Genomic DNA, 56,297 nt, shown 5'->3' with positions numbered 1-56,297 from the left:
ACGACGACTTCACATACGGGCCGCAGTACTAAGAATATATCAATACAACACCACTGAAATAGATATGTGCTGATAACTCTGATATAGATAAGTATATATTTTGAGAGATGAGATAAATATATATATATCTAAAATGCATAATAGACATAGAGGTGAGGCGTAAACAATCATGATCGTCCTACCACCACCTAATCGTTAACGAGTCCTCGGGAGGGTGAATTCATACACATCATATATACAGCGATAAATGTACAGAGTTGAGACGGTCTGCTCCCGCGCAGTGTAGCATACCAGCCACCACGGGAGATAGCCGATGATTTTTATATCCCCTCGCGAACCCATACTTTTATGCCAAATCACCCACCCATCATCGTATAAATTCATAGCGCCGTGGGCCGGATGTTATACAATAGACTCTGTAGTGGCGTCATAATATCTAACTCGTTTTTCCCGAGTCGACCTACTCCTCTTTTTTATGTTCATCCTCTATCTCATCCTCGACCGAATCCTCGACTAAATCCTCGACTGGATCCCCGACCAGATCCTCAGCCGGCATCGGCGCTTCCGGCTGTCCAAACACTTCTTCCCATTGCAACGACTTCTCCTGGCCAACAACATGTACGGGGCGCTTCTGGGCCTTCCTGGTCTCCGAGGCTCTAAACCTACGGCCTGCCATCGTGTGTTGCTCGAGGCTGCCGCGGAACATCTTGTACCATTGCGATTCTTTGTTGCCCGTGTCCTCAAATACCTGGCGCCGCCTTGCTTGGCACTGTCGGTAGATGATATTGGCACGCTTGGCCGGGATCTCCTCGACGTTGTACTCCACAACCCAATCATCAGTCTTAACTATTTTTTCAGGCCGTGTTACATATTCCCCATTAATTTTGTTTCTGATTGTTAAGATCAGACCTAGTAGATTTTGGTCGATCTCCTCTTCAGCTGATGTAGCATCTTCCAAAGTCTCTTCTGAGGCCGACTCTGGAGAAGCACCCTGTGTATCTTCTGTTTTCTCTGCCCCAGACTCAAGGATCTCTGCTTGGCCTTCGATCCCCGGTTCTATTGGAGCCCCTGAGATAGAACTAGTGCCATCGGTTCGAGGTTCGATCTGTTCTTCTTTGGAGCGGGCAATGAGCTGACCGAGGATCCGCTCAAATTCTTTAAGTTTGGACGAATCGTCTATGGAGCCCTCGGCTTGATCAGAAAGCACTCTCTCGTCAATCCTTTGGGCCATTCTCACAATGAGATCTTTCAAAGGCGACATAGATGAAGCCGCATTGAGATCTCTCTTAGATTCCCCTTCCTCTAATTCGTCGTCAATATCTTCAGTTTCGTCTTCGTCTTCTTCTTGGTCTTCTTCCTCCTCGTCTTCTTCCTCTTCTTCAACCTCTCTGGTTGTACTAACGTCAGCTTGTACTTGTGACGACGTCTCTTCGATGGAGGCTGAACTATCTAACTCAGATATAGAATTATTAGGCTCATCGTTAGACGCAGGTAATGTAAATGTTTCAGACTCTGACTGCGTTTCTAAGCTATCATTTTGTTGTACGCTTGCTTCTTCTGGTTGAGAATCTGCATTCTCACCTTCGCCAGAGGCGTGTTCGGACTTTTCTTCGATTTGCAACTGTTCTGTATCAAGTTCAGGTTCGGATACGGATTGTTCACTACTGGGATCTGATTCCGGCTCCGGTATCTCTTGAGTGGAAGTAGGGTCTTCCTCATCGGCAGTTACCTCTCCTTCGATTGGCGCGCTCGATGTCGACTCTGGTTTAACAGATCTGCTATTGGTGATGGCGGTAAGTAAAGCATCAACGTACCCCCGCGCTTCAGTGGATGATTTCGCGTGAAGGAGTCCGCTCTGTTCCAGAGCGTCTTCGATTGCTTCCCGCACAGCGCCGACGCCGACTTCGTCGTCATCCACAGCATCTTCAACCATCTGACGTACTTCATTCCAAGCAGCCAGACTCGACATTTCCTGAGATGAGGCAGGTTTTTCAATTCCCTCAGCCTCTCCCTGAGCTATGTTCTCGTTTTCATCGACAGACTCAGCTTCAATTTCCGTTTCAGCTTCCGCCTCAACTTCAGCCTCAACTTCAGCCTCGGCTACAGCTTCGGCTTCTGCCTCTGCTTCCGCCTCCTCTTTAGCTAAACCAAGAACCTCCCTTTCAAACGCGTCGATAGATGCCCTATTAGCATTTTGAACCTCATCAATATCTTCCTGAGACACTGGCTTCGCAAAAATATACATGAACGGTGCGTTCGCTGACATCCTCGTCTCGAAGTGTAATCGTAGAGATTGCTCTGGGAACTTCTTGCTGACTCGGTCCAGAATATCATTAAGCAAGGCAAGACTGAGTTTATATTCCCTATCACCGAGAGTGATGTTTGATGTTCCGTGCAATGCAAGGTCCATTTCACTTATTGGGATGTATTGGAAGCCGAAGATGCGTTGGGTGTTGTGGAATGCGACAAATATACCGTCCATTCGACCCATACGGACTTGAAGAGAATATTTCAAAAATGCGGAACGGATCATATCATAGTATTCTCGTTCGAATGACTCCCACTGGCCAAATCGATTACGAATTTCGTAGCCGAGACCTTTTTGAAACCCTTTGGCATCCATACGAATGGATACAACTGCACGGGTCTTAAGGTCAAACATACCTGACCCAGGCACCCTTGGGTCGTGCGCATCCAGTTGTGAACGCATCATGAAATCAAGGAATTTGGTATAGTGAAAGGCTTCTTCGGCGTTTCGCTCTTCCTCGGTGATCTGGTCAGAGTTGATATGTCTGTACCTTTCGTATTCTTCTTTGGAGAGAGTGAGAAGTTTCTCCATGGATTTCCCAAGCATGCTCAAGATATTGGCCGTATCAAATTCCTTGTCGGCATCTATGGCGTAAGTGCCATCTTTCCAATGCAAGAATACTGCCGCCGGACCTTTCATAATCTTCGTGAACTGAAGAGAGTCTGTGGTGAAACCCTTTGACAGCATTGACGTGTTGATTTCTCGCCAAGACGATAGGAGATAGTGGAAGTGAGAAAGCATGGATGTCATACTTGAGGTCGAACCCGTGTATCTCTTGCCATGCTCTTTCGCGATGCCAATAAGTGTAGAGTCCTTAGAAGAGGTAACATATTGTTTTAGAGCGTTGAAGTCAAATTCTTGAATTGGCATAATCTCTGAAAGATATGGGTCGAAATTGTAGACTCGGGAACGAGGATCTTGTAAGTGATAGACACCAGGATTGAACAGGACCCTATCAAGACCATAGGACAATCCTGGGACTGACGGATGAATCGTCTTAATAGGTTCTGGTCGTAGATCATTGGCGGATATAGTACTGATATCTAAAGGCGGTCTTTTCTTCGACTTGGTCCCCTTTCCTGACTCTTGTGCTGCCGATGCATCTTCACCGATAATTTTATAGTTACCCCAAACATCACCGCTATCCATGTTTCGCATTCGCTCGCGGAGAGCATTGGTTGAGGTTCCCTTTTTAGGTCTGGCTTGTCCCTTTGAAACCTTTACAATTGGCGTCTTAGTCCCCTTAGAAGCCGTCTTCTGCTTTGACTTTTCGCGGCCCGCCGCCTTCTTCGCAGCAGCCCTTTTAGAGCGGCCACTTGAACTTGCAGCCTGTTCCGGTGTGCCATCAGCCGGTTCACCTTCAGCCGCCGCTGTACCTTCTTCGCTTGGTACTTTTCGCCTTGACTTCCTCCTTGGTTCTCTCTTCTCTGGAGAACCTTGTGACTTTTGAGTTCCTTCGTCGTTCCCTACAGATTCTGCCTTGGCCTTGGCCTTAGCCTTAGCCTTAGCCTTAGTCTTAGGGGTTCCTTCTGACCCTAAGTCCTTTTGGCTGATCTGATTCCCAAGCTTGCTAATCTGGTCAACATTAATGTTCTGCGCAGCGAGAACATTCTTTAATGCTTGGAGCGCGCCTTGTAGAACTTGTAGCTGACGTTCACCTTCGGCCTGGGCAGCGAGATTCTTTTCGTCATTTTTAGGCTTCCTCTTTTTCTTCTTCTTCGGCGCTTCTGGTGGTGGGGGTGCTATATTTTCGGAACCATTAGAATCCGGTGTCGAGGTTTCGGTCGCGGGCGTAAGCAGGCGAGATGTGCTTGAGAGATGTCGACCATTATGACTAGGGATCAAGGTGGGACGGAATGTCAGTGACCTTGTCGAATGACAAGTAAGACATGATGTGCATATGTAAGAGGTTCCGATACGGCGTGCGCTTCGGCTGCTCAATCGAAGCATTGCAAACGCTTTGCGTCAAGCCTTAGTATAGTCTCCTAAAAAACCACTTAATCTTTAATATAAGTCAAAGGAATGTAGGTAACTTGTTGAAGCTTTACAAAAAAAATTCTGGATTCTGGAGCTGGTGTAAAGCTAAAAAATCTTTATCGATAAGCACTAGAATTCAATTTTGACGGTACATTGTTAGTGGCGGCGTCTTTGATAAGATAAGACGTCACTCGGCGGCACGGGATAGACTTTATTCAACCAGGCACTTATTCATTCAATTATAACGAAATCTTTAATTTTATATTTTAATTAACGAACTACTAAATAATAGATTCGGGACTCACCCCTATCGCTTTCCTCTTGGGCTTTCTAAGCTTTAAGTAAAAGTGGGTATAATTTATACGATGCAGAGGTGACTTGCCTCGATCCCCGGCGTATAAGTGGTTAGAATCTAACCAGGTCATGGATATCGACGCGATATCAAACAATGACTTTCCCGGACAAGCCAATCGCTCACCTACTAGGTTCTAATGGTAAGTCTCAACTCTCTCTAAAGACAGCTCAGCTATAATTCGCTAATTAAGCATCCACTTACAGGCCCCGTCCACGCGCTCGCGTACTCGGCCTCACCGGGGACGTACATCCTAGCCGGCTCCGCAGACCGGTCTATCAGGCTGTACAACCCACAGCCCAGCACATCTATCCACCCAAACTCGCACATCACTAAAAAGAGCAACCCTGGGCCCCTAGCCGTACCGGAAGGCCGCCTTATCCAAACGTACTCGGCGCACGGGTACGAGGTGCTATCACTGACCGTCGCCTCAGACAACGCGCGCTTCGCATCGTCGGGCGGCGACCGCGCCGTCTTCCTATGGGACGTAGCGTCGGCGCAGACGTTGCGGCGTTTCGGCGGCACCCAGCAAAGCCACACCGCACGTATCAACTGCGTGGTCTTCGCCGGTGAGGACGACAGTCTTCTCGTGAGCGGTAGTCTTGATACCAGCGTGCGAATCTGGGACGTGAAGAGCAACTCCCTCAAGCCAATTCAGGTCCTAACCGAAGCCCGCGACTCCATCAGTGCTGTTGCCGTGCGCGGATCCGAAATCGTTAGTGGTAGCGTTGATGGACGCGTTAGGACGTACGATGTGCGTATGGGGCGGTGTACCACTGATGTCATTGGTCCTAGCGTTACAAGCCTGTGTTTGACGAAAGACGGAAAGGCTGTGTTGGTGAGCAGTTTGGATAGCAAACTCCGCTTAATGGATAGGGAGAGTGGAGGATGTCTAAAAACATACTCTGATCCTGAATGGAAGAATGAAGATCTACGTGTCCAGTCTATCCTTGGTGGGAAAGAGCAATTCGTCCTGGCAGGGGATGAGATGACAGGTGCACCTGGTCGGCATGGAGAAGGGAGAATGTGGGCATGGGATGTTCTCACGGGGGAGTTGAAAGCTAAAGTAGTTGTCCCCTGGGGACCTGCTGGTCTTGAACCGAAGAAATCCATTGGCAAAGATGGTAAACCTAAGGAACGTAGCAATATTCTAAGTTGCTTTTCTTGGAGGGAGAACGGACTTGGGGATCAATATTGTGTTAGTGGCACATCTGGTATTGTCACGGTATTTGGATACAATTGATACGAGTCTTCCCTAGATCATTCAAATAGACTTGCGATTTCATAAAGGATATCCAACGTATCAAACGGCATACTTTGACACCTAGTACAGACGATCCTTAATATCGAGTCTAGGCAAAATAGTCGGTTGCTTATACCATGCCAACCTGAGAAAACAGCCCTCCTTCTATGAAGCGCCCTCTCCATCTACGCCGAACACCGCATGCCGCCATGCTATCCTTATCCATAATGGGATTTCCCAGACATTAGTACAGCATCGGACAATATCGTGCAGCCATTGTTTTTCACGTATCCTAAAACCTCCCTTTCAAGGTCACATTCAACCCATTCCAGCGACTTTGAACCAGTTAGGTCGGCAGTCTTCTTTATGCAACCAGTTCTCACCATCGGTTAAACGACCGGTAACGCAGCCTCTACATTTCGGCGAGTTGGGGCAGTTAAAGAAAGGAATATGCTGGTATCCGATGTCGCGGAACCTAGGAGAGGTTAGCATACTGAATTCATTACTATAGGACGAGTATACCCACCAATGGACCTTGCTCTTGTCCTCGAACAGACCAAGTGCTATACTGTGCACAGGCGCATCACCCCATCTTTCATAGAAGAAGCCACCAGCACGATCTAAGTGGTTGAAATAGTCCTCATATGCCTGGCTTCGCCAAAAATTCATATCCGCGATCTCGAAGTTGGTCCAGAAGTGGCATGTCGAATAACCATTTGCCTGTTCCCAGTGGATAGGACGCCGTTGTTTATCAGTCAACCACTGCTCGGCCCTGTTCTCGTGTAGATATTCGGGATGTTGCGTGATGAATTTAGTCGTCTCCGGCCACAGAGTTGGGATCGATTTGGGAGCATCATAGAGGGTGATAGTGAAACCGTACGTCTTGTTGTTGTCCTGCATGTAACGAAATACGTCATAGTCCACGTCGCAGAAGAAATGGACATTGGGTTCGACACGCCAGTAGTACTGCATGTCTTTTAGCGCGGGATGCTTGTAGAACAGTCCACTGTTCCATCGACACATCTTGTGGTACGAGATTTTGTCAGCATATTGAACTTCATTCTCCTCGAGAATCTTAACTGATTCCTTGTACAAGTCGTCATTGATCCAAGACGGTGTATCCCAGTGCTCATTCGGGATAAGTTCTACAGTGCTAAATTAGTATAAGCCCCATCGAGAAGCTTATAGTTGCATTACACTTACCATATCGCGTTTCAGCCTTGGTCGCCGCTCGTGTCCTTCGCTTGAATTCCTCGGTAAAGGGGACGTCGTTAAAGAATGTCCACGGATAATTGAATTTGGAGTTCCAGGTTCGTTCCAAGTCCTGCATCGACTGCAATATTCCATCTAGCTCCTCGTTTCGTACCAGCGTAAGGATTGTCGCATTGATTCTCGAGGTGCCAGCGATGCCGGGGGCGTACCCCCCTTCCATTGCGCGTACGAGTTTACCTTCGGGCTCTCCTGTGGCTATTCATATTGTTAGACGTAGCCCACAACGAATAGACAATAAACTGAGGAAGACTCACGATCTAAATTAGGATCCCTTTCGATGGTACCGTGGAAGTCGGCAGAAGTCTTTATGCTGGGCACGCCAGAAGCTGGACGCCATATCGTGTACAGGAAAAAACAACAGACTATGAAGACAGCTAGCGCAAGAGCGCGGACGGGCCTCGCGATGGCCATTATGGTAGTTGCTGTTTTATATTCATTAACTTCACCAAAAGGTCTACTGCCTCAAGTTCGTGTCTACTTCGAGAGAATGATGTCAAAGAATGAATAGCCTAGAATATCGCAGAAGCGACCATAATAGGGCAAAGAAACAGAATCAATTAAGTGGTGGGAAATGTACAGGTGAATTAGAAGGTTTTTTTTTCGTCAGGAGTCGTGGCCCAAATGGCACATGTTTAGAATATTTAGAATGTTCAGAATGTTCAGAGAGATATGAGGCATCGGAAAATCTTGGTTACGTTGTAATCTGTTGTACATAAAATCGAAAGTGGATACCGTATAAGCAAGTGGAAAGGGGGAGCTACAGTGTTGAAAGCACGTGATATATGAAATAGTGTATCATCCGCACTGTAAAACCTGTCATACCCCTGGCATAACCCCGGCAATTACAGATCGCGTCGACGCGTATCAATATGATAAGGTTTTGTTAGATAAGCCTCTAAATATGGGCCTTAACTAAGGCCTTGGATACATGTGTACATGTATATCTTATAAGACGACGTCCACTACGGGCAATTGGGAAAATGTCGGATTAATGAATCAGCTTCATAATATTTCATTCTAGCCTTATACGAATAAAACACTCAGCATGGCACACGCCGCGACATTAGGCGCATTAACTGAGGAATTAATCGAAGTTATTACTTCAACATCAAGTCTGGTGGGTAGGGGTAGAAAGTCCATCGTTTACCGTTTACCCTAGGTATTTCACCCTCACTTACACATATCGATAGTCAGATCCCGGACGTTTTAATCTACTCAAAGAGTCCAGCTTGCGAAGAGTTCGTAATAATAGTTTTCTACGCACGAACCAATTTGATATTGAGGATAAACTCAACGGGCTCGAAGAGCATTTTCGTGTCATCAACAAGGATGGGTTAGCAGATGCGTTGAGAGAACGTTTAGACGCTCTTCCACATGTTTCTAGCAAATTGACGCCCGAAGTCCTCCACTTCTTGTTGCTACTTGAGGACCAGCCTGTTCAGAAATCTAAGCTAGCTGACCTAGAGTTACTCAAAGAGTCAGGCAAAAATCTTGGGCCCCCTCTTAAATGGGAAGACATTGCTAAGGAAGAAGGCTGGGATCAAGATCGTGACCTCTGGAAAAATGTCAAGTATGGTGGAGATAGCTCGGAAGATGAATATCTTGAAAGTGTATCTGATCTGTCCTCTAACGCCGAGCTCACCTCGGCATCAACCGTTGAGACACAATATCAGAAGTCTCCCGCCGATTTCCTTGTCGAATCTCAAGATGGGAACCGACTAGAACAAGTACGAGCAACTCAGCATTGGAGGAATGCTACGCTATCGAAGGAATCGACAGGAAGATCTCATAAGATTACATTATCTGAGTTTCACGTCGTGCGCGAGGTGCTTTTCATGCTAAATGGTCTTGAAAATACCCTATTCGACAGACAAGGGGTACCCTCGTTACAGTTCCAACTGAAGCATACCTCCTGGGAACTTTATAAGGCGCTACTAGGCTCTTTCAGCGAAGCTGGCCGACAATTGTCTATCCTGCGCGAATTTATAAAGCAGCCCCAGAATATCCCGCTATTGCAAGTGTTCCGGGAGGCAATTGAGGAACGACTTCGATCATTCGATCGCGAAATCTCGAATTTCCAAGCCCGATACGTAGATATTCAGCAAGATGTCGTTATTAGTCTAGCCCGGATTTTAGGTGATATAAAACCTCATTTGCAACCCCTTATTAGCCTATCAGACATTATCCAACAGCTCCAACGATCGAGATACCCTCGTCCGTTTTATTACTTGGAACTTCTTTTTGAGGCTGCTGAACTTGCCCAACTGGAAGGACACGATGCGGTATATCAGTTTATTGCTACCCTATTTTTCGAGTGCTTCCAAGTTTACCTTCGATCTATTCGTCTTTGGATGGAGGCTGGAGAGCTGATAGGTGACGACAAAGCTTTCTTCATCTCCAGCTCGCCGAGTAAAGTTCCCATGAGCCAAGTATGGTCAAATCAGTATACATTGCGAAAAACAACGGACGGTACATTATATGTACCACGATTTCTACGACCAGCGGCGTCGAGGATACTCACCACCGGCAAGAGCGTCGTTGTACTTAAGCTCCTTGGAAAGTACCAATCAACCAATGCTCATATGACGGACTCGCCCATAGATGTTAACAGAGACCTTATATCGACGTATGGCGTCTTCGCACCATTTTCTGAAGTCTTTGGCGATGTTTTTGAGAAATGGATGGAGAGTAAGCATCATGCCGCATCCACAACTCTTCGACGGACACTTTTCGAGTCTTGCAGCCTCTGGTCAGTTCTGGATGCGCTTCAGCAAGTATACCTTATGTCCAATGGGGCACAGTCCGACCTCTTTGCTTTTGCAATCTTCAACAATATGGATCTCCTCAATTCAAACTGGCATGATCACTTCAACTTGACTGCTCTAGCGCACGAAACATTCGGTACTATTACCAACGCTCATCGGCTAGTCGTCAGTGTGTCCGCAGATAACCTTGCAAATGATGTAAAAGATATTCGAAGATCGGTTCGCAAGGGCTTACCCCTTGTTAGGATCCTCTATCGTTTGTCCTGGCCGATCCGGATTATCTTATCAGACGAGAGTCTTGTCCAATATGAAGCAGTCTTTACCTTCTTACTGCAGCTCCGTCGGGCTACTTACGTTCTTCACAAATACCGCTTAGTCTCTGACAGCATTGCGGGTACACCAAATACGTCATCGGACCAAACAACCTATTATGGTCTCAGAGCGAAACTCTTGTGGTTCTGCAATACGCTTCGATCCTACCTGATTACGCTAGTCATAGAACCACTCACGGCTGAGCTTCACCATAATCTTCGGGATACAGAGGATATAACTGCGATGACCGCATTACACAGTGCGTATATAAAACAGATTATTAATGAAGTGTGTTTAGGCAGCAAACTTGATCCTATTCGAGAATGCATTCTAGACATATTTGATCTTACTATCAGGCTTCAGGATGCACGTCAGTTAGAATCCGAACGGGAGCAGGAAGAGGAACAGGAGTTATCACGATTATCAGTAATGTCATCACCCATGAAACATAGTCGACGGTATATGGGGAGTGGCGAAGAGGAGGACGAAACATTTCTCTTGGATCAAGACAAGACCTCGATGATGCAAGATAAGGAAAAGACATTCGCCGAAGTTCTACGTGACATACGAGCGGATACGGATCGCCACTTGAAATTTATTTGTAGCGGGTTGAGAGGAGTTGCAAGGGCCAGTGGCGACGCCGCTGCAGGAAAATGGGACACCCTAGCAGAAATGTTTGAAGCTGGAATTCGAGATCGAAGATGAATCTGCTACGTAGTGGACGATTATATGATCATCAATAATACACATAGGGTTAACTAATGAAACAGTCTGATGTTTACGTACATTCCCCCTTGTTGAAGGTGTAATACATAGTCACAACTGAGCGTAGTAATAAACTTGCGTAAGATCTATTAAGTTCTAGTTAGGTAGTATTATAGGATTTCAATAAAGATATCTAGTGACGTTCTCCTAGAGTATGGTACGGTACTGGGGCCAAGTTCTGTATGTATGACTGACGAATCCCATTTAATACATACCTCATAGTCCTACCACCGATGGCAAGTCATTTCTTCAGATCTGTCCAAAATTTATGACCTAGTATGACGGGGGGGCATGTCTGGTTAGACCCATACAACCAAAACCAGATCTAGTGTAGCGCAGGGGTTAGAGGCTAGATTCTACCTAATCGTCTCATATCTACCCGAAGGAATTTTCCCGACAACGAGGCTTGAATTATAGATTGGACCCATTTTATTAAATCTTGGCATGCATCATACCCGCACGGGGAAGTGGAGCAAATCTTATCAAAGTACCGGATATGATGTACCTTCGTATCTTTCAAGGTTCTAAAAGCCCCAATTTCAGCCGCAGTCTTTAAAGTGACAGAGTGAACATCAAGGTAGGTGAGGCTGAACTATCACGTGATTAGCGCCACATCCCCACTACGTTACAGTAGAAGTACCAATCAACTGCTACACAAGGATCGCATTCTATTCTGGTACTACATACATTGTATCTTATCGCCTTACCATTATTCACGTCTTCAACGCATCGCCATAAGACGCGTCTCTTCGAAACGAAGTCATTAGGAACAAATAGCCCTACAAGCTTAACTTCCCCGTTCATCTCGTAAAGCAAAATACCATGTCTGAACGAAAAGTTCTCAGTATGTTTTCCTCCACCGATGGCCTCTATCTCAACCTTCAACCCCTAAATAATAACCATCGCTTTGTCAGCTTTCAGTACTAACCATGTGCAGCCAAATACTACCCCCCTGACTTCGATCCAAGTCAGATAAAGAGAGTTAAGGGGCCTAAAAATGCCGGCCCAAAAGTTCAGACTGTCCGCTTGGCGGCACCATTGGTATGTGAAGTCTTTGTAGTCCCTGTTTTTATATTCTCTTTAGACCCCATTATATTCCTATTGTATAGAAACTAACAATGTCACAGTATGTAATGTTCTTTGAATGGATATGCCTCAAGAGTGAGCTATCTATTAACACTTAGCAGTTCCATGAAATGTACTACATGTGGAGAGTATATCTACAAAGGCAGAAAGGTACAAGTCTAACCTCAGGATGTCCTCTAAACTACACTCGTGTTAATATTAAATTTAGTTCAACGCGCGAAAAGAGACGCCCCTGGATGAAAAATATCTAGGCATTCAGATTTTCAGGTACATACTAATCGTCACCTTTCTCACATTCCGCTATCCTCGATAAAGCTAACCATTTGACAGTATGTTACAACTTATTCATCCTCTTCACCTATCTACTCCAGTACTAGAGTGCCAGGTATCCCCACATAATACTAATATAAGATAGGATTCTACATTCGATGTACAAGATGCAGCGGACAAATCACATTTAAGACAGATCCCAAGAACCAAGACTACGTATGTCCCAGTCCCTATTGACGTAACACCATGAATTCCCTTCGTTCTCTAACCTCAATTACAGGCCTGCGAGAGTGGAGCAAAACGGAGTACAGAGCCATGGCGGGTAGGAGTCGACGAGACGGACGAAGAGCGGTTAGACAGGTTAGAGAAGGAGGAAGAGGAACGCAATGCCATGGTAGAACTCGAAGCCAAGACTGTAGACGCGAAGCGTGAGATGGCGGTCGCGGACGCGTTAGACGAGATACGCACGAGGAATGCCCGGTTAGAACGTGCGAACCAGGATGGCGTAGAGGTGGGTGTCGAACTGCCCGTCGATAATGAGGCGGAGCGGCAAGAGAAAGAAGACGCAGAGGCGGCAAGGAGGGCTTTTGAGTTCGCGAGGCAGGTCGACCGTATGACTGAAGACGTTATAGACGAGGAGATGGATGACGTGGCGTCCGATTCGACGTCGGCGCTCACGCCTGGAAGTAGCGGTAACGGTAACGGTAGCAGTGCCCCTCAAGCACAACCGGCAACAGCGTCGTCGTCGTCGGCAAATGCGCCATCCAAGGACATGCCGCCCCCATCCTTTAAGCGGGTTGTAAAAAGGAAAAGGGATCACGCGGCAGCGCTTGGTATTAAGAAGAAGGCCCCTCTCGTATAGATGAGTCGAAATTGTAATTAGTTATGACAGCTTGGGTGGCATGTGATAGCACAGCATACATAGCATAGCGACGGATATTAGGCCGGTTTACGAATAACAACACGGAGCCACGACTCCGTCCAATAACGAAGATAATCTTAAGCATAGGTATAACAAACATATCTCCATACTTGGCCGTTTGCCGGCAAGCCGCGATGATCAACCAACTCTTCTACAGAAATAATGGAGAAGTCTCCGTTTCTATCAAACCCCTGTCCCGTCCAACCCGACACGCATTTCCCAAAAACGAATTAAAACTATGGCAATTCCGTGAGGGGTCCCCAATAGCGGTTATCGTTAGACAACGTGATGTGCTTCGACATATCTTACCGACATTCCACCCCGGGCTACCCAGGGACGTGCAGAGATCGACATCGTATCCCACGTCCCGCATGGATCTATCGGTTCCGCAATCTAACGAAATCTGCGTCTGTAATTTCCAGTCATGATTGATTGTATGAAGAGTAGATTTAATTTAGAAATTTACACATTTTTGGGAGATAATGATATATAAATATTTATATTTAGAAATTAGATATATGTAAGGGTGTTCCATCTCATAACAACGAGATCAGAGTAAATTTCGCTAACATATGAAATTCCAACCAGACAATTAGATAACGCCAAATATGATTAATAAAATGAGAATGAGAACGAGGATAAGAGTGAAGGCAACAAGGTATAAGCAATTGGCCCATAGAAGAAGTGTCACAAGATTACTATGTATAAGAGCGGTCAATAGTCACAACACGACAGCACACGTCAGGCACAACAGGGGAAAGACAAGAAAAAGTTTTTTGAGATGGATATGTTTGTGATCATCCCGGGTATCCGGAGATCATCAATCAATCAGATTCGTGTTCTCGTACGACTCGTCTATCACGGTCGCTCAGTGGCTCTCTCTCTCTCTCGTCTGTTGCCTAGAATAACCACTTAACACACAACAACTACTCCTTCCCGACGATGACTTTGTTGCCCGACGCCCCTCGCCAAAACTGCTTTGCTTTGCTTTGCGTTGCGCCGCGTTGCGTTGCTGATAAACGTACACTCACTCCCAATCGCTTTCCCGTGTAATGTTAAAAACTCCCCAGCCGCGACCTGAACCCGCGCTCCCTCGCGGGACGGTCTGCCGTCGTCGTAGATCCTTGACGCTGGTGGCTACCTATGCAAGGATTCCCCCCTTCTCATACATATGCGTGTGTATTCGCTTCCTTAATAGAATCCGGGACGCCTCACAAGTTTGTTCATATTAGGCTGCTAAACTCAACCGAGCTGAGCCAATTCGTGTTTCTTGTTTTTTCTTTTATCCGCCAATGTCCCGTTGTTTCATGGACATATTCGTGTACGTTGTGTTATAAAATGGTGTTTTTTCTCGACTCAACTTATTCGTACATGTTCTTCAATCGTGATACTCGACTTCATCTGGACTCCTCGACGATGATGTCGCTGATGTGCCGTTGGGTAAACCGGGTACGTGGGAACGCGACGACCGATTACTCCGTCGACTTGTGGGCATGTTTGCTGCCTCCATTTGCCTCTTGGTGTGTTGGTGCATTGATCGAGCATAACTCGCAAGATCTACAGGTGGGGGGATAGACGATGGCATGGCCATGCTGTAGGAACCTCGTGCAGACATGGTGTAGGATTGGCGATGTGGTGTTTAATAGAATAATATAGCGTCAAGCCGGGTTGAATATGATAATTCAGATGATCAGGTTGTTTGTTTGGTAGTAGTACAAGACCGAAGCTAGTTCGTAACTCAGTATATATCTTTATGATGAATAGGTATCGTTAGATCGGAGTAATAAGAGAGGTGAGGTCTCGAGGTTTTATATGTAAGGACGAAGATGAGAAAAGAGGGGGATATCAAGAATTGAACTAGAGCGGGCCGTGACCTCAGAGGAAGTATGGACCATACTTCAAAGAAGAGGTGCTATGTTGGGGCTGGGAACTAATAGACTACCTAGGTAGGTCAGGTAAGTCCCCCTCTCTAACCTCTAAACTAGTCAGAAGATGGCTTGGGTTGTTTACTGCCACCACCTTGCTGCATACATACAAACAGAACGCTAAGAGGTTCAGGATGGGGGTTGATCGACATGTAGGGACGCCGTTTTAGTGCCGGGATGGGAAACCAAGCCTGCAGGCTATGTCGTAAGTGAGAGGCGACAAGCCAATAACCGAACCAGGGCCATTAGACTTTCGCCACGAACAAGGCTGATGATGCATTGTCCCCTCCAAAGTCTCCAGACTTGTACTAGGCTTGCAGACTCGCTACTACGTAGTTGATTGACTATATGCCATACCACCCCATAAACCACTAATAAGCACCACACCATCGAATTGGGAGGCGGGCACGGCGGAAAGGGGTATTGTGCATTGTAGGGGGAAAAAATGGCATGTCATTCTGCATTCGGTCAGCCGCTAACGGGTGAGGACATAAAGAAAGCGGAGGGACATGAGGAGGGAGTAACACGTCTATCCCATGTCTCTCCCATGTCTCCCATATCTCCTATGTATTTCATGTCTCTTCTCCCCTTCCCCCCCACCCGTGAGAAACACACCTCCACCGTGGACCACCTATTGACGATTGGGAAAGACCCTGGCGATCTTGTCTCGACCTTTGAGGTCACCTTTGAAGACATGGCATATGTCATCCTATTGGCTACAAACTCACCTACCCATCTGCTGTACCGACGGCGAAGTGGAGGCCGGACGGAAAGACCTGCACTAGCACAGCATAATATGTAAGTATTACAATCATGATCCCGGCTGGCGGGTGTTTCCAATACAATATTTTTCTTACGGCTTTAATAAAGTTTGGTTTCTATCGGAATATCCGTATCTCGTTCAGTTCTTGATAACTCATCAGTCGATTGTAATGAAGATGTTAATAGTTAAACCAAAATAACCTGTTAGTTAAGCTTTTGCGGAACTAGTCAATAAAATATTAATGTGACGTCATATGACTGCTGTAATAAGATTTCGCCGAAAGTAATAAGCACGTGCAGTGAACCAGGATAATCTAGTTTAGGTACCTATGTACTTGGATTCGGTCATTGCAACACAAATGTAATTTCATAAGTACCTATGTACCTACATATATGAACATCGAAATTAACAACTCCCAGCATACAAGTGTGTAAGTTACTTTACATTTTCGCTTCATTCCAAATGCAAATGGAAAAACCCCGCTAGAAATCTACAAACATGCTTGTTTCCATTTCCGATTGTTTAAAACAAGGGTCTAGAAACAGACTTGTACGACTTCTATTGCCTGTAAGGGTCATCTAACAAGTCTGCAAGTATCACAGACATCATACAAAAAAGCAAAGCAGGTACCTCGACTTGGAATTCTAAACGGATTTAGACTTGGAACGAGGATCTGCCGGCTCTAGTTGTTGGTTCGATACTAACTCTTAACGCCGCTAGTACGGATCGAAAGTACAAATACAAGAGGGAAATCCAGTCTATTCTATCCTATGGGATTTTTTCTTACCAAGATTTCTATTCTTGGCGTTGTATTAAGCATACTTTTCAAACAGCAATTGGTGATGCATGTCTTACGCATACCAACTAGTAGCAAAACGTGTAGAAGTTCAGGATTTCCGTTGTAGGGACGCGCAGACGAGGTAATACATACGTGAAGGTTGTACGGAATACGTGAGTTTAAAAGGAAAGGCCACAATTGGGAAACCTGCTGCACCTCAGCCATGCATTGCAATGCTAGGTAGGATTAGTTCCGAGCCAAGCAGGATGCACGTCAAGTCCGACGACAGAACTCGCTTGCTTGTCTAATTAGATATGCAGAAAAGCAAAGGTCGATTTAGGTAGCCTCGAGCAAAAAAAAAAAAAAAAAAAAAAAAAAAATAGGGGTCCAAGGGGGACTCATTGATCTGCCTACTGGTTACCAATATCGGTTAAAGTAATGTTGTAGTCAAAATGTCTCTTTCCTCGAAAAGACTCATCTAGACACTAAAGATAAAAATGATAGGTTAAGTTCTGTTTCGATATTAATGTATATCTGATGTATTTTCTATGTAATTGGGCAAACACAGTGGGTGACGTCCGCCAGGCGGTAATCTTGTAATCTTGTAATACGAAAAATTGTGCTACGTAGTGCATACATGAATAAATACCTAGATACTTAGTTATCAGGTGTAAAAAGAGATCTTGTCAGCTGTCAGTTTTTTTTTTGGTTTGCCCCCCTGTCCCCCAGATTTGTGAGGTCAGAGTGGACGGCAAAGCCTTATGATGTCAGCTACAAACTCAACCGAACAATGTCGTCGCTAATTTCTACCAACAACAACAAACTCATACTTTTTTTCTTTTTAGTTACTACACTTCGAACACGTACACTACTATTTATTTCTCGATCCAGCTAGCAAATGTGCTGGACGAGGCTCTGTCTACCACGCATCAGATCTCCACATATTCCCCTTTAGATTAACGCCGGGAGGAACCAGAATGGCTGCATCCGTCGATATGTAGTAGCAGGGGTTTGCAGTCTCGATTCGGCCCTCTCGCCACTAAACTCACTAAGTAAACCCTTTCCGAACCTTCGCGGTGAAAGGCTGACCTCACTCATCCCCAGCGATCCCACGTGGTGACGAAACCCGAGGCGAATCATAACCCTCAGGTATTCTGGAATCAACTCTTCATGTATAACTCTCACCACCATCGATTTCCATCCCAAATGATGCAGACAGCCAGCCAGCTTCCCGCTTGCGTTTACCCTGGAACGGCAATGACATATGAATCTGACATCAGACGTGGTACTCACTCTCGTATCTGTACCACTGCGTTGGTTGTTTGAAAAGCGTTGAGTTTTGAGATCGAAATATCGAGTGGCCCATCGATAACTATACGTTCTCTTCTTTTCCTAGTTTGCCAATTTCCTGCCGCTTTAATGAACCGAGAATCTACCAGTCACATAAAGAAGATATTGACCATCGGTGATCACGATAATTTCTTAGACACCGTGGCCAAATTTGGATACTCTACGTCACCGGCTAAGCTAGCAAACCCTCGTCTGGGAATGACCTCATATTACCCCTATCTGAACTAAGAGATCTGGGATTCTTAATTCGTGCGATCACAGCCGAACTATCTAGCTTAGACAATTAATATTGTCAAAATAATATTGAATAATAACCTATGTGTTCATCTACGTGCTATGAAAAGTGTCGATTGTCGTAAAGTGGCGTAAATGTTATCATCAACGCTCAGCTCCCAAGTTTGATATGACGCTCCTCAACACTGCTGTGGATTAAAGGTAACCCTGTTGCTATGATTTCATTTCCCTTGGCTATCTTACTATCGAAATCCCAAAGTGTCAAAAGTCATCATACAGTGCCAACAGTCTCGAGTTGGACTGTCGAAGTCATTCATAACTCTCGGGATATTCACGCCACAAATTCAAAATATTTCTCAACCGAGATGACATGTTCTTGGATATACAACGTTGAAGTTGATTGGATAATCAGAGGCTTAGTGCAGTCACTGGACGCCGTATTACCAAGTCAAATCTATGCCTTCGTGATACCTATTAATGTGCAACCTATACTCAAACTCATTTTTTAAGTCAATTAACTAACAAGTATTGATAGAGTATAATAGATACTGGGCCCGTTCACTAAATTAATATAATAATTTGTATTACTACCCAGGTACCTCATCTTTAATATTCGTTTGTGTAGGTAGAGAGAATTAAGGCTGGTGTCAATAGATCGGCCAATTAACAGTCAGATTTTTCCACATATGAATTATACTACCTTAGGTGAGGTACTTAGATACGTTTCTTTCCGGTAGCTTTGTTTAAGCAATGCGGATTAATAAAGTCTTTCTAGACGGCACTCATATGCTTGAAAAAAAGAATTGGAAAAAAAAAAAACTTCCCCTCTTCCAAGTAAAGCGAGCCAGAAACATCTGCTGGCTAATTGAAACTGTGCCACGGTCCTCGGTATCGGATTCTACATGCTTGCCCCGGAACTTCGGTCGTGAAGTGGGGGTCGGCCGGTACCGCCTTTCTATATGTAGATCCGGAACACCTAGCCGTATTACATCGGAATTTTCCTATTGCAGATCATCTGATCTCTTTAGCTTATTCTTGTCCCCTTTTTTGTATTTGACCACAATGATGTATGTGCTATTGTTGACAGAAACAAACCATACTATTTTCAGTAACTATGGGCAATGTTATATTTTTAAAGCATTATAGGAGAAAATGTTTTATTTTAAAGTCAAGAAGATATTGAAGATTATGTCTTGCATTGACTAAATCAAATCCTGTTCTATACTTCTTACGACTAAATGATTCGAAAAAACTAGAGAAGCTTAAACTTGATTTGTATAGAGATACTTGGAATAATTACAGCAAGAGTGTTATCTATAAGAGGTCAAGGTTTAATATCTATCATGAAGTGAGTCTAAAAGGCATATAGATAGGTTTTTTATTGCCCGAAGTATTCTATCCTTGAATTATGGAAGCCTGTTAGACATCGATATTGTATCACTATAGAGTGTCCCATATATGGAAGAAAACGCTTGGTCGGTGCCAAATATTGTTGCCCGTGGGGAAGACTGATAGATATCTTCTTATATCTCGAGAAGAAGATTATGCGAAGCGAGGTATCTCACAAGGCGCTCTTTATAGTTTTTGATATCAGAAAATCTAACATATAATACTAAATAGCAATAGATTACCAATAAGGATAAGGTCTGTGTCCGTAATTCTTGTAAGATCTACACTAGTTTTTAGCCTACTTCTGTGCTCTATTCATTTCTTGAAAACACCTGCATCGACGAGACTCTCTACGGCACCGATGCACCTAGGGTGGATTCGCAACATACCCGACAGGCCAGACTACATCGGCTACTACGGTACCACCGACTACGCCAACAAGGCTGTTTGGGGTTCCATAAAAGTCAGCCTAGACAACTAGTATGTCGTCCCATCCCTTTTGTCTATGTGGTGCGGATGGTCATTGACGTATTGTGCATGCGTAAACATCGCCTGGTTTGCTCTGTATATCTATTTCAATAACAACAACAACAAAGGATGTAGAAACAATGTCCGGTCACTGGGAAAAGACAAGCTAAAATTTAGATGGTTGCTAAAACTTCGTTATTATCGTATGCCCGTCAGTATAACGTTACAGAGTCAATGAGGTATTCAGGGGTTCAGGGGCATCAATCGGAGCGGGTCGGGCACGAGCTACAAGAATCCGACGGCTTCTTCATCCAGTATGTACGGGGCCCCATACACTACTATCCCTAACTGATAGTCCTGCGCTTACTAGTCGAAGTTACCTATTGCTTCGAGGAGCGGTGTGCATGTAAGCTAGGTTAAAATCAAAATAATTATAAAGGAGAAGCTCCTTAACAAAAAGAGCGTCTTAACTCCTTTCTAGTATTTCTTCTAATTCGTCGAGCTTGTCCTGGTCCATCTCCGAGAGATAGTAATCGTAGCCAGAGAAGGGCTGACGGTAGTCGACATTAGCCGTCTTCGTAAACCCTTCGTCGACAAAGGGACAGTCGCGGATATACTGCCATGTCAGATCAAGGCTTGGGGGTCGCGCAAGTCGCGAAGTTCCGCTCCGTATGATGCGGAACCCCTCTAGGTCTACTCGTGTGAGATGTGGGAATTGCTCCTCGGTCAGTACCGCAAGTATGCGGTGGAGGAAGGCCGAGGTCAGGTCAAAACAAAAGGGACGGTAGATTTGGCGGATTCTGATCCGAGATGTCCCACACGAGCCAAGCAGATCTTCGTCTTTGCAGTGGAGGGTAGGATGTTCTCCTAGTCCAATGGAGATGCTCTTCAGCGTGTCTTTTGTGCTATGGATACGTCAGCGATTATGTTGGGTCTTTTCACAGCACCCTCGCTCTTCCCACGAACGAGTGGTGTTATTTCGATTATCTGTTTACCTTCGAATGAATTGGGCCGTTTCGTGAAACATGGTTATGCAATTGCGCTGGTCAAGGGTATCTGTGAAAGGGCCGAGTCTAATATGAAGATGCTTCATTGAACCCAAGTAGCGTTGACGCAGGAAGCGCAAGGGAAACCACATGGGTCCAGGGAAGATGGCTGCGTCTCCTCGCTCTTGGCGTGCCCACAGCGTTTCGTCAATGCCTTCGTCGCCATACGGGTCACCTTGGTGGTGAGAGTGTTTCGTGGCCAAATCCTGCGGTATCGGCTCGCCGCTGGGCAGAGCACCTTCGTCTTGCAAGTGATCAAGCTCGAGAGAACTAAGTTTACTCGCATCTAGAGAGGCTAATATGGTTTTGACTAGTCCACGGTGCATCCAACCAACGAGACGGAGGTGAGTAATGGCGGGAAAGAGCCTGGCGGGGTTTTGGCGGATATATGGTTGGTCTCTGATGTTATGCAATGACGCGAGGTCCAGACGGGCGACATTCTGCAAGCGACTAAAGACATCCCAGGCCCGCAAGTCCATGTCCGTTAATCCATCCTCTTCAAAGTCTATCCACACGAGAGTCCACGTAAAGGCTTTGACGTGCATAGCGAGTTCGGGACGGTCTATTATGAGGCGAAGGAAAGCGCGCTGGCGTGGGATCAGGCTACGAGGACGGTACTCGTCCGAGTAATCGGCCATGGTGATTCCACGAAGAAGAGGAAAAGACGGGGTCTCGTACTCAGGAAGTCGGCCGTTATTATGACTGCTGAGGTCGACATCCTTGAGTAAGAAGGGGAGGGAGAGGGTGCGCCATGAGCGGGAGACGAGCCCGACCCGAGCCAGAGTCCCAGTCTCACCTACCAAATTGTCAAAGATCAGCTGCAAAATTTCGGCCGGCATGCCGTTATCTACGTTGAAGGGATGAAGCATGGCTAGAGTGGCTGGCTGGTGGGAAGCATGTTGTTAAATTGACCTAGAAGTAGTGAAGCTGACCTCGGGCACAAGGTAGGAATACATGTACATACCGGGGTATGATATACTTAGCAGGGGTAAACGCAAGGGACGTCAAACTCGAAGGATTAAACAGTGTACGTATTCTCATTTACATAAAGTTGTCTCGAAATAGTTGGAAGCGGGCTAGTCTTAAATAAAACGTGTAAATTCATCATGGGAATATTGTATTATGGAAGAGCCGTTCGTAATTATATCTACGCCGAGCTAGGACAGTACATAACACTACTCATAAAAGACCAAGCACCGCACCTCTATGCTCTGCCGCGGGGGCGCATCCTTAGGTGTCTGAGGATCGATAAAAGCCGTATGCGGCGTCCTCACCGCAATTCCCGCTTTCCCCAGGGGTTGGCCCTCGCCGAACGAGTCATAACACTTTAATAGAATAACCTCATCCGGCGTCATGTCCTTCTGGTAGTAGTACTTATGCGCGTCGCTCGGCGCAACTGACATCGTTTCACCCCTGACCTCGTATCCTTCCGCCGAGTATCTGGTTGAATCATCTGGACGCACTTCCTTGCCCCTATCGTCCTTGTCCGTTGAGAAATCTGCACGCTTAGGATAGAGCAAGTCCACCGGGATGAAATCATCTGGCTTCGTCGAGCGCCAGTCGATGACAGCTAAGGGGTGATCGCTTGCTGGGTTTTCTATGGGCCGCCACACGTTGATGATCTGGAAGCGGCCCTTTAATAGCTCTTCGGCCTCATCTGCTGGGAGATGACGGCGCACACGGGCCTCGGCGGCGGCGGGGGTTTGGTCGACGTGGACCTGCTGTACCGGAGCCCGAGCAGCCTCCGGTGTACGTCTCCGGATGGTATGGTCGAATATGACCACCTTCTTGATACCAGGAATTCGCTTCCTTAGGAGATCCTCGATTTCCTGATAGTACGGACCACGCACAGCGGCATCGTCTGTAAACGACTTCTCATTTGACTGTTCGTTGTAAACCGCAAAGCCGGAGTTGTCTGTGGTAAACTCGCTTTCCTTCCCTCGGATGTTGTTCACTGGGCGGGTATGGTCACCTAGCTTAAACGAAGTAGCTTCGATATCGACCTTGGCCCATGGCCTTGTCCCCTGCGGGATTGCTGATGCATCGATATGCTTGAAAATAGCAGTTGTCATGTTGACTGCCTGTGAGAATTTAGGGGTTATTAGAACTTTTGAATTATGGTGCAATGCTTGTGTGAAAGTTCGTCGCGCGGTAGTTGATAACAAGGTCATGGACTAAATAGTTCACAGTTCTAAGAGTCTATATCAAATCAATATATTGAATATTACTTTTGACATCGTATATAAATATACGTTCGGGATGGGGGTTTTATGGGGGTTTATGACCCCGCCAAATTAATAATGTCTAAGTTAGTTAATTACTTATCTCCGACTTAACTGTCGCCGTTCTATGTAGGGTATGGTGGCAATCGTTATTACTAAACGCCGAAGTGTCATCATTGGAACGCATTGGAATTTTAATAAGGTAAGCTTGCCCACTTCTAGATGCCGAGACGCTCCGTGGAGGCGGATATTTCTACGCGGGGGAACAAAGACCCAGAGCTCTTTACTATGTAGCTAAATTAGTAGTAGCGACACTAATAACTACACGGCTGCAGTGCATCTTTTACTAATACTTAGTTGATATTAAGTATTATGCACGTAAAGTTGCCTTATAACCCCGGAGAAAGATTGTGGTTATGAGAATCTTATACTCATTGTTCACTAGAGGCATCTCTATTACTTAAGGTTATATGACATTGGCTACATTGTTCGTTGAGAGATTATAGTCTTAAATTTATACACAATTTAAATATGCTAACAACATAACCTACTGATTTTATCTCTTAAGCAAACCTTTAATACTAACGAGCGCTAATTAGAAGTTTATGTCTGGGAAGTAATGAAAGTTAACTTCTCAAACCTTTCACACTTCATGGATAGGTCAGGCCAACAGAAGAATCCTTCAAATATTGTCAACCAATCTTGATAATAACACATTATTATCAAGAACGAATGGTATTAGAATATAACTACCGATCCTACTAATTCATGCGCTCACATATAATAATACGCGCCCTATGGTTAAGTACCTATATTTAGTCCTTAGTCTTGGATAGAATTACGTGCTTCCTGCGTACTCCGACGGAAAGCACCGTGTTGAATTATAGCTGAACGCACTGTATCTAGATCTTATTGCAACATCGTCAATCGACTCCACAATTACAGCACTTGAAAAGAATAGTCATAAGGCCGTCAATATCCTCCTCAACTACTCCCAGTATCGTCACTTAGCGGCTAACCTTATATATTATTCACTTTATAAATATCTGTACGCAAATAGAATAAGTAGTCCAAAGAATAAACTACTTATCAGCCCATCTCATCAACATGGCGCCCACTCAACCACCGGACATCGCCGTCAATGATCTGACATACACCTTCCCCGACTACAGGACAGGCATCCGGGGCATATCGCTGAACGTCCCACCGCGCAGCCGCACCCTTCTTATTGGCGCCAACGGTGCAGGTAAAACGACGTTGCTGCGCTTACTAGCAGGCAAGCGTCTCGCGCCCGGCGGCACCATCAGCGTGTCAGGAGTCGACCCCTTCAAAGAAGGGCTAGAAGGAGTGACGTACCTTGGGCTAGAATGGGTGCTCAACCCCATCGTGCGCACGGACATCGGGGTAGCCGAGCTCCTACGCTCGGTCGGCGGCGACGCGTACCCCGAGCGGCGGGACGAGCTGATCGGGGTGCTGGACATCGACATCGCGTGGCGGATGCACGCGGTCAGCGACGGGGAGCGGCGGCGCGTGCAGCTAGCGATGGGGCTCGTGCGTCCGTGGACCGTCCTGCTGCTCGACGAGATCACGGTGGACCTGGACGTGCTGAGCCGCGCCGAGTTCCTCGGCTGGCTGAAGCACGAGACCGAGATCCGCGAGTGCACTATCGTCTACGCCACCCACATCCTGGATAACCTCGCCGGCTGGCCCACCCACCTCGTCCACATGCACCTGGGCACCGTGCGCGAGTGGGGGCCTACCGAGCAGTTCCTGGGCCAGGCCACGAGCGCGAGCACGGGGAACAGTCGGCTTGGGGAATTGGTGCTGGGGTGGTTGAGGTCGGATTTGAAGGAGAGGGGGCCGAGGAATCAGACGAAGATGGGGACGGAGGGGTTGACGTATTCGCAGGGGGGTCTTGGCGGGTATGGGCTTGAGAGTAGCGAGAAGAAAAAGTAGATTGCTTGGTGGATGGAAGATTTCGGATGGGAGATGAGTCTATGTTACGGTGGTCTGGGAGAAATTGGGTGGCTAGGGGGTGGATGCACTTAACTTGCATGGCACGGCGTATTTTCAACATGGCGATGGTAAATGGACTCAAGGGGTATTTGTGCCGAGATAGGGGCGTTTAGGGATGGATTGGAATAAAATCAACGAACTAGCATAAAGAATGATGGACCACTGTAGTTGTTGCGGGATGGTGGGTTATTTGAGATACCCTTTCAACAGGATAGACCTAGAATAGTAGTACTAGGGGGGTTGATTAAAATAGATGATGAGACATAACATTTACATGATCACAGTCGATTTAAATAAATAATCTGACCAAAGTATTATTGTATTACTTACTATGTAGCATCCGTCATCGCCATTAGCGACCTCCTTTTCATCACGTTTGTCATAGTATTGTACATCAACTCCCCAACACCAGCCATGCCTTTCTGCTCCAGATAATTTAGCACGCCGAGGCGATAGTCATCCCAACCAACTCTTAAACCACGACTATGAGCTAAAGAACTGAGACTGGCACGAGTTATCGGCCCGGCATGTCTAGTGTCGAGTTCGTCTTGTACTAACGCCTCGTCTTCCAACTCCCGGAAGTACGAGATTGCTGAGAGACTTAGGACCGGCGAATAAGAAAGAGAGAAGAGTGTTGAAAGGGGTGCACTCGTCTTAAGGCGACTGGCATATGCTGCGAGGTCTTCGGCAAGTGGCCGAGGGACTAAGCAGCCATGTGAATTCACATCGTTGCTATTGAAGGCGCGCGATCGCCAGATACAATTGCAGATGTCCATTAGAAAGCCATTGAACTCGTTGATATACTCTGGAGTATATTGGGAGCGGGATGTCGACATAGCCATCTGAAATCCTGCCTTATATTTCGACAATATGGAGCAGAGTCTGGAGAGGGTATTCGGGCAGAAGCTAAAGTGTAGGATGTATACCAACGGAGAAGACGGTATCATAATCCGAGTGTGGCGGTGCAATTTTGGATCTGAAGACAGAATTGCAGTTTGCTCGTAGAAATCCAAGACCTTTGAGTAGGTAGAATTGGTGGGTGAGGTCTGAACGAGAGTGAGACAGAGATTGTTGACATGACCCACCAGGTCAGCGATGATAGTTGACGCATTTGCCGACTTTTGTTCGAGCGATGCTAGGGAGATCGCCCACCGCTGAAGCAGTATCGTATAAAACTCGAGTAATTGTAATTGGGAAACCGTGGTACCGTCGAGTACCTTAGTTTCAAGCGTCTGGAGAATACCAGTGAAGAGTTCTATTTCATTAGTCTTATAACAATCGCGATTGGGAGTTTGCTTCTAACCTTGATAATTAATCAACGGCAAGTATGACAGTATATTGAATATCGAGCCTCGTCCATCATGGCCATTCCAGATCTTAAGATACTCGATGAAGAAAGCCAAGAATATAGGGGGAAAAGTCTGGGCAAAAGTTAGTTAAATAGTAATTTGTTTCCCAAGCTCTTTTCTCACATACCTTAGTACTTGACACATAGTTATTCAGTATTTCTAAGCCATCGCTAGAATCTGTGTTGGATTCCCCACTTATGAGGTCTTGTCCGTATGAAGCTAACCAACTGCTCACTCTTTGATGAGCTTCGGCGTCGGGCTTCAAAACGAGTAGCTTTTGTAGTAATGGGTCTCCCAAGACCGCTATTAACTGGTTTGGCAATTCGATCTTTTCTAAATTTCTCACAAAGCCATCTACGTTTTCAATCTCCTCTAGGGTGATAGAGTTCTAGCAAATCGTCAGTTTAGAACTATCCCTTCAAAGACGCGGGGTAAAACAGACCTCCGTCGCGTTTGACGTGTGCACCTCCGGGAATGGACCGGAGCTCTTGCCATTTATTCGACTTCGGGCAACTCTAAATGCATTTGGCGGGCGTTCTGCTCTATTTGTACTTCGTTCCGCATGGGCTTGTTGAATTTCATCGAGTCTCTCGCGCCATTGGGGATCTGGATGCTGTGAAAATAATAAGCTATTTTGCGTCAAAAATAAGACCGCAGAGGACATACCTTGAAAGCCGACGCCTTGGCACGAGTCGCTTCCCCTACAATGATCTCGGGGTAGTAGTCTTTATACACTCGGAGTAGGCCGGTGACTGCAGGATCATTCCCCGTCTGTCTAGACAAGGACAAACTTGAGAGGTATAAGTTATCTAGTAAACCAAAGGGTTTTAAAGGCAACTCACAGGCTCTGGATTCGATAGGGTCGTACATGCCGACGCCGAGTGATGAGAGCTAGTAGATGACATAGCTGCTTTCTGTGACAGTTAGCGAGGAATATAAGAGCAATGATATGTCGATAGACGTACCTAATTGCGGCAGTTTCCAGCAGATTGAATAGAACCGAGTATGCGCGCGATAAGATGGTCTGGTTTTCTATAATATGATGAATCATAACAAGCCATCTCAGGAGCGCTCCTTGAATGTTAAGAGATGGTTTCAGCTTTCCATGCCCGAGACACCCAATGATCCTAACTACAAGCTCGATGTTCACGATAGCCACCGGATAGAGGTTCCTTATGAGATTTCCGAGGCTTGCCTGATCAAGAAAACTTGGAATAGTGACCAAATCTATGAGTTGGCTTAGATCGTCCGGGAGAAGACCTTGCTCATACGATAATGAAGCCAACTTCTCTACGGATAGCTTTACATTGCTTCCACGTTGCTTCGCCGTCAGTTTAGATGCTTTTGGAGTTAGTAAGTATTATTTTTTAATAATGATAATTGTTTAAGGGGCGTACTAACCCTCAATCACATCTGTCAGGACTTCGCGTATGTCTTCCGCGCCATGAATTGTATCTTCTTCCTCATATCCCGACATGATTACTAATTATCCCTTGAGATTTAGCTAGCATATATATTCGTTAGGGTAATTTAGATATCATCAACCCCTTATGCTATGTCTCAGCCTTGCATAGCATCATCATATTGTTGGATCCTACGCGTTGTTGGTAGGCTTAGACGCGCCTAACACAAAGGGGAATGATTGGATAAAAAGTACTTGTGGTACAATGTGGGGTCTTTATTATGTAATCTGGGGCATAAAGAGGTCTTGCGAACGGACGCCTTAAAAAAGAGTAATGTTATTTCAGTAGTAATGGTATTTCAGTAGTATTCAATTTTAGCCCCACTTCTCTTACCGTTTGCCTAAAGGGGTGACCGCCTTCTTGGCATTCCGGATAATTTATCCCTATTAAATTGAATATACTTTTACTTTTAAATTTTATTTATTTAAACTTGTTATTTTTTATTAAAATAATTTATTTATATTATTTTAAATTATTAAAAAAATATGTTTTTTTATATATAAATTTATTAATTAAACTTTTTTAAATTAAAATATATATATAATTATTAGCATATTAACTATTTTAATTTTTTAAAGCTTTTTAATTTTTATTGGTTAAATTAATTACGTTAATATTACCGACGTTTTTTTTATCTTTTTTTTTATTTTTTAAGATATTTTTAATATTAAAAAAATGATTAATAAAAGGATTTTGTTTTTAAAACTTTTAAATTTTAATAATAGCCTATTACCGCGTAGTTATTAATAAAAAAGAAAAGTTATAATTTAATTTAAAAAAAAAGCTTTTTATTAAAAAAATAAAACCTTGTAAAATGTAATGTATATTATTTAATTAATTATATGGTAATAAAGGCTGTAAGCGCTAGTTTTTTCTGCCGGTTTTTTAAAAGAATGGGGCTAAAATTGAGTATTACTGAAATACCATTACTACTGAAATAACATTACTCTTAAAAAAGGCACTAATATCGCCAAGACTAGCAGGCATAACCCCCATACGAACTTGTAACCATGGGTCTTAAGTAAATGGCTAACTTTGGAACGCGTTAATTATCGCGTCTCCAACAACAGTTCTTAGTTCGCTTTGCTTATTATGTGCAAGGTTATAAACGATTTTTTTCTAGAATGGGATCCCGAAGCGCCGTGATTGGACAAACTATCTTACGACGTCGAGGCTCTTACATGTAATCTGCAGTTGTGCCGTCGGCTGCTCTCGGAAATCCTTCTAGAGAACTAACAACTTACACCGAAGACCTAAGCCAGTGCTTCACATCGTACATCTTTAACCTAGTAACCTAGTTTATACTTTCAAAATAACTTGTCAAAATCCTGGTCTTTCTAAATTTGTTACTTGGATCTATGTACGTAGGACCAACGTCATCTAGATAGTCCATCATGCGTACCTGTTATATTCCCCAAGAATAACCAACAATAAGTCGCATTGACCAATTCCGTAAAGCAAGCAAATGATACTCCTACGTCTTCTTACCCCTTCCATCCGTCTTACATGATCCTTCGGCCGAGATAAGTAAACTGCTTTATGTACGGATATGATTCAGCAAACTAGCAACCTATGCGATCTACTAACAGGTAGTTTGTGTGTTTAGTCCCCGAAAGATAGAAGCCTATTATATGAGTGGGTCCAATGAATAGCGAATAGGGATTATTACCGATTTATTAACAGGCAAGTAAGTACGAATTGCAGCAACTTGCTTTTTCGAAGGAGCCTCAATCGGCTCCGCCCCGGCCATTTTCTATGAGGAGGAACGACAAGCTTAAGTACCCAAATAAGTGCTTGCGTAACGTGAGCAATTATACGAACATTACCTAGCAAGCAACGTAAGTGCTTTCCTAGTCAGCGTTTTGATGACGTAAATGGCATAATAAGCTATCTGTACTACGCGGGTTTTGTTGCGGGAGTATCGTTCACCGAGCGGTGTTAAGCTGTGAGAAGCCGTATAAGTGCTGATATGTTTTCTATCTATAAACAACACACTGTGCAAGTCGGTTAAGTGAATATAACAAATACTTCCCAGTTTGGATTGGGTTAACTATTACAATTAAGTGATATTATTGAACATTTACATATGAATGTAATAAAGTACTTGTCTTAACTTATATACCCGAAGATTTGAATATCGAAATACTTATTGATCGCGAAGTTCAACCTTTACCAAGATATCGGGATAATTTGAAAGAGATGTGATATCTACATGTAGGTAGGTACCTACTTGTTACTTTTAGCTTTTTTAACCTTGCGCAATCCAAGTGTCGGAATTGAGACAGGAACATGTGCAACTAAAGGAAGTAAGCAGGTAGTAGGTAACACAAGCAAGTGGAGCGACTAATTAGGAAATATACTGGTTTCAGCGCGGCTATAAGCGAGGTGGGGTAGTTGACTGCTACGGTCTGTAGATCATCATGCCTTCCAACATTTATATGGTCCAACAACAGCCGCGGTAGACAATAATAGGGAGATCAGGGTTATAGAACGGTGGTTGGTGCCTTAAGGAGACATCTCCGTAGACACGCGCTCGTTGATGCAACGTCATATATGTATCTTTTTTTGATAAGTATGTATTTAGTACGAGTAATATAAGAGAATCAACTCGGCCTCTTTTGCATTGAAGAAGCTGTAAGTTAGATACTCAAAGAAATAGTATAAATATTCGGCATTCCCGATGCTATAGTGTAGGTACATTCCTCCGGACGTTATAATCACTAACACCATCATATTCCTAGGTTCGCACCTACCTACATAGGTAAAATGATGTAAGTACATAAGTAAGTATAGCGCGGACTTGCCCTTATCGGCAATAAGAGCGTTAGGTACCTACGTCAAGTAGGTAGTTCCCGTCCTTGGCAGGTAAGGTAAGGTACAACACCATGTGCACGCATGGTTCAGTGTACCCGAGTTGGAACACCCATCGGCCTTTCCCCTTGATGCTTGTGTCGTTTTTGCTAGGGTCTTAAATCTTCAGCAAAAATAACCCATAACCCATAACCCACAACCCATATCCTAGAACCTCCAACGCTTATCATTCCAATCTTTACTTCTTACCATGTTGCATTGCATCTGTACTACCAACTCCCAATTCTCAATTCGATTAGATCGCCTTGGAGGAAAAAGACTCCCAATCATTCAACTATATTCAAAGGTCACGCTCCAACGTGCAGATATAGACGTATCCTTCGGGGAGTTAGTACATGTCGAATTCGCTATCAAGGTCATCATCAGAGTCTTACGAATATTCTCCTTTTAGTATGTATGTACGACTCGAACATGGTCGTCATGATGTCGCAAAATCAGCGGCATGTGTGCACGTTCATTTATACGCACTTAGTGTGTATTCTGCACGTTATATTACCCAATGTTACCCCCACACACAACTAGCATTGCCCCGAGCAATGCTGAAAACCTTGAACTATTAGGTACTGTCCAGCATAGACAATACTATGCGCATGCGACTCTAGAAGCATACGATTGGGCCCTAGCTGTATAGAAATGTGAAGGACATATGCCGTGCTATTCTTGGGCTGGCTATTCATGTCTAATGTCCGTTATATTTTTTTGCGTTACCATCCTCAGCAAAAGACCCCTTCAACTTAGCATCAATATTATTAAGTACAAACAAATAAAGCCGGTGAGTGCCCGTGTTACCAGGTGTCTCTATTTACTTGCACCATTTTCATGCGTTGCATCTGTCTGACGCTGATGCTTTTGATAGCGACCCTGGAAGTACAACCACCACTACCGTAGTGATATCAAAACGTATACATTGTCAGCTTCCTTTAACTGTTCGGAATTCAGAGCGGAGACTAGTGGAACAACGCTCTTCACCGCTGGTCGCTCTCTATTACAAACGGACATCGGCTTTGATATTATTAATTGCATCCGATTAGGCAGTTTATACACATGTACCTTTGGCGTGGCGTCTGTATGTACAGGTATGTAATACTAAGGAATACACTTACTGCGGTAAATGGAGCTCTGCTTCTGCTTCTGTGGCGGCGAGTCGCTTACCTCTCTTATCGCATCACTCTATAGTGGGCTTACCTTCCCCTGTATCCGGGTCCCGGTTGTCCGTACCATAGTATCATTGAAAAGGCTCATTTCGCATTTCGGCCGTTATCCTGGCTCTCATCACTGACCTGTTAGAATTTCTAGTAGCTGAAAGATCCTCCTAACCCCGGCACCAGAACAGCGCCACATCCTTTTCACCTGGCTAGTGTGGAACGTTTCATGCGTTACAAGCCTCAATAGGTTCCTTTCTATAATATAGTATAAGAGACGCTTGGTATTTGATGATGCTTATGTCATAAAGTTTCTACTATTCGGTGAGACCAAGACTGGTGAGTAATTTCGGCATAGTCTGCTGACAGCCTAGGCCAATCCTAGTCAAGTTTTACTTCTGACTTATACTAATATATAACCCAGAAATATCCAAAGTTCATCGGGGATGAAGTGCATGCTCGGTATTTGGTAGCTCTAAGAAATGCTTCCCGGTCAACCAGCCACTACGTCCGGACACCGTGGAGGCTCACGTCGGTCTCAGGTGACCCTCATCAGGGACCACCAGGTCAGTAACCTACTATATCGTTCTATTATGTCTGGTTCGAGTCAGGAAATGGATATATCCATAAAGACGGCTTTTCGAGTTATATCGTAGCTCACTCATAATGGTTTCCTAAAGCCAACTAGATGAAAATACGCTAACCCAAATGACCTATAGGCTTGCATCCCCCTTACTAGGATACTCGGCGACAGTGACATTGTCGTTCTTCTCACACCAGTTGTTCCGCCTGCCCAACTAGATGTTGGTAAAGAGGATGACCCGTTTGAGCCATTAGGTCGAGCCTTGGCCACGAGACATCCGTGGATTCGACATGTTCCGTACACCTCACGGAACGGGTTAACTAGCACGCATGTCGGTTTCATCAAACGAGCCAAAGTTGTCGTCTTCGTTATCTCGGGGCTTCCTTACACCGGTCAATCTTCGCAGGTTGAGATTGCTCTAATGGCTCGGAAGATAGGAGAGCAACGCCCGCAAATTATCATGGCATGCCAAAATGTACATGATCTCGGCCTCATGGAAGCAAACTTCCCTACAATTGTCCAGCTGCCCGGATATCTACCTTCTGACTTGCAGGTTGCGGCTGCTATTCTGTTTGGTGAAGCTACATCTACAGGTACCGCGGGGTTAGATGTGCAGTCACTGATGATAGAGCCGAAATTCTGGCCGCCGGAGAATTGGGATGCTCTTAATGTCGCCCCAGTACATGAGCTTTGGAATCAGTGTCTACCGGATCAGTTTCACCTGGAGAAATTCCCCCTACAGTCATTACTCCAGCGGGATGGTTACGCGATGCATTTCGTCGTGAGACTTCCTGAGAACCGTGAAGTTATCGGGTTCTGTGCGACTTATACTACATTTGTTGATAGAGAAGGTGAGCGACTTATTGGGTCGTTGGCTATGATTATTGTTAAGCCAGCATATCGGCGGCGGGGGATCGGGCTTAGCCTTTATGAGCACGCTCTCAGACAACTTAAAAGAATACGGGGAGTGGATCGAATTCAATTGGGTTCTACGTTCCCCCGCCTTCTAAGCGGTATTCCTGCCGCTTCTGCGTCTGAGGGCTGGTTTCGGAGGCGGGGTTGGCAAATGGATGGGCAGGCTCCAGGCCGTGGTCAAGATATTTGCGACTGGCTCTTGAGGATTGATGATTGGCCGAGCGGTGGATTGTCAGCGCCTTCCTCCGGGCTGACTTTCCGACAGGGCATATTCGACGATTTCCCCTTAATCGCAGACTTTGTAGAAAAGGAGTCTGCTCGCAAAGACTATACGGGTTGGTATGACCAATACGTGAATCTCGCTCAGGATGGCCGCATCAGTGATATTGTCCTAGGATGGGAACAATCGGAAATCATTGCTTCTGCATTAATATATACACCGAATGAAGCTAGTTCATTGGCACAAGACCTTCCTTGGGCACGGACGATTGGATCTGATGTGGGGGGTGTAGCGTGCATCTGCATTGCAGGTTGGTAACAGTCAAAGCTCATCAAAACTGTTCGAAGATTCTCAACTGACCCGGACTTTAGACGGCAATGCGGCGATGACAATCAGTAAGGACACTGTTATGATTAGATTACTCGATGCTTGCGTCACCATACTCAAAGACCAAGGAATGAAACGCGTGTTTCTCGATGCTGTAAAAGGTGGTTATGAGGGGTTTCAATCAATGGGTAAGTTCCGTCGTCCAATCATGAGTATTCCCAATCTTAACATAATATCCTTATAGGGTTTCAGAAGTGGGCTATATATAAAGATCTATGGAAATCGACATAAATATAACCTGGACGGCCGACCTTGAATACTTATTGAAATGCTAGGGAACTTTTACGATGCGTGTGCTACCATTTTACGGCACGTCACGTCGTCTGCGGACTTTTTAGTTGAGCTCTAGCTTAGCGACTCTGTAAAGCTACTTCGATAAGCCTCTTCAGTGGAGCGATCCTTGTCTGCTCATGAGAATGGTCACGAAATCAAAACGAAATGAGAGCAGGGAGACTTCCCTTATCGTGGAGCACTATGAGTCGAATTTTTCAACTGAAGACACCGAAGCAATTTGTACGGTGTTCTAAGTTGGCTGTACAACGTTCGACATTACAGGGGCTCTACTATTCTTGTGAGACATGGCGTAGGAACTGATATGGGTTTGGAATCTACAATAGGTCATACGAAGTTGGCATTGAATCAGCTATCAAGAATTACGCCAAAGGCTCTTCAGTTCATTTGGAATAAGCACGATGACGATAAGTACCAAAGTGTTGATTCGTTCACAGCGCAGATGAAATCTCAACCAAGACTGCATAGTGCTGAGCAACTAACCGGTTCCAACAATCGATGGGGGACTTCTACGACGGAAAATTGCGTAAGCAATCCAATCGATAGTGGATAGCACTCTCTGGCAGTACTGATTATTGGCTTAACTGACGTTGAGTAACGATTGGAGTCATATGAGAATGACCTAGTGGTTTAAGAGGCTCGACTTCGGGTTAAGATTCGCTAATATCAATTTACTCCCGAGCCAGCGCATTCGGATTTAACTTCTCCAATTCAAAATCAAAATATTAAAAGCAGAATAGTCCGGCAATCCGCATCAGTGTGTAGTGTAAATAGGGCGTTTCAATGGCCCCTTCAGCCTGTCCAAATAGCAAGGCGGGCTATAGAATTCAGCCCACCAAAGTTGGATGAACGAATCTAAGGCATATCCCGTACTACTTCATAGTGTTGGAATCCTTGATGATACCTCGACGTAAGCGGGGGTTTGTGGGGGCGGAATCCTTCGCGGTCGCTGCCCAACTGAGCAGAATTGGTCTGACGACGACCTCGGCGGCTTCGAGATTCAAAATGATTATCACTCGCTTGCATCTGTAGTAGGTGAAACGAGACTGAAGGAGAGCCAAGATGCGGGGGTCATACGCAAGATGAACCTCAAATCGTGGGCCATGAAGATTCTTCACGTTATTCCATCACGTTGAGATGCTCCTATAACATTCGGGAATCTATCCAGAAGATATAATTATTGGAAAGTTTTACTTTTTTTAACTACACGAATTTAATTTAGCTTGTAAAACTTTCTAAAGTTAAATTTAATTTGTAAAGGGATTAGATTTTTGCGTTAATAAAACCTTATAACTTTATATTTACCTTATTGGCTAAAGTTTACCCAAAATTTTCCTAATACGGTTAATTTAAAAATTTAATTTGAAAAAAAATTAGGTACGTACTATAAAAATCAGGTACGTATCTTAAAAAGGTTAAGTACGTATATAGTAAATTTATAATAATTTTATAATAATTTTAATATTTTATAATAACTTTAATATTTTACTAAAATGCTGTAAATTTAAACCTATTATAGAAGAAATTAAAAAAAGTTTAAAACAGTTTTTTTTATAAATTAAAAACCTTTTTATAAACTTGATAAAATTTAAAAAAATTACTATAATTTTTTATAATTAATTAAGATTTGATTAATATTAAGGTTAAAATTAAAATAAAAGTTATTATATAATAATTTAAAAAGTTAAGATTAAAGTTAATACTATTATTAATTTAATAGTTAAAATTAAAATTAACATTATTAATAATTAAGAAATAATTATTATTAATTTTTATTTAATTATGATTATAATTATATATTTTATATATATAACAATTATAAAATAAAAGTTTAGGTTTTTATATATATTATATAATATTTTTTAAATGCCTTTTTTTATATTTTTTAATTTTAAGTATTATTTTCTAAATGTTTTTTTTTACATTTTTTATTTTTAAATATTACTTTTTAAATGTTTTTTTTTATATTTTTTATTTTTAAATATTACTTTTTAAATCTTTTTTTTTATACTTTTTATTTTTAGGTTATATTTTCCAAATCTTTTTTTTTATACTTTTTATTTTTAAATATTACTTTTTAAATTTTTTCTTTTATATTTTTTATTTTTAAATTATACTTTTTAAATGCTTTTTTTTACATTTTCCACCTTTAAATACTATTTTCCAAATCTTTTTTAAATTAATTTTTACTTATCCAAATTACCAAATATATAAACATTTTATTTAAATTTTAAAAAAATTTAACTTTTATCTTTTTTTACCTTTTATTTTTATTTCTTTTTTATTTCGAATAATTTTAATTTTTTTATTTTATTAATCTTATTTTTAATTAATTAAATATAAATAAATTTATTATAATATTAAATATTAATATATATAAATTTTTTAATTAAAATTAAATAAGCGTTTTAATATTATATATTTAAATAAAATAGTTATTATAACCGTAGTTAAGGGTATACCTTTGCTTAATTTTTTATATTATTTAAAACATAAACCTTTTTTTAATTATTTAAATTAGGCAATTAATTTTAATATTATAATTATATATAACGTTTATTATAATAAATTATTTCTTTAATATTTTCTTTTTAAACAAAAGAATAAAAAGGTTATAAGTTGCGTAGATTACCGCGAAAATATTTATCAAATAAATTAAATTTAAATATTATTATAATAATATATTAACGCGTTTTTTTTCCAAAAAAATAATAAATTAAATAAATATTTATTTTTATTATTATTTACCCAACGTTTAAGCGTATAAATATTATTATTAACCTATTTTTTAATATTTCCTACCTCTAAACATTTGCTCTAATTTTATTTTTTATTTAAATCTATTTATATATTTTTAATAATTATATTAAACCTATATAAACATTTATAATATATAATAATGTTTTTTGGTAAAATTATTAACAAATTTTTAATATACTTTTTTAACAAAGTTAATTTAATTAAAATTTACTTAATATTACCGTTGCGTAATGCTAATAAATAATAATATTTTGTAAATATTAGGTTAATAAACGTTACGGTAATAATCTCCTTAATATACCATTTTTAAGTTAATTTTATCAAGGTTTTAATAATAATTTTAATAATAACCTTAATAATAATGGTAATAATAACCTTTTATTTTACCCTAATCTTTTTATTTAACGTTTTTATTTTATTTATAAATTTTGCAATATTATCCGTAAAAATAACCGTTAAAATTTACTTAAACCTATTTATAATATTTGCATATATTACGCTAGCCGTACTATTGGTAACAATTTAAATATTAAATATAAATAATATTTTTTAAATCGATATAAAATTTAACGCTATAATTTTATAGTTTATATTATTAATAAAAATAAATATAAAAAGGAATAAAACTATTAATTTTATTTTTAAAATTTAAACATAAATAATTTATTAATTTAAATTAAATTAAATTTTAATATTTCTAATTAAAAATTTAATAATTTTAACGTTAGGGGTAAGCCGCGTTATTATATGGAAACGCTTACACCGGAGTTTACAATTAATAATAGGTTTTAAATAAAGTTTAAACGGTTTGATTTTGCTTGGGATTAAAACGGTAATATTGGAAAATAAATGTTAAAAAATATTCTTTATAATATTAATATCTTTTTTTTAAATAATTTTTATTAAACGTTAAATACATATAAAATATAAATTTATAAACAATATAAAATTAAATAGTTTAATTTAAAACTTTAATAAAATATTTATAAAAAATGCCGTAATAAAAATATTAGTAGTAACAAAAACTAAATTTATTTTTTTATTATTACTAACAATATAAATTTTAATAATTATTTTATAGGTTTTTTTAAATTTATTTAAATAAAAGAAATAATAATTATTTACGTTTATATTTATATTAAAATTTATTAAATTTATAAAATATTATATTATTATTAAAAATATATTTGCTATTTTTTTTATAACGTTAATAAGATTTAAAATTAATTACTACTATTTCCGTAAAAACTTAATTATATTATTATTAAAATAATTAATATTTATTTATAGCAGTAAATTTAACGTAATTTTTGCGTTTACCGCAAAATTATTTAATAGTAGTTAATATATTTTAAAATTAATTATCTTAATTATTAAAACGTTTTTATAAATAATAAACATTTATTTTAATTATTTAATAATAGGAATATATTTAATAATTTAATTAATATAATTATTATAAATAATAAAAATGTTATAAATAATGTAATTACGAATAACGATTTAAAAAATATAATAAACGATTTTAAAAAAAGCGTAATTTTTAATATATTAATTTATTAAGCTAAATTTGATATATTCTATTAGGAAATTTAGTAATATAATAAGGCTTTTCGATAGGGTTTTTTTAAATTTCCTCCTTTTTGTAATATATTTATAAACGAATTTAATAGGTTAAAATTTTTACTATTTATTATTTTTTTTACGTTTTTTTTTTAAAATAAAGGTAAATTTATATTTATTTATTAGTAAAATATAAAATTTAATATTTAAGTAAATTATGCGTTTAAATAATATAACGGAAGGTTTGTATAATATTTAAAATTTCTTTTTATTTGCTATAATATAATAGTAAAAAAATAGGTAAAAATTTAAAATTTATTTTTTATTAATTAATAATTGGTTAATAATAAAATTTCTAATATAAACAAGTTTTAAATTATTTTTAAAGCTAATTTTTTTAAAAACCAAATTATATTAAATTTAATAATTTATTATATTAGTAATTTACAAAATATTTATTTATTTTAAGTAAATTAATAGGTTAATTTAAAATTTTTTTATTAAACGTTAAGTTATTTGTTATTATTTTTTATATTTTTAGCTATAAATTATTATTAATAAAATCTTTAAAAATATCTATTATATTTTAATAAATAATTTATAATTTTAAATAAAAATAAAATTAAGATATTTCGGTATAATAATTGGAAAAATTTTTATATTATTATTTATTAATTTTATATTTAATTTTAAATATTTATAAAAAAAGTAATTAAATAAAAATTTTATATAAATAATTGGTAAAACTGTTATAAATGGTAAGATTATAATACGTTTTATAATTATAGTTTTATATAAATTAAAAATATACCGCTTACCGATATAAATATTAAAAAATTGCAGTAAAATTTTATTATATTTTAAAATAATTACGTTAAAATAATAAATATAAATAATAATTAAAAATTAAAGCTTAACGTAAACCTGCTATTATTTTTATAAAAAAAGTAAAATATATTTTTTAATTTTTTTTTTTGGTTTTTAATACGTTTTTAAATTTATTTTTACAATTTGGTTTATTATATGTAAAAGAAGAAGGTAGAAGCGTTGGCAGGGCGTTATTATTTTAATAAGGTTTAGATTTACGCTATTAACCTAAATTTATTAAAAAATAGTAAATATATTTTAAATAACGCAAAACTGGTTATTTTTATTTATTTAAAAATTATTTACATTTTACTTTTTAATTTTTATTACTAATTTTATTTTAAGTAATAAATTATTTACTTAATAATAATAAATTATTTTTTAAATTTTTATTATTGATTATATATTTTAAAACGTAATAATAAACGTTTAAATTTATATAATTTATTAATTATTATTAATTGGATAATTAATATAGATATTATTTTATATATAAATCTAATTGTTATATTTAATTATATTATTAAATATTATTTTAAAATTAAGGTTAAAATTAAATTGTATTATAATTTAATATATAAGATTTTATTACATATTAATAAATAGGCTTTTATTTTTTTATTTATTATGTAAATAATAAATAAATTAGTTAAAAAACGGGATTAATTTATTTAAAAAATTATATATATATTATTAGATATTTTATTATAATAATTTTTTTAAATAAATTAAATAATAGATTATTAATTTAAAAAGGTTTAACTTTATTAATTTATATTGGAAAAAGACAAAGTTAATAAGAAATTTAACTTTTTAAATAAGTATAAAAATTGCTTAAATATTGGTTTGTTTTTAAATATTATTTATTTTAAATGGTTTATTAAATATAATTAAAATTTATAATTATTTTATTTTTATTTCTAAGTAAAAGATTATATTTTAATTTATTTTTTTAAATATAATAGGGATATGTACGAAAAAGATTTTTATAAAGTTAAAATAATGTTCTATTATTTTTTCAATCGGGAAGGCGTTAAAAAAACCAAAATTATTGGCGGTGTATAGTATAATATGTATATAAAAGCTTACGTTATTTGCAAAATACGCCACGTTGGTGGATACTTTTATAACTATTATAACGTATTATTTTCAGCCGTTAATAATAATAAATTTAAATTTTAAGAAGAAAAGATCGATAATATGGCCAATAATTAGAATAATTTGATTTATTAACATTTAAAATACGGTTAAAATAATTTGTTTAAAGAATTTGGCTTACGAAAAGAAGATTAGATTTTTAATTAAAATAATTAAGTTAATAAATATTTTAAATATAAAAATTTTTAATAATATAGGTAGGAATTAACGCGATAAAGTTTAAATATTATAAATAATGTTATTATTAAAATATTTAAGAACGTCAAAGATATTTTAAATCGGGAATAGCGTTAATTTTACGATATATTTATAAATTATTATGTTGCGTTTTTTAACGGTTAAGATTTTATATTTATTTTAATTAATTGTAATAGTTTTATGGGTACGGGTAAGTTTTATTTGTTTAAAGTATTATATATATATTTAATGCGGATAGTTTGGAATAAAGGCATTTTTAATCTTATTTTATAATATGTTTTAATAGAAATTGCAACAAATAATATTATAAATTAAATTATATATTTTTTATTATGTTTATTTGTAAATATTTTTTTTAACGTTTTGGGTAGTATTAATATATTTGACTTATAACGTGATTTTTTTGCTAAATAATATTTCTTTATTAATAAAAAATTAATAATTAATTTTTAATAATTTAATTATATTAATAGGCATTTTAAATAGGTTAAATCTAATTTGAATAATATTATAAAAGGGATAAGTTTTATTTTTTTTGGTAATTTCTACTAATTTTTTATTATTATAACTAAAGTTTTTTATAATATATATAAGTTAAATAATAAATTTGAAATTTTTAATAAAAACGTTTATTTATTATTTAATAAAATTATTTATTTTTAATTTGTAATATATTAAAAAAGAAATAATTAAATTAGTTTTTATTTTATTTTAAATAAGTTATAATAATACCAGGTTATTTGTAAATATTAAGAATTGTTTAATAATTATTATTAATATAATTTAATTATTTAAAAGATAGTAATTTTTAATAAGGTTTTATATATTTTTATTATTAATAAACGTATTAATGTATATAACGTTAAACATATTAATAACTTTAAAAAGTTTATTATTTATATTTTAATTAATAATATAGATTTAAATTGGAATAAAATTATATTGCGTAATATTAATAATTTAGACTTATATTTAATTATATATATTGGCGTTTATATTATATTTATTAAAAATCTTTTGGTTAGGTTTAATTTAGTAAATAATATTTTTAAAATTATTAAAAATATTATTTAAATTAAAGATATTAATTATTAAATTAACGTCTTTAAAACTATTTTTATAACGTTTAATAAATAAATTTTTATTAAATTTATATTTTTTTTATATTTTTATTTATTAATATTTATTTTTTAGGTATAAAAAATTAACCGATTTTTATATTTTTAATGGTTATTTAATAATTTTTATTATTTGTTTAACCTATAAATATAATTATAAAAATTATAAATATTAATATATCTAATTTTTACTAATAATTATTTTTACTATTATTATATATAAGAATTAATTTATTATAATAGATAAGATTATTTTAAATATTTTTGAAAAGGAATTTAATCTCGGTTTAAATTATATTATAATTTTTTAATATAAGATGTTTAAAGGTATTATATTTAAAATTCTATTTAATTTTAATTATTTATAACGTTTTACCGAGAAAATGGTTACAAATAAATTAAAGGATTAGATTAAGAAGATTGGTAAGGTAATTTTTTTAGATGTTTAAGGTTTTGCGTTTTTTTTAATAAAAATAATTGGTTATTTAAAAAAGATATTTCTAACTTTATCTTTACCGGGAAAGTATAAAGCTATTAAATTAAATTATAATTTTAAAAATAATTTATTAAGTAATATAAATACAGATAATTTAATTATAAAAATTAAGTATAAACATTTTTTAAATAATAAATAGAAATATTAAATTTAATTAATTAAATAATTTAAAATAAAAATGTTTTTTAAATAATAAATAAAATTATTAAATTTAATTAATTAAATAATTTAAAATAAAAATATTTTTTAAATAATAAATAAAATTATTAGGTTTAATTAATTAAACAATTTAAAATAAAATAAACGTTTTTTAGATAATAAATAAAATTATTAAATTTAATTAATTAAATAATTTAAAATAAAATATAATAAAATAGTATTTTTCAGAAATATTGTAAAAATAATATTTTAGAAACATTTAATAAACTATATTAATTTAACCGCGGTACTGTTTTTAAAAAAATTTAATAAATAATTAAATAAAAGATTTTATATTTTAATTATTGGCGTAAACCAAGTTAATAACAGATATATATTATAAAATAATAATTTTTTATTCTTTTTAAATAAGTTTAATATAATTGGAAACCTTAATAGTAACGTAATAAAAAAGGTTTAAATTTTGATTTCTATAATATGTCTTAAAAAAAGGGAAAATATTGGATTAAAAAAGATTTAATCCGCTATAAATTCTTTTAAAAATTATAAATTATTTTTGCCAATTATATTGAAGTTTATAAAAAAGTAAAAATATTTAGTAAATATATTTAATATATATATAAATTTTGAAGATTTTTTTAAAAATTGCAAATTACTTTTATTAATTATATTAAAATTTATAAAAAAATAAAGATATTTAATAAATATATTTAATATAAATATAAATTTTAAAAATTTTTTTAAGTTTATAAATTAAATAAAATAAATATATTTAAATTTTATGGATAATAATATAATATAATAATTTAATTTAATTAATAATTTTTAATTATATATTATATATTTTAATTATATAATTAATTAAATTAATTAATTACTATTTATATTAATTTTTATATATAATTTATAATTATATGATATTTTTGGACGAAAATTCTTTAAATTAATATTAATTTTTAATATATGTTTAATATTATGTTTACTTTTACTATTTATATTTTTTTTATTTATAAAACTTTATATAATTAAAATTTTTAATTTAAATTTACTATTAATATTATTAAAAAAATAAGGCGTTTATTTTTTTTGATTTTTAACCTATTTATATATATTATTTTTATTGTTATTTTTTTTTTTTATAACTTTTTTATAGTTAAAAAATTGTTGTTTTTACAGGTATTTATTTTTGGATTTATTAGAATTATAATTATTAATATTATTAATATTGTTAATATTGTTTATATTGGTATTAACTTAATTATTATTATTATAAACGTTTAAAATTATATTATATATATTAAAATTAAAAAAATTAAAAAATTGTATATTATTATTTTGCTTTTTAAATTTACGTTAATTATGTTTTATACCTAAGGTTTTATTATGTAAGAGTTTATTTTTAAAAGTTTCTAACTGTAGTTAAAGTATATTTTTATTTATTATTTTTGAAATAAATTTATAATTGCTATTTTTTTTATTTATTTTAATAAAATTAACGTTAAATATGGTTTTATTGTTTTATAGAAAGAATATAAGAACCATATTATGAAATATAAATTAGGTAAAATAGGTAAAAAGGTATTTTAAAAGGATATTTTTAATCAAATGGTATATGTAATTATAATATTATTAAATAACTTATAAATTAAAGTTATTAAATTTTTTCGAAGGTATAAATATATAGATTATTAATTTATATAAATTGGTTATATTACGTTTAGAAATTAAAATTAAATAATTATAATTAAAATAATAATAGATATTTAAATATATTAAAAATATATTATAATAATTATTAAATAATTTATTTCTTTTAATTTCTATTATATATTTTTATATATTGTTTTTAATATATTATATATAATAAACCTTAAAAATAACATAATTATTATTAATAAAATTACCATTTTTAAAAATAACGTAAAATTTGGTATAAATATTTATTACGTTACTATTAATAAAATTTAAAATATAAGCAATATATTTATAAGATCTTTATAGTTTTAATATCTTTTTATTATAAGGAAATATTTAGTTTAAAAAATTCAACGTAATAAAATAATAATTTAAAAAAAATAAGTTAATATTAATATTTTTACAGCATAAATTTAAATTATTATCGTTAATTTCGAAAATGTAAAAATAATATTTCGACTTTTTTAATATATTATTGGATAGAATATCAACGCAAAATTTAACTTTGTTTTTAAACGTTAATAAAAATAGATTTTCTTTATTATTTTTTTTTCTTTCGTTTAATATCTAATAATTTCCGGTTATAATATAGCTAATATAATACGTTATATTATAATAAACGCCATTATTATTAAAAGTATATAAATATAATATAAGGATTTATAAATAATATAAATAAAATATTTTAATTTATTTTAAAAATTTATTATATTTTATATTAATTGATAGCTTTATTAATTCTATAATAATAAGGTTTACCATAATAAAACAACTTTTTTTATAAATAGATATAATAGTTTTAATATTTATATTTTAATTAAAAATAATAATTACGTAAAAGGTAATTAATAATCCTACCGGCATTTAAATAATTTAATTTTTTAAAACTTATATATATATATTATCCCAATAAAAACCGCCAAAAATAATAAAAAAACTAATTTTAAAGGTTTTTTATAAAGTTTTAAAATATTAATTTACTTTTATTTTAATATACTAAGTATTATTACGCTATATTCAAAATTTAAAATTAAAACTATCAACTTCAATTTTCAATATATTTAATTGGAAAATTTCGCCGGCAAAACTTTTTAATTAACATAACTTGTTATGCTATAGGGCATTTTTACGACTAAGGTCTAATCATACGAAATGTCCTTATAAGCCGAGTATACTTCTATCACTTTTTCCCTTAATCCTTCCAGCAATCCACTTCAGGATTGACATTTGACACTTGAAAGGGACTACTACATTTCGTTCGATTGATGCTCTTGTAGTAGAGACGGACGCGTAGATCAATGGTACTACCCTACAAGATCAGATAGTCTCTAATATTTTGTGTTACCCCAAGCGTAGCCAAGTTACCGTGCAGTATTGGTGGGCAAATTGACATACGGAGAGCTTCAGATCAACGTACCATAGTGAGCCCAGAGAAGTGTCACAACGCAGACCAGCTCAGATAAAAGTACCTCTACTGTATAGAAGGGTGCAATGTCTATTGCAACTTCGACCCGCTCCAATGGTAAATCAGGATGTGTCGCACGAAAGCTGCGAGTTGCAATGCATTGGCTGGATATATGCAACCTCACACCTATATGTAGGTACTTACAAGTAAAGACTCCGCGAGGACAGGTTCACCCATCTGACCTATCTGACACAGGGAATATAAGCGCAGTAAATCTTACTGCTTGAGCACTAGTTAAGCACTTAAGTCTCGTAAACCCCTAATCCCGTGAAGTCGATGGGGCGAAGGCTTAAACAAGGCGTAAGTTGTGCTTCCGTTTTTCAACACACATGAGTTGAACGTTGTCAGCATACGGTATAAATGTGGTTCCGATCGTTACCAATTCCAGCCACGCGGACTTGGTAGCCGAGCCGCCACGGGAGACATGCGTGTCTCGTTCCACGGTCCACGGTCCACGGTCTGAATATGAGCTAACCACAAACAGTAACTATTTTACCAGTGTGTTAGAAGATCTTGAGAGTACCTAGGGTGATACAGCCTTTTTCATTGCTTACATGCGGACTTTTACAACAATCAGCCAGATCAAATCTGATTCGAGATATGAGTTTGACAAGACTACGAATAGGCCTAGAAGGCTATTCGATAATGACACCTTAGCTATGTGACTATCACCCATGCGTGTTTAATCACCATAATGCGTACTATGTACGACCATGGCAGCAGCATGGAAGAATGATAGGATAGGAAACTCGAGGGCTCGGGTTGAATCTAAATTTAACAAAGTTGGTTGTTCAACACATAACACACAACACATAAAACACATAACCAACACATAACATAGCTCCGAAAACTTCCAACTCCGCCCGGGACATTTACCTTTTTATCTTACCGATTTGTCCAAGTACGGGGAAACCTACGCACGCGACGTGTCGCCGTTATGCAACCCGGGGCAAGCGAGCGCTTCGAGTATATATATTTCCGCCGCATAATGCCGGTACCTACAGTACGAACCAGGGTCAGAAATCTCTCTCCACAGACGATTTTCTGGTAGGGCTACCCCCAATGGTAAAGAATGCATCTGTACATAAGAGCTTCGCGTCCACATGCCTAGCTCATTCAACTTTAAGTAAATCATCCATGATTCAAGGGCCATATAATTGTCCTACGTCAATATTTCATGCAATGTATGTAGGTACCTATGGTTGGACAATTCCCACCCCTGCCCACTCCCCTTCCCCCCTGGTCCTCAAATATTTTCTTCTTCTTCTTCTTCTTGTCACATTTGTCTTTAAAGCGGTTGCGGGCCGAGAGACGCATAGTAAGCTAGGCCTTACGTCAAACAGCCTTAAAGGATCTAACTATTCCTTATTAGAAAGATGCTGACCGCCGTGGGTAAGGTTCTTGGTATCGGTATTACTTGGATCTTTTTTAGCCCTATTCCGATCAGGCAATAAATATTCCGACGGGGGCGGAAACCAAAAAAAAAAAAAAAAAAACACAAGCAAGCCTAATACATATGTACACATATGTAAATTCAATGACTCTGTAACTACGTAACGCACGCAGTACCGGTGTACTACATCAGACCACTCGCGCATAGGATGGAACGAAACGAAGCCATGTGATCGATTGGCTGGTTGCCGCCATCACACCGGTCTCTTTTTACCACATTTCCCCTCGTTACTGATTACCTACCTACCTACTTACCTACCATCGTATACATATATCTTAGGTGTTGTCATGTAAGTCTACATTGTGTAACCATACTCGAATCCCCCTTTTTCTTCTCTTCCCCTTATGTGTCGTTGGTTCGTACTCGTCTCACATCTTACTGGCTTCCATAATTGTCATTATGTGCCCGTCCTACCCTCCTACACGCCTATATTGGAATCTGAATACTTTTCATGCTATCTAGGTACCTACCTACCTGCCTACCTACTTAACCTACCTACCTAGGTATTTATTACCTTACCCGCAGGAAATTCCCCCCGGTCTGTTTAACCCGGAGCGTGCAGACAGCTTCGGTAACTCTTTACAGAAATCCCGAAGGCGCATGAGAGCGTCAGCATAGAGAAATAACGTAGGTACAGAGTAAAAGAGCCTGGTAGTACAATACACACAACATCCAAATGCCTGTTTGGGATACCCCTACCGCTTGTCCATTTTCACTGCCACATGTACTACGTCAAAACTTATTCTGCATCCGTTCGTAACCATCATACAAGCTTAAAATAATTCCCTTTATTTGCCTATACTTTATTCTTGTGCTTCGTTGCATAGTTATACGGACTTACATACCTAACTTACCTACATCCCAGATACCTGATATCAACAATTATTTAGCATACCTCCATATAACTAACATCTTTTACATACATACATACCTGAAAAACATTGAATCTAGGACTTGGCATAACTACCTACTACCTACGCCCTACGCAATACATATAAGACTTGCATAGCTGCTGCATTACAACTACGTAGGGTAGCAGAGCTAACCTGCCGACGAACTAAAGAGGCAGCATTCCGGGCTCGAAACCTTGCGCATATCATTACAGGTAGGTTTTTTTTTTATGGTTATCCTATCCTACCAACCCTCCCCCCTTTCCCCCCTTCTCTCCCCCGGCGGCAGATCATAAAGACTAACACACGCATGCGGTATAGCCCCGCCGAGAAATATAGGTTACCTATACTCTCAACCGGCTTCTGCGGCTCTCACCTAAGCCTAACTACATAACTACCTACCTACATAACCACTAACAAAACCCCCCCTGTCCCGTGTACATACATACATGCGTACACACATACCTACTTACATACCTCTTACCTACCTACATAATCTATACTACTACCACAACGACTAATACATACATAGGTGCTTCTACCTACTTACATACCTACCTACCTACCTGGATGACTGATGTGCGATGCGCTGCGCCGTTGCTGCAGTGTGTAAGCCAGCCACCACGCACCCGTCGTAACCTCGTGCCATGTGTGTCCTTTCCCTTACCCTCCTCGCCCGTGCCTTTGTGTAACCAACCCCATACCATTTCATCCCATGCCCCCCTCCCCTCCCCATAACCATAATCGGGCGGCCGAGGAAAGGAAGGGAAGGAAAAAAAAAAAGAGAGCAAGTTACTCAGAGTGGCATTTTGTGCTACCTGCGCTTATTTTCCCCGTTACATTACGATCAGTAATACCCGTCGCGGCGCGAGGAGATCAGACACTAACCTAGAGAGAAAATAAAAAAGACGAGTCACAAGAAACGAGAAAAAAAGAAAGAATTTGTAATAAAATAAAAATATGACTGGATTGTTTGTGGCGGCGTGCCTAGCTTCTCTTTATAGTATCATATCACGAAATGAGTTGACCTTTTTTTTATTTGCCTTCCCCATTAGCCCCTACCCCTACCCCTACCCTCACCCTCACCCTCTCACTCTCCCCCTTCCAATCCCCGTCCTATCCTTCCGTTACGCAAATATCGTCGTCGTAAAGTCAGTACCAAAAACAAAAACGTCACTATCGGATCTCGTACGTCTAGATAGTAATAGTAGTAGTACCTAATAATGGGTTGACAAGACTTCGTAAAACCTAAGTAAGACGTAGGTAGGTTAGGTAGGTAGCCATGTACAATAAGCCATTCATTCTCGGCAGTAATATGTCCAGATGGAAAAAATAAACTTTTTTTTCTCTTCTTCGAAACCAATCAAACAGAATACCTTGGGTAGATAAACAAGCAGAAACAGAAAAAAAAAAGAATAAGAAAAAAAAAGGAGGCAATATAAACATCAGTGGTATTTCCCCTCCCCTAGCCTAGACGCCGTGCTTTTTTGTTGTCATCTCGGAGAGAGAAGACACTTCCCTGAAACCGTATGAAAACCCCCCTGCTTTTTTTTTCGTAGACAAAATCGTAGATGGGCGTAATTGATCTTTTCATTCTTTCGTTCTGAAAAGGTGACTTCGAGGTTAAAAGAAAACCCCCCCAAAAAACTGGGTGGTGGCACAACACAGCGTAGTAGGAGTTAGCGACTACGCTGACCATTTAGAGAAGTCAACGCTATCAACTAGGGCGTCCACCCCGTTGGCCGTCATGACCTCTGTGTTATCCGTCGTAGCGGTTGACAGCATCGAAGAGCGGTGAGAATTCTGCTCGCTCGAGGCGGAGAAGAAGGTGGCGACAGACGATCGACGAAGGCTGCTGAAGCTGTCGCGAACCGTGCTACCAGATCTCGCCGCCTCTAATTGGGCAGCGGTAGTGCTGCCGAGCGAAGTCGTGTTACCGTGGCCATGGCCAAGGGCAGTTCCTGGTGGCGAGGGCGACGGACCCCCATGGCCCTGATGGGGTACCACCGACGCCTTCGGTCCGTACTTATCGCGGAGCCTCTTGATCTCCCTCAGCCGGTTGCGCCACGCAGAGACGTGCTCACCACCCTCGCGGTGAGCCCAAACCAACGAGAACACTGACGCGTTCAGCGCCAGGAGCCGGATGAAGTCGGGTAGGGCTCTCAGGCTAACGATCTTAGTCTCGGAAGCAGGTGAGATCTCGGGGAACCCAGGCTTGCTCATCACGCGGACTTTGTAGTACGATTCTGCAACGTCCTTCGGCGTTCTCTGCCTAGTAGCAACGAACGAGGCGCGAGATTCGGGCGTGATGACGATGTTGACGAAATTAAATTCTGATGGGAATGTGTCGAACTTGAAGGGCAAACCAGAGTCGTTGAAAATAATGTTGACAAAGTCGTTCCCGATATGTCGCTTCTTCAGGGTACACTGAGGATCATGATCTAGATTTGTGGGCATCTGCGTGGTGACGTGGAATACAATCTCCGTCACCCTATCTCTCCAGCAGAACGTATACTGCCCATCCGTGTCATACTGCCTGTCTAAGCCTTGCGTATTGAACGTTGCACCGTGGAGTTTGGTCAGAGTGCCGAGGCCGTTGAGGAATTCTACGTAATCACCACTGCCAGAAATATTAGACAGGATTTCCGTCTCATGTGTTTGGTTCTCTCCGATATATACTACGCCGACCTTGTGGCCATCTACCGTCGAGTTGTGGTCGAACATCCTTATAGCTCTGTTAACTACGTCATCATCAGGTAGTGGAACGGGGCGTGAAAGATCGTTTCCTTGTGGCATAGAGGATAAAAGCTGTACTAGAAGATGGTTGGGTAAAATGCTGCTTATGATCCCTGTATGGCTGTCCCTCAAGCTTTCACTTATAGGACGTTGATGTGCCGGAGGTGGTCGAAAGAGCTCCCGTATCGTATACGATGATGTTCCAGATGGCTGACGTTTGGTTATTTGTGCCCAACCCGTAGCCGTAGCCTGTTCAATCGTAACGATGCTATTTCCAATCAACCATCTCTTCTTAAGTATTTCTCCGAATCTGTCGGAAGTGAACAAAGGGTCCGCCGCAGATTCATCGACATCAGCATACGTGACCCTCTGGATGAAGTCCATCGTAAGATGTGCTTGCTCGTCCGATGCTTGGGGCCCATCGACATCTATAAATAAGTTTCTTGCAATCCACCCAACGTGGTTTGTACGGTCTGGAAGCTTCAGAGCCAGGAACCAGAACACGATGACGTGATATGCTAGAGTATAGACATACTGGGGTAAATCATCCGAAGTATTTGGGTTAAATTGACCCTCGCTTGCGGCAGCTATCGATGAATCGCTGATTGAACTGATTCTATATGCCTGCTTCCGCCCTCTTACGTACTGTAGGTATCGGAAACAAATTCCAAAGACAATCCGGTACTCGTCTTCCCGAAAATTGGCGTATAAGGAGGGTAACCTACTGAGACAAGCTAGAAATTCCAGAATGTGCATGGCGACATACGGTTGAGTAATAATCTGCGCCATCTTCTGAAGGATTGTGACTAGAGCCTTGCCCGTCGAGGAAGGGAGCTCGTGACAGCATATAGTAAGTGCGTGTATACAACATTTCGCACTTCGTTCCCACGTTGCTATACCATGCACGAACGTGCGAACAATCTCGTCTTCTTCTGCTTTTTGAAAGTATTGGTGGTAACTGAGGATCATAGTCAAAGTATGGAAAAGACAAATAGCAACATCTGCTCGGCGCAATCCGAAAACACTTGGAGGCTCCTGGAAATTATTCATTTTGATCTGTTCACAAATCACCCGTCTCAATTCCTGGAGTTCTACGGTGGCATTTTGAAAAATAGCATGGTTGCTCAGCTGAGAGGGTAGGTGGACAAGGATGAAGCTGTAAACTTCCCAATCACAGCTTTGCCGCACCAAGTTCAGTATCACCTCAAGCCATATCCTGGTCTCCAAAACCTTTACCTGTGACAAGCCATCTACTTCGGCAGTATCATCAGAAGTGCTGCAATAAAGTACCATGCTTGCAGCTTGAGATGGAGCTTCTGGCAAGGCATCCGTATCAGAGGCGATCCACAGCGGTTGATACGCACTCGTGGCCATTTTGCTACCACTTCCTGACCTTAACGGATAACCCCGGTCTTGCATCTGACCGTGTCCAAGGGATATACCGCGTGATGAGCGAGCAGACCCAGCAGCTTCACTTCGTGAGTTTCTCCCGGTATATGAAGCTTCCTCGGCGAGTTTACGCGTCATTGACTCCTCTGTTCGGTATAAGGACGTAGCTAGACTGTTCGTCTCAGTATGAGCAGTGACAAATATACGATTGGCCCAATCTGCTCTTAGGCGGAATAGTAGTTGCATCGCAGTGATACGGGCATCTGTTTCGCTGGAGTTTAACTCGGCTATTGATACGAGAACATGAAACAACCGCACTGATTTGGTCGCGTCGTAATTTAGAACTCGTAAGAATATTTGCACATAGCCCCGTACAACTACGTTAGATGGAGTTTGATTCACAGCTGACTTTATGTGTTGCGGAGTTGATGTCTGCTCCGGGGGAAGAGAAAGCGAAGAAGATATGGAACGCAGTCGATTATTCCCGACTATACCTCGAAGCGTGTCGATAACGTAAGAGAAAAGGGAGAAGGGTGCCGTGCTAGCAACGCCAACAGCAAATGATACGATCTCTTGTAGTAATATAATATCGGCCTCTCCCGCCACATCCGCTAATAAGCGCTTCACTAATTCTGGAATGAAATCTGGCTCGAACTGATCATTAATGAGTTCGATCATGTCGTAAACCTCTGTAAAGGCCTGCAGGGCGCGCAGACGAACGTCAGTTGATCGTTTTCTATCTGCTAAAAACGCATCCAATACTAGGCTCAAATTGGTCTCCCAAAGAGGATCTGAGGGCGAACAACATCGGAACTTCTTGAAATATTCAAGCACCAAGATTGCCCCAGAGTCGGGGAGAGCGCGGTGGATTTTAGTAAAGAAGAGAATACAATCTTGTCTTTGAATAAGGGTATTAGGCTGCTCTGGTTGTATAGCCTCTAGTTTCTGACTGTCGGTATCTCCTTGATCTAAAGACGCACCCTCTTGTTTTTGCGTAATAGCAGGAAATTCATCCAAGAGTATGCTCTCAAGGCGACGTATTAACTTCATCAATTCTCGAGCCAGCATGCTCTCAGCAGAATCGTTCTCTTCTGGGGCTAGGAGCGATTCAATGGGATTCTCAGGTTTGGTAAGGGACTCGACAACAACCCCGGCACATATGACCGCGACGTCAAAAACAGGTGTCCAATCTTCATCAGCCAACATATTATTAATATTGCCCTGGCTGTCGCAGAATAGCGAATTCGTTAGTCGTAAAATATCGAGATGGATTTTCCAAGCAGACGTAGCATGGACCACTGTGGATAGGCCATCGACCAAAAGAGCATATGGAACTGCTGGATATCCTTTCTCGGAACTCTTCGACACAAGCTTAGTGAGCACTGACAGTGCGCCCCTGACCTCACGAACAACTTCCTTTTTCTTATCTGCATTTTCCGGGAGACTCGCCAAAACATCAAGAAGTAGCCTCACGGTAGTATGTCCATTGTGCGACCGACATAGCATGCTCATGGTATGCCACGCATCTTTCTGTAGGCTGGGAACGAGACAATGTATAGAGCAGAGGACATGAACGCAGCTCTTTAATTTGTCCGCGGGAATCGCTCCAAAGGTCACAATAGCATCCATAATGCCAATACACGCCTGTAGATCCTCTTCAACACTAGTGTTCATGCAGATATCCAGTAGCTTTTCGATCAAAACTTCGGCAGCATCATCATCAGCGACGTTGAAATTGAACTTGATTACGTCGGTAATGAAACTGAACAGGTCCGTAAAGTTTCTATCTTCACCGGTCACTAACGCCTTCCCCTTCATCCGCGACCCTTGTTTCTTCGCGGCACCTCTTGCCGCTCGTACTGCTTCGAATGCTTCCTCGAGCCACCTAGACAATAATGGGAACACATCATAATCAAACCCGGACAGATTTCGGGCATGGTTCGTTAAATCGACAAGAGCAGCCAGTTGTAAATGGAAATCTTCCGGGTTGGCTTCGGCGGATATAGTCTGGAAGTACTCGTTGCGCTCCAAGTCAGTTGAAGAGGTATGTTTAACACATTCCCTCAGAAGTTCCCAGCCGGAATATCGAACCGTCTTAGGATTAGTAGGATCAACCAGATCTTTAGCTGCGTACCAAATATCCAGCACTGGACTGAGGGGATAATCTGCAACAGTATGGCGTAATGCATCAGCTGCTGCGACTCGCTGGGTCATCGATCCATTCTTCAACAGCTCAAACGATTCAGCATGCTGGGATGGTATACCGCGGAGGATATTTGGTGTAGCGCTGAGACGTTCGGCAATCTGTACACTGATAGAGGGACCAGATGATTGCACAGGAGCCGGGGGAGATTTGGTTAACTTAGCAGCACCGGCGAGACCTTTGAAGACGCTGGCGAGCCCGCTACTGCCTTTAGTATCTTGAGGTGAGGAGCCATCATCTCCAGGTGATGGTGACATTTCTTCAGTCTGCCGTTCTTCACCGGCCTTCCGGCCCAGAAAAGCTATACGGCGAAACATATTAGCTGTGGGAGCATAGCTTCATGGTTGAATGTAGTCGAAAACAAACAGTACCCGTGTTCAGTAGTACGGGACAAGATTCCATGAGCGATTACGGAAGACGGCATAGTAGGTAGGCGGTATGTGGGCAATCAAAAGATGTGGACTTACGAGCAAATCGGGTCTTGCATAAGGGTGGGAAGGGGAAAAGAAAATCAAAAGGTGATACGAAGAGCCAATATAAATTTCAAGCGTCCCTCTCAAGTGTGGGATTCCGACCGAACACAAACGCGTGACTCGTCCTCGTTTAGAAATTGGCCCAGCCTGGTAACTTGGTAACTTGGTAACTTGGTAACTTGGTAGCTTAGTAGCTTGGTAGCTCGTAATATTACAGGCTTAATTCCTCTACACCCTCTTTCTTCCTGACCACTACCGAATAGGTCGTGAAGAGGGCGGTGGTATCGGCGGCGGCGGTAGAAATAAACGGTTTCGGTGGGCTCTAGTTTGTGTTCGTTTGGATGGTGAAACGTGGTAGTACATTGGGGATTGGGGAGATACAGGACGGGAAGCTTTTTTTCGATGTCGGCTTCGGGGGGGAGATGCAGTCGATATGCAGTTGTTGATTGAGCAAACAAGCTACATGGGCTATGTATATGGTGGCTATGTTACTATGGGTTACATAAAGAGAAAGATCTTGGTAGTTTGGTAGTTTGGTAGTTTGATAGTCTGGTAGTTAATGAAGATTGGGGGACCTTTTGGGGGGGGATCTTGGGGAACTTTGAATGTCGTTCTTTACAAAAGATTTCCCCACAATATAACCCTTTTAGTTCTCCTGCAGCTTCCGCGCCATCTCTTTCTCCGTTTTAACCAATCCATATCCCTGCTTATCCCTAGCTGTGGCTCAGATGATGCAAGCTGAGGTGACTAATCTTTCTTACCTTCCAGCTTTTGCTGCACAGTAATCCCCACTATCTCTCATTCAGTCAATATTTCATTTTAATAAATATTTCAAGGTACCTATCAAGAGGTACCTAAGATATCGAGATATCGAGATATCAGCAATGCAAATCAATTCTCCTTAAATGGAGACTTTCAAAAAAATATCACCGCATTGTAGCAAAAAGGCCATATGACTATCTACTATTTTTGTCATTTATTTTGCCCCGG

The 56,297-nt window shown here is 39.5% G+C and overlaps 11 protein-coding genes across 11 annotated transcripts; 5 read left to right on the top strand and 6 right to left on the bottom strand.

Moving 5' to 3' along the window:
• Positions 1 to 460: 460 nt before the first annotated feature.
• On the bottom strand, positions 461 to 3,466 carry GL218_08193 (uncharacterized protein; the record flags this gene model as incomplete). The annotated part of the gene is made up of 1 exon (XM_033584986.1): positions 461 to 3,466. One exon carries the CDS (start codon positions 3,464 to 3,466, stop codon positions 461 to 463), a length of 3,006 nt encoding a protein of 1,001 aa, XP_033440923.1.
• A 1,267-nt stretch (positions 3,467 to 4,733) lies between these two features.
• Positions 4,734 to 5,880, top strand: GL218_08192 (WD repeat domain-containing protein 83; the record flags this gene model as incomplete). The annotated part of the gene is made up of 2 exons (XM_033584985.1): positions 4,734 to 4,779; positions 4,844 to 5,880. The coding sequence occupies 2 exons, from the start codon at positions 4,734 to 4,736 to the stop codon at positions 5,878 to 5,880; spliced, it is 1,083 nt and encodes a 360-aa protein (XP_033440922.1).
• A 318-nt stretch (positions 5,881 to 6,198) lies between these two features.
• On the bottom strand, positions 6,199 to 7,563 carry GL218_08191 (putative mannosyltransferase KTR4; the record flags this gene model as incomplete). The annotated part of the gene is made up of 4 exons (XM_033584984.1): positions 6,199 to 6,355; positions 6,407 to 7,025; positions 7,084 to 7,347; positions 7,407 to 7,563. 4 exons carry the CDS (start codon positions 7,561 to 7,563, stop codon positions 6,199 to 6,201), a joined length of 1,197 nt encoding a protein of 398 aa, XP_033441023.1.
• A 634-nt stretch (positions 7,564 to 8,197) lies between these two features.
• GL218_08190 (Gamma-tubulin complex component 3) lies at positions 8,198 to 10,934 on the top strand (the record flags this gene model as incomplete). Its single annotated transcript, XM_033584983.1, has 2 exons — positions 8,198 to 8,269; positions 8,343 to 10,934. 2 exons carry the CDS (start codon positions 8,198 to 8,200, stop codon positions 10,932 to 10,934), a joined length of 2,664 nt encoding a protein of 887 aa, XP_033440989.1.
• Positions 10,935 to 11,816: 882 nt separating this feature from the next.
• GL218_08189 (Coiled-coil domain-containing protein 94 like protein) lies at positions 11,817 to 13,212 on the top strand (the record flags this gene model as incomplete). The annotated part of the gene is made up of 3 exons (XM_033584982.1): positions 11,817 to 11,838; positions 11,932 to 12,035; positions 12,631 to 13,212. 3 exons carry the CDS (start codon positions 11,817 to 11,819, stop codon positions 13,210 to 13,212), a joined length of 708 nt encoding a protein of 235 aa, XP_033440859.1.
• Positions 13,213 to 20,645: 7,433 nt separating this feature from the next.
• On the bottom strand, positions 20,646 to 22,094 carry GL218_08188 (uncharacterized protein; the record flags this gene model as incomplete). The annotated part of the gene is made up of 2 exons (XM_033584981.1): positions 20,646 to 21,084; positions 21,175 to 22,094. 2 exons carry the CDS (start codon positions 22,092 to 22,094, stop codon positions 20,646 to 20,648), a joined length of 1,359 nt encoding a protein of 452 aa, XP_033440860.1.
• Positions 22,095 to 22,400: 306 nt separating this feature from the next.
• On the bottom strand, positions 22,401 to 23,297 carry GL218_08187 (uncharacterized protein; the record flags this gene model as incomplete). Its single annotated transcript, XM_033584980.1, has 1 exon — positions 22,401 to 23,297. The coding sequence occupies one exon, from the start codon at positions 23,295 to 23,297 to the stop codon at positions 22,401 to 22,403; it is 897 nt and encodes a 298-aa protein (XP_033441039.1).
• Positions 23,298 to 24,554: 1,257 nt separating this feature from the next.
• On the top strand, positions 24,555 to 25,403 carry GL218_08186 (putative ABC transporter ATP-binding protein C20G4.01; the record flags this gene model as incomplete). Its single annotated transcript, XM_033584979.1, has 1 exon — positions 24,555 to 25,403. The coding sequence occupies one exon, from the start codon at positions 24,555 to 24,557 to the stop codon at positions 25,401 to 25,403; it is 849 nt and encodes a 282-aa protein (XP_033441040.1).
• A 389-nt stretch (positions 25,404 to 25,792) lies between these two features.
• GL218_08185 (Inner centromere protein mis6) lies at positions 25,793 to 28,289 on the bottom strand (the record flags this gene model as incomplete). Its single annotated transcript, XM_033584978.1, has 8 exons — positions 25,793 to 26,718; positions 26,767 to 26,884; positions 26,940 to 27,200; positions 27,255 to 27,425; positions 27,479 to 27,587; positions 27,655 to 27,726; positions 27,778 to 28,153; positions 28,214 to 28,289. 8 exons carry the CDS (start codon positions 28,287 to 28,289, stop codon positions 25,793 to 25,795), a joined length of 2,109 nt encoding a protein of 702 aa, XP_033441037.1.
• A 4,481-nt stretch (positions 28,290 to 32,770) lies between these two features.
• GL218_08184 (uncharacterized protein) lies at positions 32,771 to 34,624 on the top strand (the record flags this gene model as incomplete). The annotated part of the gene is made up of 4 exons (XM_033584977.1): positions 32,771 to 32,854; positions 33,008 to 34,316; positions 34,378 to 34,521; positions 34,578 to 34,624. 4 exons carry the CDS (start codon positions 32,771 to 32,773, stop codon positions 34,622 to 34,624), a joined length of 1,584 nt encoding a protein of 527 aa, XP_033441038.1.
• Positions 34,625 to 50,192: 15,568 nt separating this feature from the next.
• Positions 50,193 to 55,151, bottom strand: GL218_08183 (Tuberous sclerosis 2 protein like protein; the record flags this gene model as incomplete). The annotated part of the gene is made up of 1 exon (XM_033584976.1): positions 50,193 to 55,151. One exon carries the CDS (start codon positions 55,149 to 55,151, stop codon positions 50,193 to 50,195), a length of 4,959 nt encoding a protein of 1,652 aa, XP_033441041.1.
• Positions 55,152 to 56,297: the final 1,146 nt, after the last annotated feature.

The sequence above is a fragment of the Daldinia childiae genome (genome assembly GCF_008694065.1).
Source record: "Daldinia childiae strain JS-1345 chromosome Unknown Scaffold11, whole genome shotgun sequence".
Taxonomy (NCBI): domain Eukaryota; kingdom Fungi; phylum Ascomycota; class Sordariomycetes; order Xylariales; family Hypoxylaceae; genus Daldinia; species Daldinia childiae.
Note: the sequence above shows the minus strand (reverse complement) of the source record. Positions and strands in the feature narration are given on the sequence as shown.